Genomic DNA, 72,089 nt, shown 5'->3' with positions numbered 1-72,089 from the left:
GATGTGCAAATGACACATCGATCGAACAAATAATAATTGCACAAAAAGCTTTAATAATTTTTTAAGAGCCCCAATCAAAACTAGCTCCCTCGGTATATTCGTAAATCTTAATGTAACATCTGTAAAACAACTTTATGTAAAATCTCAACAGAGCTAGGTAGAGAAAAAAAATTGTTAAAAATTTACACAAACATTATTCTCTACCTTCCATAACTCATTTCACAAATACAAGAATTACTAGATACTCCACCCCGATGCTGCAAAAACAATTAAAAATTAATACTACCTTCGGTCAAAGAGATTGGCCTACTACTCGGCTAAAGTGTACAATCTACTGCCATTGTCCATAAGGACAATTAGTAAGTACTCACAATATAAAATTGCTATTAAGAAATGGATAGTGGAGGTGGGTTGCGCACGGATCGATGAGTGGATCAAGCCAAATAGGTTTAAATTTATGCCTTACCCCCATAGAATCAACTTACTCCACTAAATAGCGCTAGCAAAAATGCTGTGTAGAGTTTCTGGTAGGAAATCGTCAACAAATAAATTAGTATCAGTAAATCGGGACATTCGATGGTAATATTTGCTTCATTTTAATGAATAGAAAGCCATTATCAATAAATAACATAAGTATAACATATTATAGGCATATATTTAGATACTGATATAATTGATAATATATATAAACTCAGTTAAACTAATTTACCAATCTATCGGAAATTACAAGTTATTAGTTGGCAGACCCTTTAAGTCATTTTGATTGATAAGAATTACTGCGAAGCATTTGCATTTACAGTTAGGAATGTATTATTTAATTCATGTAAAGACATCTTATAATCATAGTAAATCAATAATGAAGACAATTATTATTCGACACTGACATAACTTTACGACGAAATAAATACGTGGTGGTGTAAAAATTAGAATATTATTTATAACTCCACTGTAAATGAAAATATTTTAAACATCTATTGTAAAGGTGGTCCGAGTCTTTTGATTAGTATTGTCTAGTAGTTTATTGTATAATATCTTTAACGACAAATTAAAAAAAAATAGGAAATAAATAAACAAGGAAGAATTTCGCGCAAGGAGTACATAATTAAATAAGCATAATTTATTACTATCATTGTTTTAAGCAGAATACGGTACGCAGGGTTGCCAACCAGAAATGATGCTGGGCTGGTCATATAGCCAGAACAACATAATCTAGATGGACAAGAAAAATCCTGGAATGGCGACCCAGAACAGGCAGAAGAAGTGTCGCCAGGCCTCAAACAAGGTGGTCTGATGACGTAAGACGGGTTGCAGGAAGTGGTTGGATGCGGTCGACTCAGGATAGGGAGATGTGGAAAATTAAGGGGGAGGCCTATGTTTACCATTGGACAAAAGACGGCTGATGATCGTCATGACGCAGAATACAACAGCAATTACAGAAACGTGACTATTTATTATATTTGGATAATATAGTTAATTGACATTACTAGTTAATATCGAAATACGGGTTACCAATGTCAGATAATAATATTAGCTTTGTTGAAATCTACTCCATTATCAAATTGCGGTTTACATATCATTATTACAATTATATGAGACTCTTTGGGAGTGTTATAATATGCGTGGGTTGACTGCGGTGACGTTGATGTAAGCCACTTTTTACCCACTACGCATTTACTGAAGTAATAATAATTTGATAAGTAGATAGATATACGATTACAATCCCAGGCACATCAAAAGCAAAGTACTCCTTAACGTGAAGGAGAAACATTTAAACAAAGTATAAACATATATAATATGCAGGAAAACAACCTAGACCTATTAAAAATATTTTTTTCTGTAAAAAAACAATTATTCATATAATACGACTTGAAACGTGAACGATTACAGGTTTTTAAAGAAGATATTCCTACAAATATCACAGATATATGTGTGTCCACTAGATGCGGCACTAAGTGCCCGTCTTGTGTTCCATTCAACTTAGGTGTCGGAACCTATCTTGTATTTGGCAGCGGTCAGTTAACGTAAAGCAGCGTAAAATGGCGCGACATACAGTTTTGAATTTACAGTAAACTGGCATACAAGGGTGACAAATATACACATTTTCGTACGGAAAAATCGATTTTACGTTAGAAACAATTGGAGGTAACTTAAGCCATAACAACACCATCGCTTTTCGCTGTGTTAGCGACCATTATTTTTTTACAGTAAAAACAATCAGGCCTTACATTTGACAGGACGTAATTCAGAGACAATTTTTTTATCACATTACCACTTTTTCACGTCAGCATCGCTAGTGACAGCGGCAAAAATTCGGCACATCGCAACATATTGCACAAGACCTATTCAGGCATCGCAGTTAGTAACAGGGCACCACCGCAGGAACGTCCACATTACGAAATGAAGGCTTACGACGACAGCCCAAAAGCAAAACACGAGATCGGAATAAGTCTAAAGAAGCGTTGTTGTATATCGCTAACATCGATAGCCGAACACATCTAACTGACTGACGTGGTTCTGACTAGAGCATCGGAGTATAGTCCATTTCCCGAGCGAACTAAAACATTACACGCGCGCAAAATATTTATGAAAACACCGGCGAGTCACCACGCACCACCACAATGACATTAATGTACTCATTTCATTATACATAGTAGTACTATATTTATATATGTTATTCTAATAGCGATACATTACGATTCACTCGAATAAGGAAATTTCACATGCTACTCACTTCTAGCGAATAATGCGGATAATATCCGCTTATCGTCTATTATATCCCATCACTTATTATGTAAAATAAATATAGTCAATATAAGAAAACAGCGAAACCTTCCTAGGTACTGTTGCCTACTTTTGTTGATAAGAAATCTTGAGACTTAAAAGATTCAAATCTAACTGACATATTTATGGCAGCTAGAATGATAAAAAGCATTTTTAGGAACATTATATCTATTTACTTTGGCATAGAACGATGCAATAAATTGCTCAGAAGTTGAATTTACATCGTTTAATATCTCGTTAAGTTTATTCACAGAAATCTTTAATATCATATTATTTCAATTTAAAGCATTAACTTTGTGGTCAAACATTTGAATAAATGTTAGTTATTAATTGTATATAACCACTTACCGACTTTTCTAACTCCCGGTTTCAAAACGTACCCATCTCTTCGTCAGGACATTAACTACGCTAACGTGTAAAAAATATAATCAACATTCCTGCAAGATTACACGTTAAAAACATATAATCGGTGCATGTTGGTGTCAGCTTCTATTATTTTTACTTGCATAAGTATACCAGGATAGACAGTAGCAGGATCAAATTTCAAAACATAAGTGTGTTTGAATGCCACCATTAGGATCACCATTACGTAAGTATTATAGGCATAAAACTGTTTATAGGCCTTATCATTTCACGAAACAATGGCCACCCGTAGCTTTTGATGCTTGTTTGAAGTTCACGACAGCGTGCAGTTAAGTTGAAATACTAAACTTGTGAAGAATGTTATTCATAATACACAAATGTATGTACACATTAAAAAATAATATTGTTATTACTTTCATACCTATCTCGTTTAAGCACAACAGGCTGAATGATCCAATAACAGTGGTTATTTACATTATAAAATACTAAACGACGGAAGACATACCTAATCTATATGTTACGTTTTGCGTTCAAATATTCGAGGGGAAAACAATCAGATGCTCAATAATATCGATAAATAAATAAGACCAAGCTACTTTACTTGGGTACTAGATCTTTGCAATACGTAGGTTTTGAGGAATTTAATAAATTACCACAAAGATATAAAGTACCAATTAGAAAATACAGAAAAGGACGTGCGAATTAAATAGTTATTTTTTCCAGAAGTACATCAAACAAATAATATTAGTTGACACAGAATGCGCATCTCGAATATATATTTTGTAATGTTTTATCGTTTTAGCTTATACCTATACTAAGTAACTTTTAAAATGATTTTTCATACTTTTTTAGCTTGTATTATTTATATGTAATTTTAATACGCTTTTCCTATTTCTTTAGCTAGTATTGGGTACATCTATTTTGTTTAATTATGAAAAAAAATCATTCTTGTAATTACGTAATTTTTTAACTTTTTTTTTAATTCCAGTAAAATGGCTACATAGTGTAGAGCCAATTCTACCATATAAACATAAAACAAAATGTTATATTTGCAGCACTTATGGTGATCTTAGCATATCCCGCCATCGCTCGAACAACGGTAAATGGATTCACCCTGCAGTGGCTTGGAGAAGTGCGTTATTAGAGCTTTTCAGGCGTTTCTATAGGTTCCAGGGTCTTTGGCGAAGTAGGGCACTGCAATACCTAGGCAGTCCGAATAATTGCCTGTATGAATTATTATACGTGCCCCTTAGTTTATTTTATGCTGCTTGCGTATAATTGTTCCATAGTTCCGCTGTATACATGGACGTCAAATACGAAGTAAAGATGATTTTCTTCACTTCGTTACTGCACTGAAAGAAGCGTCTTGCTAGCATAGAGGCCCTGACATTGATGGCTCTTCTCTGCCTCTCTATGTCCTGATCATCTTTACAATTATCAGTCAGTATGTGCCCTAGATACTTGACTTTTGCAGTTACCGATAAACTGTTGTTGTCTGGGAATACATGTGGTGACTCATTCAGCTTGCCTAATGTACATACATACATGTAACTTTTAAACTCTTTAATTCTTTTTTTTATTTGTTCTTTTATAGATTGTATTATGTATAGATAATATTGAATTCATTTCCTTGCCTTATTAGATTGTATTTAGTTTATTTTGCGATTTTTAAAACTTTTTTTAATTTGTAGCGTATCTTAATTTCTATTCTGCTTTTAAAAATAATATTGTCGTTTTAAAATAAAAATACGTCTGTAAATAAATATTGTTATCAGCATGTCCCTAAATGAGTTTCTTACAAAAACTCCTTGGGAATATTATGTAAAATTACGTATAATATGTTTTCAATTAAAAAAAAAAAAAAACTATTGTGCAAATTTTACCATACAAACTCGCTTCATTCTAAAGTGCCACCGAATCTTTTTTTTTTTTTAAATAAATATTTGCGTTTTAATTATTTATATTTCATTTTGAGGGCTATTTTCAACGATTTGTAAATAACTCACTATAAGAAAATGGAAATCAAGTTTTAAAGAGTCGAACCACAGACCTTTCAGTCGTGAGTCCGTGACACTAGCCACGGGACCCGATTAATCTTACCAACGTCATTATTCATTATTATATATATGTATGGAATAAAGAAAAGAAATCAAAGATTAAATCATGTTGACGTGTAATTAAAATTAATCAAACGATTAAATAAATGTTGTGTTGGTATTTACTTACTACTTATCTTTATTTATAAACGAAACTAAAAAGATATTTTAATAAGAAATGTTAATAGAATATTAACATAATTGAAGGAATCAATGGCGTTCCTGATATTCCTAGTTATAAAAGCATTAAATTCGCCATAAGCTCACCGCTTAAAAAATAAATACATATGTCTATATTTTTTTTATTTATTTATTCATATTAATACATATGTGTACATTACAAAAAATATGTAATAACGTATCTACGTATCCCTAACTATATGAGGGCCAGAGGCCGGTGTTGAGTAAGAATACAACATAATGTAATGTTAAAGCATCTACATTTTAAAATAATATCTAAAATAAAATAAAATAAATATTACATGAACATGTATTTCAGTAAACATTTGGACAACACGCTTAATATATATGCAATATCTCGCAGCAGTCTCCTGCAATGGTCTATTCCCTTAGACAAAATCCAAACTTGTACACCTCTCCTGAAAATGGCTTTCGTTTTGGAAAATATAATTTGTTCATCCGTGACATTGAACACTCTTGGGGCCACAAAAGAGATATTTCTCTGAGCAAAAGCCGTACGTGTTTTTTTAATTAAATAATTCAAAATACAGGAAAACCTTGTAAGAGCATTTTGCTGGGTTCTTCTCTTGTAACCGCATGACCAGAAATGTGTCAATGACTCTTTTTATTTAAATGTCCTATGTCCAGTACCTTCATGACTTGAAACAGTGTCTCTGAAATGAATGGGGGGACATCGCAGCATATTTCTTAATATACATTTCTGTACGTTTATTAGGGGGTTTATGATAGACGCAGTGCAACCTCCCCAGCCCACTATACCATATGTTGCCACTGGCTATAAAATAGCAAAACAGAGATCTAAGAGTGCCCATGTCCAAAAAGTATGCAACGCAAACAAGCGAGTAGGTGCAATTTAAAAATAACACTAATGTTGGATGCAATTTGTATGCAGTTATACACAATTATTAATAAAAAAACACAGAAGTTTTCGGTACTGAAGATGCAATAATTATTGTCGTTAAAATAATAATTCAGTGGTGTGGGTTGGTATTTGAGTCACCGGAGGAAATATTATCAGAATTGTCGCGAAAGTATTGGGCTACGGTATGGCACGTGTCCTAAATATTGTGGGTAGCACTGGAACTGGCATTATAGGCTTTAGTCCCGGGCGGTCGGATCGATCCAGGGGCGGCGCGCGCGCGGTGCGCGGGGGCGGGGGCTGAGCACGCCCCCGAGAGAAAGTGACAGCCCGTCTTACTACCGGTGTGCCGTGTGTATATTGCACAATTTGGGTGCACTCGTCAACCCGCGAAATGGGAAACGATAAGTTTTTAATTAAATTATTGCTTCAAAGAGAACATCTAATTGTTTCAAAGATCTTTTATCGACGAGCCAATGGGTTAACTAGCAGACATTGGAACAAAAAATTGTGTATTACCCGGAACTTAACTCAAATAAGTACAAATTACGATCATTTACGATATAGTATATAATTACAAAGACTCTTTTTTTTAAAATCGACGAAATACTTTTTGAATCAAATGTGATGAACCCATTTCAGGATTATAATTTAAATAATGTAAATCTCCATCTCAAATCCACTTATGTCCGAGGATGGTGATTCCAGGGACTCGATTATGAAGGGAAGATGAAGACGTCATACCTTCACCTTGACGATAAATTCTCTCTAGCGATTACGAAGATACACAACCGACACCCACCTTCAAGTTTAGGATAGGTACATCGATGTGAAACAATGGGAAGCGTACGTCACGATACACATATCTACGCTCTAAAATGACATATATTCAGTATGACGTCATAGTTGAAGATAAAAGTCTCCCGACCGACTATAAAGGTACACTACCGATATCCCCACCATCAAGTTTTGATGCAAGTACATCGGTTTATACCGACGGGTCTAGAACCCCTTAATACGTTTATCTACGCATTAAAAGTGACAAAAATTTCGTTCCACCGAGCAATTTTTTCTTTTATTAATATTTACTTAAATTTTTTATCGTTTTGAGGTTGGCCCTTTTTTTAAGGAGCCTATTCAAAATATAAGAGAGAAATAAATACATTTTGAAGTCGAATTAAATTCTGACATAGCCGCAGTTTCCGACTAGATGCAAAAAATAATATTGCTAGATTTTGCCATATTAACATATAAAAGTATTTAGGCGTCAGAAAGTTGCCACTATAAAAAAAATAGTTATATTTTTTCCGTCTGTTTTACTATCTTCCGGAGTGTACGAATCGAGACGTTAAAGGAGCCGGCTTTGTAGTCGCTCGGTAGATAAATAAAGACGATCGTTAAGTATATCGTTTTGGTAAGTGTCAAAAGTCTTTTAAAAATTATGTTCAAGCGAGCATTCTTTGCTTGAATTGGGATTTATTGTAGTTTATAATATCATAAAATAATCGCTTTGAAGTGGGCACTTTCTATCACAGAAGCCTATTTAAAATATAAATGAGAACTATTTTAAATGTTAATGAAGTAAGGTATTTTTGCGGTCATTAATTGGTTCGTTTCGATCATATGATGTCGAGATGACAAGTAGGTAGAACATACCGAGGAAGATTCAGATACAGAATTTAAGTATATTGTCTCGATATATACAGATGAATATAGCGTTCAGAATTGAGGCCCAGGGCCCGTATTACAATGCGAAGTAAACAGAGTTATATGTCATTGTCTATAAAGTAAAATCGAATTATACGTAAGAAAAATTTAATATTTATACAAAATTGTTTTTGAAACACGTTTAATTCCAAGTTACCGAAAATGATACTTAAATTTGGGTCCAAGGCACTGATTACAATCGGAAGTTTAATAGAGTTATCTTAGATTGTATATAAAGTTAAATAGAAATTTATGTAAGAAATTGTGTATATTTGTATACATTTTTTATTCTTATCTTATTTTCGTCGGTTATCAGGAAAAAATAGGGGAAAAAAATGTATTCATATTTTATTTTTCATACAGAAAACTTAATTTAACTTTATAGATAAAATTTAAGCTAAATGTTAGAATGGCATAGAGTTACCTTCGATTGTCTTTAATAGTCTAGTCTAAAATATTAAAAAAAAAAAAACTAATTTGTAATTGTAATTAACTAACCTGTAATTGAATATGTTTAAAATAAATTAAATAAAATGAAATACAAATATTTACATTTTCGTGTAGAAAATTCAATTTTACACATATTTGTTTATAAATTTGTATAAACCACTTAATTTTTTTAATTACACTTCGACCGGTTTCGAGGTTACTACCTCATCGTCAGGAATTATCGTCAGGAATATAATTACACGCGTTGCTACAATATTTTATTATATAAATAGCAACGCGTGTAATTATAAGTTAGTTAAATTCCTGACGATGAGGTAGTAACCTCGAAACCGGTCGAAGTGTAATTAAAAAAATTAAGTGGTTTATACAAATTTATAAACAAATATGTGTAAAATGTCATACAACAAAGTGAAAAATGATTTGGTAACAATAATATAATTCAATTTTACTTTAACGACAATTGAAGATAAATATTTTAACTTCCCATTGTAATCGAGTCCCTGAAACTGTTCCTAGCTTTTCTATAGGCATTCCACACTGAGATGGCAATGTTTAATTCGAGATATATTTTCCTTCCGCTGTTTTAATACTCATAGAGTATTGAATATTATACCTAATTAGGTGAAACATTCAGTTTACTGGTAGAGTTCTTAGCGGTAGTGAGATTTATTTAAGAAACATAACAAGTGATTCTATTCTAATCCGCTAATTACCGGTGACCGGTTTTATTACTATCGTTAGATAAGCCGGGTCAGTCTTCAGTCTTAACTATCCCAATTACATACATTCTAACTAATTGTAACTATGGAGAAATTATAACAAAAAAAGTTTGAAAACGTCTCAAAACGGCGAAAAAACTTTATTATATTAGACGCCTAGATTTTATGTGATTTTAATATTTATGACAATTTATTACAGTATACTCGTATGTTTTATAAAATAGTTTTTAAATAAATAGACATATTAATATTTTGATCTATTTTGTTTTATACACCAATAATCAGCGTCATCGCTCTCGGGACATCGTCAGACAAGTAAATTTTTTTAAGAACTTTCGCGAAAGCGATGGAACCGGTTATTGAACTAAGTGGATTAAAGTCCACGTGTCATTTACAAAAAATATATAAATAACTATGCATTTTTGACTAATTTTTATGTATCATTTATGTTTAAAGCATCAATTTTGTTGTCAAACATTTATTGATGCTAGTAAATATCTGTACCTTAAAGGAGTCCACAGGAGTGACATTGAACGAAATGTTCAGGAAACAAGATTTTTTGATAATGCGATTTAAAAAACAAAGTTAAATCTATAAAGAACTTTCAATGTAAAATAATAATTTTAATAATAATAGTACATATTAAAATAGCATATGTGGGGCTACTGGTGTTTGTTTACACATCTTTAAATTTTTTTTATTACATCTTTTACTTTATTTTTTAACATGCTTTTTTTCTCATTTTACTCATGATTTTGTTATGTTTTTTTTTTTAATACGCTTTTTGCTAAACACATACATTCATTTTTTTATATAATTTTAAAAATGTTTCTTAGTATGTATTCTGTTTTTATTTCGCATTTTACTAAGTTTTAAAATATTTTTATATTTTTAATGATTTTTATTATGTTTTCACTACATTTATTACTTTGTTTTTACTATGTTTTTGCTTCGTTTTTTTACTACATTTTTACTATGTTTTTACTCCATTTTTTACTTTGTTTTTCACTTTGTCCTCTATCTTTATAACTGTTTCTATATATTGATTACTATTTTTTTTTACTATCTTAGAACGGGGTAAATAACGGGGTTAGGCCGTCAAAGCAACTTTGTATAAATTGTAATTTTGTGTATGCAATATAATATAAATTTTTTTCAAACTTTACAAGACAGTTTTCTTCTTCAATCAGACATTAACTCTTTTAACCAATGGTGTTAAGTCAATAAATTAGAACTAAATATTAAAAAATGCAAAATAATATCATTTCATAGAACAAAACAACCGATTTCCTTCAAGTACCTATTAGAAAACTCCGAAATTGATGTAGTTAAGTCCATCAGAGGTTTAGGTGTTGTTTTGGACTATAAACTGACATACAACGAGCATATAGATAATACAGTAAATAAATCACTGAAATTACTTGGCTTCATTAACAGAATATCCTCTGATTTTACTAATCTCCGTACAATCAAAACTCTTTATTGCTCAACTATTCGCCCTTTTCTAGAATATGCCTCCGTGGTCCGGTCTCCAATTGCATAAATCACATTGAATCAGTCCAACATAGCTTGCTTCGAAAAAAAGCGTGGATGCTTGGACTAGAGAGAGGTAATTATTATTATGCTAAAATAGAGTCAATGTTAAATATTTCTAGTCTACAAAAACGTAGAACCAATATTGACTCCATATATATGTGGATGCTTGGACTAGAGAGAGGTAATTATTCTTATGCTAAAATAGAGTCAATGTTAAATATTTCTAGTCTACAAAAACGTAGAACCAATATTGACTCCATATATATGTTCGGCATACTAAATGGTATAATCGATGTTCCATCATTACTGGGACAAGTAAAATTCAATATTCCGACTCGTAGATTTAGAAACAATGAAGTACTGTTCATCGATCAGCATAGAACAAACTATGGCCTTAATTCTCCAATGACCCGTCTTTGACCCGTATCGTTAACTCAAGACAAGATCTGGACTTTTTTGGTTTTAGTCTACAACGATTTAAACGAGCACTAAATAAATAGTCCAGATCTTGTCTTGATGTCCCTTATGTTTTTCGATGCTTCTTTTTTTAGTTTTTATGTTTTAAACTATTCTTTTTTGTAATATTTAGACCCTATAAATTGTATACATGGACAATGTCCGTTTATAAATAAATAAGATAATAAATAAATAAATATATACCTTATAAAAAAAAACATATCCCTAACTCTATGAGGCCAAGAGCCTAAATTTTTTTTTACATTTAAACAAATTGTGCTTCAGATTTTTATTAACTATAAAAATTTTATGGGGAAAGTGGACTCAGTAGTTTTATTAACGTATGAGCTTATTGCGATAATTTCCGTATTTTTAACTTTAAAACGGCACAACATTGAATAGGTGCGAAGGTTTTCACGGTCACTGTTATCAATATTATGTATCTTTTTTGGGTGATACCGTGTATGTTGGATTTGATCCGACACAGTTTTCCCTGAAGATGGCTCCTGCAATGGTAGCCGAAACGTCGGATCAAATCCAACATACACGGTATCACCCAAAAAAGATACATAATATTGGCACAACATTGGACTCCCGTGTTTTATCCTCTATGGTACAGAATTGTTAGTATTTAACATAATTTATTATTATTATAACTGACTTTTTATATCTACTGTAAAGTTGGTAAATTAAGTTAACTAACATTAGTTAAGGATGTAATAACTTATAATGATGTAATACTTATTTACATATAAGTAATTGATTAAAAACACTTGGTACACTTCCACTTATTTGTTTGAAATATTAGCGCTTTCACCCTCTAATGGGCATAATGCGAAGTGTACCAAGTATTTTTAATCAATAACGTGTATGTAAATATAAGTTATTACATCATTTCAATGGAATTCTATCAAGAATTGTCAATAAATAATTTTAATCGAACATTAGTTAATTTTAACATTTTACAATAATTACTTATATCTGATATAATTGTATTATTTAAAGTCAAACGAAAATAACATTCTTAACTGTTAGCAAATACTGAAAACATTATAGGGCGAATATACATAAAACCTTAATTGTAGAAATAGTGGAAAGTGGAACGCGCAGTCATATTTTCACCTTTTCTGCGTAGGCGGGTTACGCACACGCAAATAATTGGCGGGAAATCCTCCCGCTTTATAGAAAACTTTCTCGGGAAAATGGGCGAATCTTATATCATACAATGAATACCGTTTACCTGTACATGTATATAATATACGTTTAACAATAGGGCCGTGAAAGCCAATAAATGTAGGATGTAGGTGGTTTGAGTAAAAATGTATATACATTGAGACGGTGTGTATCTAGGTGAATAATAAACTTTATCTATCGTTTAAACGTTTAACTTGACCTCACAAGTAAACGAATTCATCGTATAAGTTCGATTGTTGCTAGTGAAAATAAAATCAAAAACGTTTAGTTCTACATTAAAATAAAAAATAACAAAATTGGGTGTAATACAATTGTACACACTGTTAATTTTATACGCTACAACGATACGAATTTTAAAAACCTGTTCACCCGCGATATTTTAATAGCGTATTTCCGAGATAAAATTGTTATTTCAAATAGATACTGAAATTGTCCTACGCCATAAGAGGAAAACCGCAAAAAATGTTATTTACGAGAAGGAAAAACACCCGATATTCAAAAGCCATTTGAAATCCAAGGTTGGATTTGTTTCATTATAATAGTGGTTGATTAAAATCTGCTCGATTCACAATAGGTTTTTTAAGCGAGCTCTCGTGCCACGCTGGATAAGTCTCGTGACGATGGGCGCCGGTGCTGCCTGTGTATGCGTGCAAGTAATGTGTAATATTGCGTTTATATTGTCAAACGGTGTAGCTTCACCCACGTATAAGCTTGTCCACCCACAACACGGAACATCAGTACAGATAAACAGAATATATTTCGTTCAAGCCTCGGCGGTGACATTGTCATTAGAACGAATGTCCAAATATTTGTTACCCCACTGCCACTGCAGCACCGTTTCCGAGAAATGTATCAACCGCAGGATTCCATATCCATAAATTTTGCGGGAGGCTCGAGCGGCGGACCTTGGCCGCACCGTGGCTATGTGATATTTCGTATCCCCCTAACCTTGGACTGAGAGATACACATACTGTAGGTGCATAATATGACATACGACACTGTCACATCATTTGCCTTTATTGTCTATCGGTATGTCGTTTTGCCTTCAACCATTAATATTCAAATCAATAAAAATAAAAATTCTCCCACTGTTTTACGTCTAAAGTTATGAATAGCTGAAATGACTGTTGTTTGTAGTAGGTATAACTTTATAAGGACTGACAAGCGGTTATCGACTGCATTTCGACTACAAGATTGAACATCGAAGCTGCACACGAAACGGAGTACCGTGGGTCGATGGCCGACAAGTACCTATATTTAGTACCGAGTATGAGCGGTCGCTAGTCGCTACTCACTTCTCGGTACTCGCGTCGCAATGTGATAGTGACGACGGACGCGTTAAAAACGTAAATTTGGACAACTGGATGGACGGGCGAGCCATCTCGAGCGCTCCGTGGTTCTGTTTTTCGGAATAAAAAGATGGTGAAATAGCGGCAGTATCAAAATATTCGCCGAAGTAAATTGAACAATGTGATAAACGTATAATACTTGAATACAGCGGTACTCGGAACGAGGGACTGGCGTAGAATTGCTAGATAATGTCTCGGCGCCGGCGAATGCATGTCTGATGATGTGTCAAAGTTGTCTCTCGTAGGAGTGTCATTAAAATATCAAACAGAAACGTTACGGCCAGAAGCAGATGGCACAATGCGGCCGGCAAGTGCCACCGCCGAATAAATTTACATAACAGGTCATAAACAAGTGTTCCGCGATCGGTGGACGGATCCGAGATGCGCCGGCACGGGCACGAGTCGCGCTAGCGCGGACGGCGGTGTCATACAACACACCGTATAAACCCGAGGACGTGGAGGTGGATGTTATGGAGCATTTATCGAGGGAATAATATTGTATTCAACGAAGAAACAAAAATCCCATGTTCGATATCTACAAGTCACGCGTCGGTGTCAGTTCATGGCGCGCACTTCACTATTTCTTGCAAATTATAGTAACGGGACAGCGAGACATGAGAAGAATATCGAATACCGACACGAAATATTTCAATATCCATTTAAAAATAAATCGCATCTCTTGATAAAATAAAATATAATGCAAATAAAATCAATAAAAAACTCGTTCCATCTTCGAAATAATGTTGGAATAATTGAACCGAAATCTATTTTTGGCAAGAATCAACGTCAGAGCCTTGTCTGAGACTTTACTATTTAGTAATTCAATAGCTGATAGAATTATATTTATAATGGACGTCGGACGATGAGATAGTAGCGAGATGTAAAATTACTGACAAAGCTAGACAAATCTGTATAATGTATCGTGGCAAATGGTGCCAATATAATTGGATCACGTATCAAAAATCGGTGATAGTATTAAATTATCATAGTGCGATCCATGCAACGTCATAATCTTACATATTATATTATCTTGGCTATATATATATATTTTCCTCGCCGGGATTTGTAATAATATAAATATGAGCAAACAAATTTTATTTTTTATTAGATGTTTTCGTAAAGAACCTTGAACTGTGAAAGTGGATGATGAATTTACATCAGATATAGAAATATGTCGTGGAGTGCGGTAAAGATACGTTCTGTCTCCTTGTCCTTTTTTAATATATACTCAGGTGCCATTTTAAAAGATGCACTAAGTGAACTAACCGACGGCATAAATGGACGAATTATAAAAATTATCCAATACGCGGACGATACTGGCCTTCTAGCAGATAGTATGAAATACTGCAGCTATAATCGGACCAAGTACACACGGCTAGTTTGAATAAAGGGCTAGAAATGAGTATTTTCAAGACCAAATGTATGGTTATTCGAAAAGTCAAAAACTTTCCCAATGGGTTTAAAAATTAGAGCGCAGGTTATTGAGCAAGTCCATCAATACAAATATTTAGGAAGTTGGCTGCATGATAAATGGGATCACTCACAAAAGATCAAAGTCAGAATAGAGATGGCGCGAGACTGCTTTTTTAGGATGCGTGACCTCTCTTGCAGTAGAAACTTTTATTTAGGCCTCCGAATGGGCATTGTACGATGTTACGTCTTCTCAACATCAACGCTCACCCGAGCCACTTTCAAAATGATCGAAGCCTTTGAAATGTCTAAAAATGCTAAAGGAGGATATTAAAAATCTCTTGGGTGGACAGAGTCCGAAACGGTGATATTCTACGACGGATAAAAAAAGATTGAGGTACGAGACCACGAAGAAAAGAAAACTAGAGTACTTTGGGCATGTGATGAGAGGCGAAAAATATAATATTTTATATAGTGCAAGTAGAAGGCGCATCTCTTGGCTAAAGAACTTGCGTGACTAGATCCATTGCAGCACTCAGTCCTTGTTCGGGGAAACTACCAACAGAGTAATAATTGGGGCGATGATTTCCAACCTCCATAGTGGAGAAGAAAGATAATAAGAAGAACCTTATATTTTGAATGCTTTTTTAAAAATTTACGCATTGTAACAGTTTGATGTACAGCTACGCGAAAAATATATTACACAAAAGCACTTCCTACCGAGAACTTCGAAATGAATATTTTTGTCTTAAAAAAAAGAGAAACAAAAAAACTTCGGTACTTAAAAAGCTGAAGAAAATGATGACTCTTTGTGGAATTAAAAGCCTTTATAGCACCTGAGAATACGAGGTGGACCGGTTGAATTCGGTCCAGGGGAGACGGAAGATGACAGAAGCGGGGGGGAGAGAGACGGAGTGATGATCGGCGGTGGTGTGGCGGTGGTGTGGTGGTGGGCGCCGTTGCCGAACTCGCTGGTCACGTACCTACACAATAATAATATATAACGTGCTATGTACCCGCGTAGCTCTAGTTTATTACGGTCGATCTATGGCTGTGTCTACTGCCTGCTGCCTGCTGCCTGTGTGTCGGCTCCCTCTCCTACAACATCTCGAGTCACGAGACATCCGCGTCTCGAGGGCACAGTTTCCAGTTGCTAACTAACTCGACTTCATCCAACGCCAAATATTTTTAAGTGCGAAAAATTCAAACCGATAAATATTTGCATACACGTACACGTACGTAATCGAAGTCGGTAATAATATCGCTGACTAATAATGTAAGCGGATTATTTTAATCGGATCCTTAATGTGTCGTTTCAACTTCAATAAATATTTTAATGGATCGGTGAGATTAAAATGGACGTATTACGCAACATTATATGGACGATAAACGAGAACATTATTTCGTGCTGTGGTTTCGCTACGAACTGAGCGAACCGAAACAATCGGTAATTTGCAAATCGCGCCAGACATCCCAATTGTTACAATATAATACATATATTAATATTTACTTTACGCATGTACTGAATATATAATATAGTATAATGCATCACCTGAGGCTATTGCTGGGTACTTTATCCACATAAATAGAATAAATGCGAAGTGTGTTTGTGTGATATATTGTGTTTCCTTCTAAAAAATACCCCCCAAGAAAATTCTTCGTAGAAAAATGAATGAATATTAAAATATAATAACGATGCTACGTCGCCATAGACTAACGTATAGTCGCTTTTATTGCATAGCTATAATTAAAGGACCGGCAATTGACACGGGCTATTTTTTTTTTCCAGAAAAATATATCTTTCCGTTACGGAAATTCTTATTGTTAAACGTCAAAACTTATTAATTAAATTATTTCTCCCTAATACCACGCAAGCTAAGCTGCGGGCGGGTAAAAGCTAGTATTATTATTATAAGAAATAGGCTACTTTTTATCTCGAAAAAATATATAATTCTACAGGGAAAATTCTTATTGTTAAACGACAAAACTATTTTTTTCCAAATACCACGCGAGCGAAGCTTCGGGTTAAAGTCAGTAAGTGAATAAATATGTTATAATAAACATTTTTGGTTTTAAGTTGTGAGTAGAAAATAAACTTTTGTGACTATTAATTTTACATTTTTTCTAAACGATATAAAAACATAATAAAATTAAAATTTCAAACTAAGTACCATTGCCTCTATTTGTACTTTTATTTTTCTACTATATATTTTTTAATATCAAGTTTTATGTCTAAAGTTAAAATATAACAGCTACGTATTCGTCATTTAACTTAAACCTTTTTTTGACTAAACTTATTTCGTACATTTTTTTATAGTTCTTAGACCTGAACTAGTACATACGTAGGTAATGTCATCTTACCTCGTGTAATGATTGATTAAGTTACGATGCCCTGTGTACCATAAGATGCAAGTAAGGGATGACGCAGCATTCAGCGACCCCGGGGTTGTATTCTGGATCTTCTCTACCCCCTTGGTACTTAGGTTTGTGTAATAAGTATTACTTGGCGAGCACACCATTGTGCACAGATCATTTCCTATAACATGACATAACGCAGTAGCTCATTGCTCATTAGCAATGGGAAACCCGAGTACTGTTTACAATTCACTATTTGCGCCGAGACAAATTGACTTTTACCAATTCTGAATTGATTACGTAAAATAAAACACGAAGCAGCGACAGGTAGGTATAAGTAATTACAACAATGCTTGTAAAACAGTACCAGCACGCGAATAGTAAGTTCTTACATGCGAGTACTTACTACAATACTTTCCTAATTACTGCATAATTTATTTGAATATTATCTTACATGCATTAATTTATTTTAGATTTTGGAAATGGAATAGATATACAGGCGTTTGCTGATGATGTTTTTCTGACGGTCAAAGCTTAACTTATGCCCGAAGCCGAAGAAAGAACAAACCGAGCTCTTTCGACAATAGCTGATTGGGGGAAAAGGGTCAAACTTAACTTCTCAGAGGAAAAAAACAAACGCAATGCTAGTAACCAAAAGAAAAGAAACTCTTCCAAATTTATTCATTAGCGGTGTAAGGCTAGCTCTTGCTGACTCTATCAAGGTATTAGGTGTAACTGTAGACAAGAATCTCAACTGGTCACTTCATGTCGATAACGTCTGCAAGATGGCTGCCAATCTTTCTGGAATGCTTGTGAGAGCGGCGAAACCAACATGGGGGTGCTCTCCTGCGGTAACGCAGCAAATATATTATGGTGCTATTGAACCTCTTGTTACATATGCGGCCTGCTTATGGGGCGAAGAGGTAAATAAATAAGAATAATAATAATAATAGAATAAGAAAAAAATTGACAGCTTACCAAGACAATTTGCCATAAGATATTGTACAGGATACCGAACAAATTCACTTATCTCAGCTCAAGCCCTAACAGGGTTTACACCGCTAGACCTTAAGATTAAATTTAGTAAGCTGTATTCCATTCCAGATGATCGCAAGTATCAAGGAACTGCAAACTATTTTGATTTACCTCGCCCGTGTGAAAGAATTCCCGAAAGTATTATTTTACTCGACAAAGATATGCCCCCTTATGCTCCCAATAAAATAAAAATCTGGACGGATGGTAGCCTGCTCAGCGGCAAAGTGGGAGCGACATTCGTTCCTTTTGAGGGTGAAAAAGCATTATCAGACAGAACATTAGACAATTTCTGCTCAGTTTTTCAGGCTGAACTACTCGCAATACGAGAAGCTTTTGAATGGTTATTAAAAAAACCACCAGAGGTGGGTAATTGCAAAAATATTATCAGATTGTCGTTCGGGCGCTCAAGCAATAACCGATACTCGGTAGGTAAATCCATTCATTGTAGATTCAGAGCAAATTAAGTATCTAATAATCAGAAGGCTGATTATTCAAATATACTGGATAAGAGGACATGCTGGTATCGTAGGAAATGAGAGAGCAGATGAACGAGCAAGAGCCGCAACTTGTAAAAGAACGGCACCTTTCTTCTCAGAATTTCCCCTTAGCTTTGCTAAACGCTGTATAAAACAAAATACGCAGCAGCGTTGGGAGGATCATTACCGCGCTTCTACTAAGGGTAAAATCACTCAAATGTTTTCCCCAACGCTGGCTGATCCAGCAAACTTCCGTCGTCATCACCAAAGTGCTTTCGAAACGACCCAATTTTTTACCGGGCACGGAGCTATGAGAAGTTACCTATATAGGTTTAAATTAAGGAATGATGACCATTGTCCATGCGATGATATTTCTTCACAGAGTATCGAACATCTGTTATTTCAGTGCCCATTTTTCAGTTTACAACGCCATAATCTTGAAACAGAATGCAGGAATAATGGAATATCCGTAACAGATATTCACATTGTCGTTAAAAGTAGTTAGTACGCGCCATTGTTCTTGGACTCTGCAACAATGGTGATTGGACTCATAAAGGTAATAAACCAAAATCAGTGATCGAACATCCCATTTCCAACAACAAAAACAAAAACGATTTTTTCCGAGTACCTTAGCCTTGTACGTGACACGTTAGGCTACTTATAAATACAGGGGTTCAAATATATATATTTCCAAAATATATATACATTAGTATAATAAGTCAATTCATTAAAGTATGTTATTTAAAATCGTCTTATTTTCGTACAAAATTTGGAACACAGCTTTATCGAGAATCGAAAGTCTCGCTAGTCCTCATGACTACTTCATCATAATAATGAAAATAAATGTCCCAGAGGAAAATTGGAATATTTATATGTGATTTGTTTTTCAATTTAATGTGATTCGTTATATTTGTACTTTATAACTAACGAGCTGAACCCGACAATGCTATTGCTAGATTTACGTATGCACTCGTATATAGATTAAGTGAACAGTACTGTGTAAAAAAGACAACTGCATAAGAAAATATGAGAATACGTATGTGAATTAATGTTTCCTCTTTCGATTAAACCATATAATAAGATTCGGTATATCATCCACCTATTTATACACATAGACGCACTCCGAGCCCTCTAAAATTATGACACTTAACTCATGCCCAAATCCTCAGTCTTGCCCTACGCGTATTAAGCCGCCCTTTAACCGCCAGCTAGGTTTTGACGTGACCTTGACATTTAATTCGAAACAAAAATGCCTGATTGTGTCATGAAACCGTTCGGATAAACGTAAAAAGATGGTGTAACTTTTCATTGGTATGTAGGTACCTAGGTACTTGTTTATGATCGAATTCTAAAATGTGAAATTCATTTTCATACATATATAGAATTCTTTTTGCAAATGTCAAATTTTCCTCTTCTGACAGGGGTGGTGCATTTTATGTAGGAATATGATTTTTAATTTAAAATTATCCTTCCACTATATAATGTTTACCAGTTTGAAGATGCTCATTAGAGGGTGAAAGCGCTAATTGGTCGAAAAAATAAGTGAAATTATAATAAGAATTTTAAATTAGTAACTTATATGTAAGTATAAGTTATTACATCATCACAATGGAATTCGTCTTTCGGAATTGTCAAAAAATAATTTTAATCAAATCTATATGTATGAATTAAGATATTCCATTTTGTAATGTGCATATATATGAATAAATCAAATTGAATATTGAATTCACGGATCAAGGTTTGAGGTTCAAATCCCACCCTACCACAATCTGCTTCCCGTTGTTCCACCACATGATGTTTACAGCGAATAGGAACTAAATATCGAAATATTTTGTAAGTTTTTGGTACCTAAATATAAAATTTTAAAAATTTGCCACTTAAACCAACACAATTATAAAACATAAGCCCTGTAAATGCCTAGACTTTATTGTTCCTCTCGGAAAAATGTTTTCCCTCCGTTGCAATACAAATTTGTATACCAAAAGGAAAAAAAAACTAAATACTTATATATATATATATATATATATATTTTTTGATGTTCAAATACTTTTCTAAATTATAATATATGGTTTTAAAGGGATTTTTTATTTTATTTCGTAGGGTGAATGCTGTCGAAATGCGATGTCAAAGGCGAATGCGTGGTACAACTATATATCATATTATGTGCAAGAATAGCGGCCAAAGATAATAAAGAGGTGATGGATGCATAAAACAAGGAAAACCGAGAAAGAAGGCGACCTGAATAATCTGCGTGCGTGCGTGTATGAACACACGTTTGAATGCAGAGGAAACGAGGTACGCAACGACAGTGGTGTGGCGTTCTATCATCTCTGCCTACCCCCAACGGCGCGATGTTTTTTTTGTAATATAAAACAAATTAGTAACAACTATTACTGGAATAAATGCATCCGAAAATATTGTAGTGCAGCTAAGGGAAATGGAGATTTAATGCGTTTTCGAAGGAAAAAAGGTGTAATAATGTTCAACCGTCAGTTTTTATATTGTAAATTGAAGTAATTAAATACCAATTAAGGCCTCGTTTACCGCATACGTCGTAAAGTTAGGTACGTCGATTCTCAAAACGAATGTGAAAGTTTAATCAAATCTCGAATAATAATGCAACGAACGTATTCGAAGGATGTAGAAAAAAGAGATCGGAAATACAAATTAGGGAAGAACCCCAGACAGGGGACGGGGCTTGAGGGGCACAATGTGTGGTAACTGCGAGACACAGAATTATTTAACTTACAGCCCTTCTGCGTATAATATTGATAGCAGTTTAATGTGAGGGGAGGTTTAACAATACAAAGGGAGACAAAAACACGAAAATACAAATACGTACCTACACTTATGGAATAATGGCAACATTCGCTGCCATTACACAACCGACATAATATTGTTATCTACTTACAATTGTTAATATAATAATATATGTTAAAAGCAACGTGTGCATATATAATACAGACGTTTTTTGTAGATATTTCTTTTTAAGTTTACTTTTAAGATAGTTTTTTTGATAAATAATAAAATTCCTTAGTTAAGTTTTATTTGACCAACGAGATCTTTCGCCTGAGTAGGCATCTTTAGGACGGGTAAATCGTGTACAATATGTTCAACACACTCACTATTTTTGCAAGGTTTTAACGATTTACTAGTCCTGAGGCCTACTAATACGAAAGCGCTCGTTGGTAAAATAAAACTTAACCGAGGAATTTAATGAAGTAATATTTTTATCAAAATTATAAAATATTTTAATAACATGAAAGTATATATCGAGCTAGTCGGATATCTTCAAGTTTCAAGTTTAGAGAAAATGACAAAAGAATATTTCAATGGCTACCAAAAATCATATTAGGTATGTACATTAGGAAAATGTCTATTTTAGTTTATTAGTTATCGACGTTAGAAAAGGCAAAATTTACTAAGAGACATGTAGCTAACTTTACAGATGGGCCAATTAAAGTTTTTTTTTCAATTAAAATAAAAAAACTCAGCTTTTATTTTTTTAAATGTAGGAATCACGAAAATATAACATAATATGAGATTTTTATTAATTAAAATAAACTTTTTAAAAATTAATTGGCTCTTCCGAATAGTTGCTTTATGTTATACGTTGTTTAGTATTTTTTTGAAAAAGTTCTTTCAATGATCCAGACACTACGTAGATTTAATTATATAGTATAAAGAGTGGAGTATGGTACTATATATTTAGTTGCCTCTGACTGGAAATAGCCTAATGAGAATTTCGATGTACCTCCAATAAGCTTTATGATTTTTTAAAACGTAAACAGTTCACTTCCAAATACATGACAAGGTAAAAAACGACAATTCGATATTTTGTAAACATGATTAGTTAGTGGAAGTACCTACTACAGCAACTAGATGTGGAAAATGCGCTCAGATGGCGCTCAGTAGCTGCAAGACTTGTTGTTATCTAACTTCCAATGTTATAAATTTGCTTTTTATTTCGTTTTTAAAATATCACTTAAACTCTAAACTTCATTTTCAAATAAAATTTTTAAAAATAAAAATGTAAATAGGATCTAGATTTCTTATTGTCTATGCGCTCTGTAGCTGCAAGACGTGTTGGGATATTTATTTATTGTACAGCGCCCTTGAGGTGATTTTCACAAAAATGGCGCTATATAAATTATCCAAATATTATTATTATATTATTAAAAGGGTTTGGAGAGTTAATAATTTCGTATATTTTGAAACTAAATGGATCTCGAAGATAACCACAATCGAGATATCTGGTATAATTACAGAGTTAGTGAACGTGACTTGGGAGTTGTATGGAGACCTTGTCGGGTACGAGAAGTCTTTCGAATCCAGTAATTTGAAATGTTATTATGTCGGCTCAGCTTCTCCAGCTAGCGAAGCAAAACGGACTTAAGCTAAACGGCACACGGTTGCTGCTTGCTGCCACAATACACTACGATACTCCAACCTAACACCGAACACGCAGCAGAAGACAGCGAACTCGCAACGTTGTACGCCTACAGATGTACGTAGAAGCAACGTTGCCTTTTACAACATTGTATCGGATCTACTCCGATACAAATTTTACCTACGCGAGATTTGACGAGTACAAACAATTCGATAAAATACGAAGTATTTTTGTTTAAAATCTAAGAGTCAACTGCACATATTATAATTTTTAGAATAAATGCGTGATGTAACAACGAAGCGACAACTTCTGCGTAGCTGGTTGAAAGTTTATCAAGTAACTTGCTGTACCCGATAATTCCAACGTACTAGTACGCCAATATAAATTAATGTTACGCACATAATCAGTCGATAGTTAGCTTAGCAACATTAGAGCGTTTCTATCGATCGAATAAGAATAATACTATATTTGGAGTATTTAAGGGAGCCGTCAAACTAACAACACAAAGGCACAAAACGAAGTGCAACATCGATGGCTGCGCATTCTGAGTGTTTCTGAAAGTAAAGTTTAGTTAGTGAAAAGTAGCGTGCTCGAACTTAAGCCGAACCTCGCTATATAATTACCGTTTAAAATGTTCTCTTATTCGATCCTCGCGAATATTATCGGGCAAGTTTCCGACCCACAGGTGCCGAGTCTCTCTAACCATCTTGCTGTGAACTCCACATTAGGAATTATTTACTCGTTCCGCGTCACTACGTGGCAAAAATCAATTTTGCACCCAACTTTGAATAACACATTTTAACAGCACTTCATTTACACCTCATTTAGCAGTTATTTTCACAAATCGTCACTCATTTGATCGATATTCACTTTTCACTGGATATATAAATTAAGCTGCGTACACCACTCGACGACCGAGATCGTAAACACAACACGCTCGAGGGACGCGGATAACGCCGTCGCGATTCCCGGCTTGAAAGTGTCTCGCGCTGCTGAACGGTCTCGGGGCGTGGGGCGCGGGACGTGGGGCGAGGGAAACGGGGCCTACTAAACCCCGCCCTCTGACAGATCGATAGTGTTGCCAGCAGTACGACTCCGCAACATGCCGACAAAAACTTGATGATTAACTTAAAACCACACAATTTATAACGTTCTTCTATTGTAAAAAGACACTTATTTTTAATTAATCGAATTAAATACTTGCGTTTAAGTTTAAAAGGAAGATTTATTTGGAGAGAAAATTTAAAATTACGTTAATTTTTCACCGAGCAATACTTTGAAACTCAAGTACGTTGATACAGTCTATACTTACCTCAAAATTTTGTCACGGATTTATTTTGGTTAGATATTCTACGGCAAGAATCTTGCCAGCCTTGCTCTGCAGTGGGTAGTTCGTTCGATATTGTAAATTTTAGAATAGGTATAATCTTATTGACTATAACCACTTTTATTATATTTTCTTTATTTAGCAATATACGAACAGAAATATTTGAAAATACTTTTTACTTTTTAGTACCTAGCATTTTCAAAATACCTTAAATTTAGAACACAATGCAAAATAAGAGAGTGGCTACTCAATCAAAAGTTTACAAATAAATAGTAGCTTATGTGTAAATATTTTAATTTTTCATATATTTTCTTGTATTTAAGAAAATACAAATGATATTTTAAAAATATTATTTGTATGAACATGTATATTCTGATCTTTCCGGCTGTTAATTACATATGTAAATTCATTGTTTTAATTAATGTAGATAATATTATATGAGTTAGGCGGCCTCCGTGGTGTAGTGGTCAAGACGCTTGACTCACAGACGGAAGGTTCCGGGTTCGATTCCCGGTGAGAACACAAAAATTAAATGTGATTTTTCTCAAGCCTGGGTGTTCTGTGATGTAATTCACCGCTGTAATTGGGCCTCCTGGCCTGTTGTGGTGCTAAAAAAAATATATAAATAAAAATATAAATAGAAATCTCCACCAACAAGCTACAGAGACTGGCTTGGTGGGATTTTAGTTTTAGTAAAACTAAGAAAATTTCAAACGTTAAAACTTTGAAAATGTATAATTACATTAATAAAATAAAAAAATTAAATAAAAGAAAGCCTTTTTTGCACATTCTGCTTTGAAAGGCGTTCACTAAAATGTTTTAATAATTAAATCTCCGTTCAAGGAAAAATTTGAAAAACAGAGATAGAAAATGACGATGTACATGCAAATATTTATGTAAGAAAGAGAAACAAGGAAGGCTACATACGAAATGAAATGCTCTCTTATGCGCGCTTGTAACGGTGTATGTTAAAAAATGTAACTTAAATAATAATAAAAAACTAAATTATACTTCGATTAGGGAGCACGTAGTAGCTCAGAAACTGGTTGGTAATTAAGTAGTGGTCAAAAACAAAGTTTTTGTATTTTCATTTTAATTATATAGTGAATAACCATTTTCACAAAGGAGTTTTCTAGCAAGTCTTCAAAAATTACCAATTGTCATAATAGAATTGAATCTACATATGAATAATACATTTTTTTAAAAATACTAACCGAAAACGTATTTATCACTGCAAACGTTAGCGTCAAATTTCATAGTTATTTAATCAATAATATTGACTTTCTCGTGTAATTGATTAATTCTATCACTTACTTAATTGTGTAAGTCAATTTTCGATTGATAAAAATTGATATTACCGATTCGAACTGACTTAAAAACAAACTATAATATTATTGTCTGCTAAAACTACAACGTACATAATTATTATATTTTACTCATTGGAATTTTTGAAAAAAATAAACACTTCAAAACATTCCGAAAATATGTCAAAGAGATTAAAAGTCACGTTGAAAAGAAAACGGTTTGATTTTTCTTAACAGTTTTTTTTCATCTTTTACCTCATATTTATTATTTTGCTAATTTATTTAAAGCCTTTTTCAAGATTTTTATTCTTAAATTTAATCTGAATTGAAATATGTTTTCTTCTCCAAGGACGTACATACTTTATAAATATATTCTTTTTCAAAATATTATTCTCCCTGGCTGGAGGCTGTTAGTGGTTGATATTTAGTCCAACTGGGGACCAAACATAACACGAGCAAGTTTTTTCTGTAGATGATTTTCGGAATAAAAATTAAATAAAAATAATTTTAAACTTATTTAGTCGATGCAATATTATAAAACTTTTCACTGGAAAGTGAGAGTTTAGTTTAACGAACATAAGAGCCGTTTGGAATGATCATAAACTCTACTCTACAAATTTATTTTGTTTCACATAGATCAATAATATATATTATCTCAATGCGTAAAAAAAAATTTATAAGTTACATTTTGTATTGTACTATTTTTCCTGGTTCTCAAATTAAAAGCGTAATTTGTAGGAAAGATTTGTTTGTTAAGTTGTTGTTTTCTATTTTAAAACACAACAGGTATTTTACATCATAAATACTACTAAATAATAAATAGCGGAATATCCAATGAATATTATTATTACGTAACCGATATTTTGTCACGTTTTTTATTTTACATAATTGAATTTAAAATCATATACGTATGTATACAGCAAATCTTTATTAAAACTCATTGATTTACGACAGCAGGACCTCGATAGTCCGAACCCCAGCTAACCCTTACACTTCGAACGACCTGAAGATGACTTACCATCGAGCCTTTTTCAAAACAGAGGTTTTTCAGAAGTAGAGATGATCAATATCTTGATAAACAATGATTATATTAATTGTCTGGAGCCTTTCACCTTTTAAGACATAGTAAGGAAAGTAATGAGCATGACAGAGAAAACGAAAAAAAATGGAGGCGTTGGAATTTGGAACCAGTTGCAAAGATTCCACGTACTCAAGCTGTGTCTGCCTTGAAGACTTACTTGGAATGGGCGGATGAAGTCGATATCTCGATTCCAGAAAAAATGCTTGGGATAAAGCGTTTTCTATGTCGCTAAAAACCACTCGTCAACTCTAAACCACTATCGTGAAATTACATGAAAAAGAGTGATCAAATAGCAATACACTTTAATAATAAAACATTTTGCATGATTAAACCATATTTCAGTTACGAAAACTTTGTTTTATTCCTAAAAATGCCTTTCAAAATATCTAAATAGGATGGGTGTTATAATAATTGGACACTCCGAATCTAATGGTCAAAAATAAGTTGACGTAAGAATTTATCTCTACCATGAAATACACACTTTTTATGTGTTTTTTCTTAAAATGAACGCATTAAATTGATTTATTTTTTACCATTATATTTAGTAGGTATGTCCAATTACTATTATACGAGTAGCACCCGCCCTACTATAAATCCGAACACTTCGTACATCCGAACAGGGTATACATTTTGGGTGTTCGAACTATCAAGGCCCTGCTGCATAAAATAATATGACTTTTTCTTATTCGTCGCATTTTAAAATCATACAAAAAAGCTTTATTTAGAATCGAAAACGGGGTTTGGTGTTCAAAAAACTTTTATTTCTATTTTTAAACGTAAGACTGATCATCTTACCTTCATGTACTAAAAATGATCAAGATACGCTGCGATTTGTATACCAGAACAGTGCCCTATGCTTTATTTGGTGCAGAAAGTTGATGATGATGATGATATTTTTATTTTTAAAATGTATTCATATTGAAATAACATGTGTATTTTTTTGAACAAAGACAATAATAAATAAAATTTTAAAAAAATATTACCGATTACGTTTAAAGAAGGTAAACAATGATTTTTTTACATTTCATTTGTTTTTTACTCGTCGGATGTTTGTATGAAATACAAGCTTCGACACCACATAACACGTTAATAAAAATGTATCGCTTTTTTAGTATTTTATAAAATCAATTGCGTAGTATTTATGGATTCAAGTATATATTTCATATTAATTTTTACTCTCGTCAAAATACCTAGTCCTAAACAAAAGTACGTATATGAAAATTGCCCTTTTTAATACGATTTGTAAGAAAATTAGAAAAACCCGTGAACTATAATGTTTAATCGTATTTGATTGATTTTGGTCTTAACAAAATATATTTAAAAAATGTAATAATCACAGGAAAAAGTAATATTAGCTTGACCTCGTTCGTTACGTATGAACAATATTTAGTAGTATAGATAAACAGAAAAAAAACATTTTAGCGTAGCAAACCTCGTACGTTTACGTAAAAACAATATTATTTATTCTTATGCTATCCTTAGGGATATCATTCATTTTCACTAACGGCGTGATTAAGTTATGGATTTTAGAAGTAGTAATCATGAATGAAAATAATTTACAAATCACATTGAATAATATAAAATTATTTAGGCAGGTACTTTATTTTTATTTCGTATTAGATCATCAGGTTAGTAATAGACATGCTTTTTAGCCCAAGTTTTACAAACTTATTTAATTTGTGTAATAATTTACCCTTATTATTAATTTGTCATTATGTTTCTGCTTTTTAACTATAGATGGCATTAAAAAAAAGAATTAGTTAGGAAATAAAACACTAGATGGCACTAAGAAATAGATATCCGTAGTTTGTGGTTTATACAGACAATATGATTTTAAACCTCACGCCAACTATTTTATTTTTAATTACAAAATTGACAAATAAAAACCCTAGATTGTTAATGAGTAAGTATTAAAATACGATAATTAAACATTATGATTGTGTTTATGAATATATTGTGTACCATTATTGAATTGGCCTCGTTTGTCTTTGCTACATAGTTTTGTTAATATAAATAAATAAATGTAATTCTTCACCACTCTTAGGTTGATAGCTGTTATTTCATTAAAAAAAAACAATTTCTGAGAAAGTTAAAGGGTCACGTGGATCACTATGTTTGCAAAAGAAGATAGGTAGGTACTTGTTTTACCTAATACTTGGTTATTTCTTTCAAAATAATTTTCCTTGTTTGTTATTTTAGAAGAGAGTTAATCTATAGTTGAACCCAATACAATACCATAATCTCTAATGAATGAAAATCTTGCAGCATTACATACTTTTATGAACTTTTCTAATAATATATTCTATAAGAATATTTCAACAATTCCATTTACTTTGTATATGCCTACATACACACATAGTTTATTGTTTTCATACTTAATTTAATAATTAGAGGTTTACATACTATGATAAGCGAGAGATTGCATCACGAAATGTTCACGTGATTTGTGGCAAGTAAACGCTTGGGTGATTTCATTAAAATAATGTAGTACCCAACTAACACAAAAACTTTATCAAACAATCGAAAAGGAAGTATTAACAAATAAAATTGTGTAGTTTTGTAACAAATAGTATTATACTAAATATCACACCTATAGTAGTATAAATTTGTGTTTGAATTTTTGACAATGTATGTAAATGGACTCTTCGCATACATACCTATTTGCTCTTTAAAAAATAAATACATGTTCATTGTGCAATATATGTATTCATAATTTATTATTTTAATTTACTTTAAAGTAAACCAATGTGGTTTTTAATCAGTGCCTGCAATAAGTACCCTCCTATTGTGACCAACAAATGTAATATTTGACCACAAGGGTGAGAACTGTTTGTAAGTGGACATTGGACATAAATGTGTAGAAAATGCATTTAATTATTTGTGGACAAGTAAGGTATTGCATACTTAATAAAAGGCCATTTTTATTTCAAAGCATATATTTTATTCAGTTTAAAGTTTAGTAAAGATAAATAATTAATCAGTTCAATGAGACTGGGAAATAGGTAAATTTGACCAGATATTCTCAATTTTGGGCAGGTTTTGTGACTGCTTCATGGGTGACTTACCCATAGAGTTAGCTGCATCTTTCAACGCAGCTGGTTTTGAGAGGCTTGCAGAAGATCTGTTTGAAAAAAAAAGAAATTATACCACAAACAACAAAGCGTAAATGTTAAGTAAATTAATTATTAAATGGTATATATACTTACTCTTGCAAGCCTCCAAAAGTTTCGAAGAGGTCATCATTAGTGCGTTTGATGTTATGGGGAGAATATCGATTGTACAGTCCCCAGATGCTGTTCATCAGTTTACTGTTGTACTTCAATGGAGACAGTTCCATTACTGGAAATAATAAAGAAAAATAAATATAACTTTTACATATTTAAATATTCTATGTTTTGTCTCCTAACTAATATTTAAAAAATTGATAAGAATTCAGGTGCATTTGTGCAATTAAGTTTGTAATTTCTAAAGTGACTGCCAACTTTTATAATTTCCACATTCTTAGGAAAGTATATTATGTACCGTCAGTGATGTACTAAACTTAAACAGACAATAATAAACAACATTTTATAATAATATTTTATGTCAGGAATGTAGCACTCTAGCATGTACCTAGGTGTATGGTGAACGGAAAAACATTGTTTTCACAAATCTAACTGCAATCTCCCATTTCCTGAAAAACTCATGTTTTGTAAGATCAATTTTTGTTATTTATGAAATTTCACAAATTTGCTGGTGTTACAAAATTTGACTTAATACTTAGAATGAGGAAGTTCAGTGGTTTATTTGATTTGTTAATAGATTATTAAACTAAGCCAAAAAAAATTGAAATATTTTCATAAATCGTTTTATCAGCGCTTTGATTTTTAAAGTTTTGTGTATAAGATATTACTGCGCATCTGGCGTTTTAAGTTCTCTTCTGCTTCTTCTCGGTCCGTTCTGCCGATTGGTCGGTTCAATTGCCGTAAACCGGAAATCTTCCACAACTCTCTTATCATTGGTTGATTCACATGAACTAGTGACGTCGTTCAAAGTAGTTAGTTTTTATTTAAAAAAAATTTTTTTTGTTCCTTTTTCAAGAAAATTTGCGGTACAATTTAATGCTCCAATTTTTACTGCGCGTAGGAAAACATTTTTAGTAGAGCTGAAGTTTCTCATTGACAAGATGCAATCAGTTTGCAAATAAATCTTCTTCTCGTTATAATCCTCTGGATTGGTTTGCACCAAGGGTCTGCATCTCCTTTGTTACTCCGGTCTGTCCTGTGCAGTCCCCATTAGCTCTTCATATGACCAGCAGCTCATATATTTGCATAAATCCTCGAGGTATTCTTGGCAGTTTAGTAGTAGTGTAGTTTGTCAGATTCTATTACCTCATGTAGGATACCCTCGCAAATTAATTAAATATTATTTAAACTTTGGAGTGTCATTGTCGCTGCGACTACGGCTTATTTTTTTTTCAAGGTGAGGTGCATATTTATTTATTTATTAACGGACATTGTCCATGTATACAATTTATAAGGTTTAAATATTACAATAAAAGAATAGTTTAAAACATTTTTTAAAAAAAGAAAGAAGCATTGACAAACATAAGGGACATCGAGACAAGATCTGGACTATTTATTTAGTGCTCGTTTAAATCGTTGTAAACTTAAACCAAAAAAGTCCAGATCTTGTCTTGAGGCTGATGATCAATGTACCCTGCATTTCGCTCTTTTTTTCTTTTTATACCGAAAATTGCCACTTGTTCCAGTAACGATGCATTAATCAAGGCTTTAATAAACTAAACATGAATTTGAAGTAAACATTATTTTTTTGTTGACTTGACATTTTTACCACAGACTTCGTATCTCTGTAATAATGCCAATCATCCATGCTACTTTTCTTAACAGAAGATGTTGCACTGATTCAATATGATTTTTCCGGTAGACATTGAAGGGAGACCAGATTACTGGTATAATGTTTGAATAGGAAACAATTACTAGTCCTAGTAGTTTTTTCTACTAAAAAGAAAATTTTAAATTCATTGTATTTTAAAGTGTTCATTATGATAATACGCCATTTGCAGAATGCATTATTTCTATGGAATATTTTGATAAAAAAATGTTTACAAATTTGATTTGAATGTTATTAAATTTTGCCATGTGTTTTATCTTTGGACTTGGATTTGAGATAGGTTAGAACAGAATATTTTGCTGTTGCCAGCATGTAATGTAGGTACTCGTAATGTCGGAGGCCAAAACTTAATGATAAGACTGATAAACCCGTTTTAAATATTTGTTTGTTGGGCACAACCCTGGTTATATTGCTATAGATAAGACATTGTTAAATGTTCATACTCAGTGAGGCAAAATCATATTATTATTCCTGATTTCTCATCAACAAATTACCAATGAAAATTCTATCATAAACATAAACATAATAATGTCTAAACTCACATTTTGTACTGAAGTACTTTTGAGAGTTATGACTCTCTGCATTAGTGATGCGTGAAAGTATCATTTTCTCTTCATTCTCTCGAATTTTCCTAGCACTGAACATTCCAGGAGGGATAGAAGACATCTTTTCTGAGTTGAAATTGCAACCTGTAAAAAAATTATACAATTTTCCATAGACTTTTTAAATATATATACATATGTATATATTTGAAGTTTACTGAATCCTTTATGGGTAGGTATTATGTAGCTATATAACTAATCGCCACTTATAACTAATTCACTCCTGACTGTTCGTCTGCAGTTTATGTCAGAACTACGGGACGCGAAACTGACTTGGGAGGACGCACAGGAGCTAGCAGCTGATAGAGATGCTTTGTGGAGACCATATGCTCCAACTAGGGAGCGAACATGGAATGATGATGAGCTATATAATTTATCTATTTTACTTATGTACATACATATGGGTATGTTTCGTGTTAAATTTATTATTATTCTAGTTGTTCTGCTTATTCTAGATCTAATTCTTGCTATTAAATTCTTGTTTTTTTATAAAATTCATGTAATTTTGCAAGTGCAGTGCATTGCATTTTTTTGTAAATGTAAAAGCCCATAAGGAGTATAAAGAAACATAATAAATAATCAGTAGCCACGACACCACAACCTGGGTCCAGTGGCTAAATTCACGGGTCAGTGGTCCAAAGGTTCGAACCCCGCTCTACCACAACTCGATTCCCATTTTCTAATAGTAAGTTATTTACAATTCATTGAAACTGGCCTCTAAAATTGAAATATTAGGGTAAATCATCAGAATGCAAATATTTCTTAAAAAAATAAATATTTGTGCTGGGTTTTTTAACTAGGCAAAATCACATTATTATATAATATGACATCTTGTTCATAATAAATAATATGTTTATTGCAGTTTTGTTTTAAATAATGCGTAATATCTAATAGAAGATTTGTGATCCATTAGTTGTAAAACTTTTGGACAAGAAAGTCCTATTTTTTAATAAGACAGTATTTCTCTTGCGGGATTATTGACATAATTCACTGAACTATGAAATCCATTAAATTAATTACCTAGAGGTATATATTTATGTACACTAATATTCAATATATACACACAATAAGATATGCATTTAAGATATTCTAAACAAAGAATGAAATAATTTATCTGTCCCTAAACTCAATTTGTCATTTTAACATCATGAAAATATCATAATATTTTTCTCACCACAGCACAAGTCAAATGTTGAGTCTATTTTAGCTTTATCTATATAGTCATACGATGAGGGATGCTTTCTTGAATCGGCAGTGATCGTTTCTTTTCCTGGATTTAAGTATGTCACCACCATTAAATTGATTTTCTTTAAAATAGTAAAAATAAAGAGAGGTTTTTGGAAGTCTTTTTTAAAGACGAAATTCAAAACTGAATTTGCAGTAAATATCACAAACAAGAACTCAGCACAGTATTTATTCACAGTAGGAGAGCGATAGGAGAGCAATGAGCAAGTAGACGACAAGAGGTCAACTCATCGACTGTGGATGGATGGCTTATCATTCTGTTTTAATAATGTACTCTATGTGTGTTTAGTGGAAATATTTACTCTTCGAATTACCCGATGCATATCACGTAATATTTCATGAAGACAACAAAATAATTAAGACAAATAAATATGTTTTTAAAATTCATGCATAAGATAATAAATGAGTCAAAATACTAAAGATACCTTTTAAACAAATAAACAAGACATGAAATTGAGCCCATATTAAATTTATTAACAAGTGGTGCAAAGGACACTGCACAAATGATTATTTTATTTATTTATTGATAGAGTACCTACCTACATTCATTATTGCACTTTGCAAATATTTTTTTTTCTTAAATGAAGTCTTTTTACTGAAATTTATTGCAACATAGAAGGAAATGACTGATTGCATATTTTTTATTAAAATCTTTGTTTGGTCAAGTCATTGAAAAGGTAAGGGTTTTACGTTTCCGTGAGTGTAGTATGTTGGGCAAGAGCCCCTCAGCTGTTTTTGGCTACTTTAATAAAAAAAAACTTTTATTTTAATTTCACCACTGTATAACAATGGTTTCAAAATGCCACAGAATAGATCATACACCCATCTTTAAGGTTTAGAAGTGTGTAATAAGAGTCAATTATTTTGTTTGTATTATTTTTTATATTAAAAAAAAAAGTATTTTCATAATTTGAAGCTACTTTTCACACATTGCATGGTGACCACGTAGTGTACTAGTATTTCACATTTTGTGTGGAAATAAAAATATATTTAAACTTCTAAACAATAATATTTTTATTAATATTAATAATTAGTAAAACCTAAATACCCAAGTTGAATGGTTTTTTTGTTTATCTTCAGTGTTGCAGAACTTATTAATTATATTTAGTTATTTGTTATAATTTTTGTTACACACTAATTCTAGAGACTTTTCGGTGGGACGCAATTTTTTTAAACAGGTTTGTATTACACACATGCATAGAAACATTTATCAATTTACATTTGGTGTAAAGTACTAAGGAGGTATTTTATTAGTAGTAGTACAATTACTTTATTTTTCATTTGAAGATTAGATATATCAGCGCTATGATTTTTTTTAAGTTTTGTGTTTCTGAAATAACTCCGCGAGTGACGTCAGAGGTTTTTCTCTGTCAGTTCTCCGGATTGGTTCGTTTAAGGTAAGCAAACCGGATTCCTTCACAGCTCTCATATCACTGGTTGGTTCATATGAACCAGTGACGTAGTTCAAAGCAGTGCGTTTTTATTAAAATATTTTTTTCTTACATGTTCAAGAAACTTTGCCATACAATTGAATGCTCTAATTTTTACCACGCGCAAGAAAACATTTTTTTGTATCCAATTTCCTGTAGGGCTGAAGTTCCTCGCTGTCTTTTACAGATACTTTTTTTTTTTTGTTAATTTTTCATAAAACAAAAATAATCCTTAATTTTGCATTTCAAACTAAAATGTTCTTATTAAAAGACACATTCTCAGAGATTGTTAGATACGCCCAACATGGTGTTGAAGGTCCTCCATGGGAGAACATTCAATGAAAATGATTTATTTACTAAATATTCCATAGTTCTGACAAAAGTTGGTAAAAGTTTTTTCAAATACTGTAATAACGGTGGTATTCCCACTATCATCATCATTCCCTTTCTGCACCTAATGGTGCATAGGGCACTGGATTGGTACACCAATTGCAGCATATCTCCATCAATTTTGTTACATGAAGGTAAGGTGATCAGTCTTACGCTTCAGGTACCAGTCCAGGGACTATAAAATATTCTAGTGTGAAAACACCCTTTTAAATAAATATTTAATATCAACCATGTTGGGAACCGAACCCGAGACCTTGCATGGTAGACCATTACACCACGAGGCCGACATATATTATACCACTATGCCTAGGCGTAACTTTATACTAAGTTTATGAGTAAGGCCCAATAGGTATAAATGATTTATTTCAAATAAGTTTCATCATTCTAATACTCCATCCTTGATTACTCATCAAAGAATCTTAGAAAGACGTCATATTTCATAGTGCATTGAGTTATGATTTTCAAATGGAATTGTTTCGTTCGTAATAACTCTTACGCAAATAAATAGATTATCAGTCAATAGCAATAATTTTTCTAATCTTATTTATTTTCTAAGCACCCTTTAGTCGACAATACTGTTCTATGTTATTACATATTCGTATTAGATTTGATATTTTTATTTTTATCTAAATGTGGATATTGAAGTTTGGAGGACAGAACATATAAATAGATTTTTATACAGTTCAGGGAAAAGATCAAATTATTGTCATCTGTTATTGTTGTTGCTATCTATTTCTACTAATAACAACTCCATGGGAGAATGCTAAATGACAAATATTAAGTGAAGAGCGTCCAGACACTGTGATATTATTATCTTGTGTTTATTGAGTCGGATGGGAAAATATTAACGCAAACGAAAGTTAAAAGATTATCAACTCTGTAAAGAGACCTAATTTATTTGTGATGCGGGGGTTATCTAGAGAAGTCGCAGGAGGTCAGTATGAAACACAAAGCATACGCGCAAATCTATCTGAACATAAAAATATCTTTATTTTCTGTTGCTGTATAAGATAATAAAATACCAATGCGGATTTCATAATTTTATACCTAGTAATTTCAAAAATAAAATAAAAACACACTTACCTAAATTTGTAGATTTAAAAGACGAATTGCGCGAGCTTCAAATTTGCTATAAATATATTTTTTATTTTATTACTATTTTTTGATGACATAGTAAAAACATGGTTAAAAATAAAGCATTTGTATGTAAACCATACTTAGTCATAATAATAATTCATGTATTAAGAACTATTATAGCCTCGCGCCCAGATCATATGAATGAGTCATAAATGCCAACAAGAATTCTTCCACTGATTCGCATATTTAATATAGTTCATCATCATAAGATTTATATGCTATTTTATTTCTATAATGAATTAAAACGAGCTTCCACCAAGAATGTTAACTAACAAACTTGAATGTTCCATATGCTATTTTTGCAATTGATCATCTGAAGGGCAGTTTTTCAATCACGGGATATTTGCATTCAAACTTGAGCTATGCATGATCAGTTTTATTGCACCGCTAAAAATTTTTTTCTAAGTTTTTATCAAGAATACTTCAAGTATGTAAGTCCAAATTTTTGTACGTACTGCGCACAAACAGAAGTTACATATTATTTTTGTTGAAGTATTTATATATTTTTTTGGGATGCAGTGTAACTGGAGAATGCGCCATGGACTGAAAATATTAGAAATAAAAGTATAAATGTATTTTTGAGACATTTTGCATGACAAACCTGAAAATTTTCAGATCTAAAGATCAGAACAGTGCAACAATTTATCGTGTCTAGAAAATTTTTGTGATTTTAAACATGTTGTTCAAACCAGTTAAGTAGTTGACACTCGCTCTACCTAGATGTCACTAATGTGTGGGTCACATGACGTGAAAGTGGGCGGAGCCGAGCGGAGACTGGCTACCGTCGGCAGTGAACAGAAGCAGCAGTCTTTGGGATTTAGAACACAATAGCAATAGGACCTATATTTTGAAAAAAACCTGTATCATCACAACTACCGTCTTTTCCTTGGCCAAATTACGTTAGGTTTAGGAGGAAAATATTAAACGTAAAATAACTAGTTTTATAAATTATTAATTTATTTAAAATTAAACATTCTTTACAACTAATGAAGGTACAGGAGTAACGTGACTTGTGTACCAACATTATGCAGTATGCACATTCAACACTAAGAAACTATGTTTTCTAGAACCTCAGAAATTAAAAAAGATGTAAATAAAAACATTTTTATTGGATTGGATTTGAAACTCAACACTGGCTAGATCACAGGGGGTTAAAAAGCCATAAAACAAGAAGAAAAAGTATCAGGCAAAAGCAATTATTTTTGACAGATTTGTTCAGGATATTTTAGATTATTTTTGATGCAGTGCGTGATAATTTATATTTTATGTACCCAGTATTCATTATAATAATTAAGTACAATAATTTTGACATAATACTGATTATATAATAAATAATAAAACAAGGCTTAAAAATAATCAGTGCTAACCCAATATTATCATTGAATATGTCACAACACAAGGAATAGAATGCTTAATATTTTATTATCATTGCAAAAGGTATTTTTGGTAAAAAAACAGTAGGAATTGTAATATTTATGTATGCTGTAAAATATAAGAGTAAATAAATGCGCCTGTAACTTGAGATTACTGTTATTAATGACTTGATTTAGATTCTTATTAAGAATGTGATTATTTTATCTAATGCTAAAAAAAAGACACACAACTAAATAAAAAAAATAAAAAATTCGGTCATATTCTTTCATTAGCGAGTGACATTGAAATAACATAAAGATAAATGAAAATATTATATACATTCTGCTTACATATATAAATAATACAGTACCAGACAAGTAATTGTATTTCCTAATACTGGTTGCAGTTTCGTATAAAAAAAATACAAGTTGTTTCCTACAACTACGCCACCTACATATTTAGAGTCTGTTAATTTTTTATATTTTGTAGTTTTACTTTTTATATTTAAATTGATTAAATCAAACTATATCATAGTTTTTACTTCAAGAAATGCGTATTAAAGTTGAATGAAAAACTAAAACAAATAATGTAAGAAATACAATGAGATATATCGAGAAATCAACATGAAAAGGTATGCAAATATAAAAAATATTTTTATACAAAACTTCATTACATTTGTAACAGTAAATTAAACTAAATTTAGATTTATAGTGTACAATTCATGAAGAATATAAATAAATTAGAATATTTACAGCGATACGTGCAAACTCCTTAGCATGAATACAGTTTAAAACGCTGATTGTTTTGCAGAAAATAGCAACTGTTGTGTGGGAATTGTAATGACAAAAGAGCACATAATGTGAGTGAAAACAAATAATAGTGATGTACTGTTCGTCGAAAGCGAGTAGGCAATCTTTAAAGGCGCTGTAACAGCAATACTGAAATAAAATGTAGTAATCTTGTCATAACCACTTATCATTTGGTATTGCCAGCATAAAAATCAGATGTAGATTTGATTTTGATTATTTTCTACTCATTTTTGACACACATAGAAACAATTTAATACGATCGGATGACGGGTGGAACTGTCTTGCATTCATTCTGGTCGAGTGTTTCATCTATGACAGGTCGGTAAGAGAGGGTAATGTCACCAGTTTTGATATCCACATTTGATACGGTGTGCTTTCTCCAGTGGTTTTCAAATGGAACTTTAGTCTGAAAATAACACCACATTAAATGATTTATTTGTTAACTATATATTTATTTTGTATGCCCTTATAGAAAAATACGGGATTAGATTAGATTATATCCTCATATTTTACAAATTATGGAAAATAGATTATTATACGTGGTATATGTTTTATTTTAAATACTTATATAACATATTGTCTTTTAAGAGTTAAAAAATTACCTGTCCTTCCAAAGGTTTAGTGTAGTCATATTCATCACTTCTGAGCTTGAAATCATCTCTGGCGTGCGCCCCTCGACTCTCCTTCCTAACACAGGCTCCCTCTATGATTTGGCGGGCGCAGATCAGCAGGTTCTGCAGCTCCAGGGTCTCTATCAGGTCGGAGTTCCAGATCAGCGAGGTGTCAGTTACTTTCACATCGTGAATTTCCGAGTAGATACTCTTCATCTTTTTGCAACCTGAAGATGATATTTTATGAGGTGAGTGTCATAAAAACTACAAGAAATAAATTTAACAACCAAGAATCATCCTTCACATTTATTGGTGCATTGGGCACAAAATTTGTACTCCGATGGCAATTAATAACATGAAATCAATGTGCTACCAATAAAATGCTGAGCAAATATAATGTAAAAATTGAATATTGGGGTCTAGAAGTTTTATTGTGTACTTTAAAAAAAAAAAGAGCAAGAATAAAATTTTGATTTTATATGTTTTTTAGTACTGTTTGTAAATCTATTTGAATTTTTTGAACTCGCAATTTTAAAATTCAGGTTGAAATTTAATACGAAAAATGAAGACGTCATAAGGCAGTTTGATTTACACAACAAAGACTGGTTTGTTGGATTATGTTGTTATTCTGCATCTTTATAATACAGTAAAACCTCATTTTTACGTTCCTCGATTTTACATTTTCCCATTTTTTACGCCGAAATGTTGAGGTCCCATTTTTTCCCCTGCATTATCATTGAAATATTCCCTAATTAACGTTTCTTACGTTTTCCATAACCCCGGTTTTACGTTGAAAAATTTTCGAAACTCGTTCGATCTGTCAAAAGACGCCGAGCCGCGCGCCGCCGCATTTGCCCAAAATGGTGAATTAAACCAAGGTAAATAAAAAAATGTGTAAATTGTTACCTCAAACTAAATTCAAAGAAGGTTCAGTGTAAATGACCATTTTGTTTAAGTGTCTAATTTTGACATTTTACTAAATCGTAACACGCGGTTGACGCATGAAGAATAAATTATTAACATCAATAAATTACGATGCAGAATGTTTAAAAATTTGGCAATAGAAATAATATTTGAAGTTATAAACAAAATTTGAAAAGAAGATTGTTTAAAAAGTTATCACAAAAGTGTAAAACAGTTTTGCCGCTATGTAAATGACAGTTGAAATTTTGTGGTGCCATACTAAAAAATGTGATATCATATAAACAAAAATTCCCAATATTTAGGGAAAAAATAATTGTATGCATTTTTAAGGTTAAGTACCTGCATAAAATTATATGTACAATAAAAAAAAACACATTGTGGTATTGATTGAAAAAACACAAAATATTTTTGATGAAATCATAGGTAAATATGATATCCCCAATTATGATCGTTTTTACAATTTTTCTGCAGTTTTTCATTTCCACACTTCAGCGTTTTTCCCAGTTTAACGTTCCTCCTTTGAAAAACGTAAAACCCCCCTGTTTTACGTTTTACTGTAATTGGTGAACTGATATAGGTGGAAATAGGGATAAACAATGACACTAGACTGAGATGTGTTGAATTTTAAGCCATATAAATTGTTGTTTTTTTATTTTTACATTTTAGAGGAGATTCTATAATCAAATGCATGTATCGTTATTTTTATACATCCAGTTAAGGGTAGCATTGAATTTCCTCATAAAAATAATGCAACAACTGCTTTTGTATAATAGCAGATTTAAGTCAGATTAAATAAAAAGTACCTTCTTCCATTGTGGGGGCATCCCTGAACACAGCTGCATGTTCCTGCATTGTCTTCTGCATCTTAAGTCTCAGATCCGCTGTACTGATGGAGCCTTTGGCGTATCTTGTCTGGTCCAGGTTGGCTACGCTCTCTTCACCAGCATTCTGTTCAAATTTTGAAATGTTTACTTGGGCTTTATTACTAATATTTACATAATACCTATATAGGTACGCATAATATACAATTTTGATCCAGCTAATATAAAATACACTGCCAAATATACCAGTATATTGGATTGCTAGTTTTCATTTTTTAAATTCTATAATAGCACGAGTCTCTCGCTTGGAATGACAAGTATTGTCATAAATATATATATTTAATAATTTAATTTTCTATAAATAGAAAATGACCAAATTCATAAGAATAGCAAAAGTAATAGTACATTCACAATTAAATACAATATCGATGCTTCTACTGCATAAACTGATTTTGAATATAGTATTTCTTTTTAAACTTATTCAATATAAAAATCGTATTGTGTTAAATATCCACTGACTTCAACAAAGAAAGTGTAATTCCTGCATCAGCTTACCAAATGAGTCAGATTATTAGAAAATAAATTATTTTGTACAATTAGGATAAGAAAAACATTTTTAAAATTTATTTGTAACAATATATTTTAACTTTAGATTAATGCATTTCACCTGTACTGTGACAAGTATTAGAAGGGATAAAATTTCAAGTGATAAATGAAAAAGAATTTAATGTTTCAGTTTACTTAATTTAGACATTAATAAAGTTTGTAAACAAATTGGGAACATATTTTCTAAAGGAAATGTTTTATTTTAAAATATCAGATGCAGAACTTGGGGGAATTTTATGTTACTATATATTTACAATTTAGCAGTGTAAATATCTCGAAACTACATAAAATTTTTGCAATAATAATTGGTAATATGTAAACATGATAATATTAATAAGTCTGAGACATACAAATGAATGAATGTTTAAAAAAATCAGACTAAAATCTAAAAGTAAAATATATTTAGAGACATTATTATTATTATATTAATTTTAAGCGAGCAGATGAAATCTGATATGCTTAAATCTATTTTAACAAGAGTTGGCTGTTGGCGCACTTTAACTTTTCCGAAACAAATCTAGTCCATTTTTTAACCCATTGAGATCAGCTTACTTACTTCCTTTATCGGAGCAATTTTGTCTCCCGGTTTGTTCTCTTCTGCGATGGTGAGGGCGCATGCTCGGCCAAATACCACCAAGTCCAGCAGGGAGTTGGCCCCGAGCCGGTTGGCCCCGTGTACCGATGTGCAGGCCGCCTCTCCGCACGCGTACAGTCCGGGGACTACCTTGTCCGTGGACTTGTGCTCCACCACCTAGAGAGAGAGATAACAGACAAATATAGAAATTACGCTAATTAAGTATTCTTACATTAACATCGAGGCAAAAACACTTGTCCGGGATTCTGGTTCTATTTCACACAGCAACCATGGTGGATTTCGTGTTTCGATGTGCATGCAGTCATTGTACATGAAACATGTTTCTTCTTCTTCTTATCAGCCCATTTCTCTGCACTGCTGGATATAGGCCTCTTCCAAATTTTTTCATGTTTATCAGTCTTGGGCACTCTGTTTCCATATTCAATCATATTTATGTTCAATATATGTTAAAGGAAATTTATGTCGTTTATGTAAAAATAAATAAATAAATATCAGGTAGTTAGATTTATATACAAACTATTATAATAATATGAGTTTTAAAATATTTTTACAATTTTTATAACGAAATTCATGGCTACTATTTTTGGTCAGAGTCGCTGGTGGTAGTGACGTAAATGTATTACATAATTAATAATAATTCATATGCGATGAATTAATTTACCTGACCCTTGTAGTTGGTCGGTATTCCTCCCATGTTATAGTGTACTGTGGGAAGGACAGGTATGGGGTCGCGATTTACATCCACTCCTGCGAAGATCATGGCCGTCTCCGATATTCCCGGCAGCCGAGCGTGCAGCTGCTCCGCAGGGAGGTGATGAAGTTGGAGGTATACGTGATCCTTCTGGGGACCGCACCCGCGCCCTTTAAAATACAAATTTAATTCATTATGATTAGCACTAACGGGAACTGAACTTTAAAATGTTTTCTCAGACATTAAAAAATAATAACATTGTCGGATTGATACAATAATTTACTTATGAAGAAGTTCAGTGCTTCGGGAAATCGAATATCAAAAATGTTTTCTTACACATGGTAAAAATTAGAGCATTAAATTGTAGGGCGAAGTTTCTCTAAAATTTATGATGAATTAATAAACATGAAGTACTTTAAATGAGATCACAAGTTCTTCTAAATCAACCAGTGATAGAGTGTTGTGATAGATTTCTGGTTTTCGGGAAGCCAACCCACCAATCAGCACAACTCACCGAAGAGAACTAATGACGTCTTGAGCGAAGTAATCGAATAATTACAAAAAATTTAGAAATCGATACGATGATAATACGATACATACAAATAAAAAAATATTGGCTTAGTTTGAAGTTAGAACTTCTTCGCTGAGTTAAACAGTTGGATACTGTTTAGTACTACTCACTAACACTCAATAGTTTGATCATTAATAATAGTCAAAAATCGTAAGTAATAGTGAAAATTCTAAAAATATAATCTTTTTCCTACTTTTCAGAAATTTTACTATTGCTATTGATTTTAAACTAATAAATAATGATTAGATTGTATCGGGTTGTCCCGACCTTCATTTTTTTTTGTTTAACCTATCAGTGACGTCACATACGAGGAAAAAAGTTGTCGAAAAATCATTATTTAACACATTCGCGGTTATGCTGACTATAGTGCTGTCAAAATCGTGTTTCATTTTGGAAATTACGGCTTTGGCCGACAGTCCAAAAGACATTGATAGTGGAAAATAACCTATGTGAAACTGAAGTAATTATATGGTAGGAGGAGATATTGTGTTCCTATAAAAAATAACTATCAGCAACAAAAGTATGCCAGGTGGGCTTTAAGACTCAAAATTTCGAGTCTCGAAATTGAAAATCTCATATCAATATCGAGGCTCTCGAGATGCTAGTGTCAAGATTTGGAGACAAGCGGTAAGATTATAAACGCTTTCTAGGGGGTAGAGAACGCACTGCTAGCACGTATATATATAACGTATAATTTTATAACCTTAGTGCAGGCAACACTAAGAATCTAAAGCAAAAAACACACTCGCCAGGTCAAAACTGCCATTTTTAAATTAGACTGAGGCTGAATCGGTTTGGCACTGTTCGAATGTATGCTAAAGCTGTACATATTTTCTCTTAGCTGTCTAACGCATGATGGCTGCTGGTCCCTAGCCGACTTCACCTTTTAGTAGTTGTTAATTTAAGAAGATTTTTCTGTTTTGTTATTTTAGTTAGGCTATTGCGACCTATATTTAGTGATAAAGGGATATCACCAGTTTTGTATGTTTTCAATTCATTTTAATTAAAAGTATGCTATGATATGATTTATTTACAACATGCACTATTTTTTTAAATATATTAGTATTGAAAAGTTTCAAAATTTCGAGCTATGTCTCGTCTTAGTCTCGAGACTCAAATTCAAGTCGAGACTAGAAGCCCATAATTCCAGTATGTTAGTCAAATAAGATTTACTTCAAATCATTAACTACGGTACAATCGGAGTGAAAACATTAGAAAGTTATGATTTTGTCCAAATGAAGTAGATCCTATGAGAAAAAAGTGTCAGCAAACATGTTAAAAGGAAGTGGCATTTTTAAAATTATGTGACAATATTTTTATAATCTCAAAGATATTGTCACATACATATCAAAATTTGTATTTTTAGTTCATATTCAACGAGTAGTAAATAACACACATTTAGAAAATAGAAATTGAGGTTTAGTATAGCCGGGTTTGAAGCTAGGACTTCTAATTTGTGAGTCCTCAAAACTAGCCACAAGAACGACTCAAATGTATGAAATAAACAGTTTATTTTTTAAGCATTTCAAACGCACGTTTAAAAACGTGCTTTTTAAATTTGTTGCTAAGCATTTCTGTACACATAACGAAGTATTTCTACCTTCTTTGATTTCCACAGTCATAGCTCTGGATACTACATCCCTGGAGGCCAGATCCTTAGCAACGGGAGCATAACGTTCCATAAACCTCTCTCCCTCGGCATTTACTAAATATCCGCCTTCTCCGCGACAACCTTCAGTGATGAGGCAACCGGCTCCATAGATACCTGAAATCGAGTAAAAATAAAATCTTTTAGAATTTACTGTTTTTAAACAAAGTTATTCCCACCCTATTCACATTACATATTAAATCAAATATTCAGACAAAAAACATTTACGTGCGAGTAAAAAAAATCCATAGAAAACCAATTCTAGAAAGTTTAATAAAATCAATAATTAACAGCCTCATCAACCAACATCATCATTCCATGTCCGCTCCTCAGTTGAAGCATATGGTGTCCTGGGCCTCTCTATCAGCTCCTGTGCATCCTCCCAAGTCAGGTCAAGTCGCTTTTAATTCTAACATTCTGTCGATGAACAGTCAGCAGCAGACGTCCAGGATGTAATTTTGAGGAAAAATTCAATCACTATCCTTGAACATTCTCCTTATTCGCCAGATCTCGCCCCCTTTGAATTTTTCATTTTACCAAAATGCAAAATACTGATGAGGGGACACCACTGGGAGGATATGGAAACAATAAAACAAGAAATGACGAGGAAACTAAAAAGTCTAACTGCCGAGGACTTTTAGGGGTGAACTGAACAGTGGAAAAGAAGATGGGACAAGTGCCTAGTGAAGACTGGAGAGTATATTGAAGGAGACAAAATTAATGTAGATGAAATTTTGTAAAATAAAGTTTTTATGACCCTAGTTTGCGTATTTACTGGACACAATTCATATATACGTATGTATATTACGCCTACCTTGAAAACAGGGAAAAAATGTAATACATTAAAAAAATTATGAACATCTGCTTGAAAAGGGTCAAGTATCAATGCAACGAGATTTTTTTGACATCCAAATGAAAAAAATTAAAAGCACATTTACCAGTTGGATGGAACTGAACGAATTCCATATCCTGATTCTGCAGACCGGCTCTGCTGATCATGGCAGAGCCATCTCCGGTGCAAGTGTGGGCGGAAGTGCAGGAGAAGTAAGCTCGTCCCGCACCACCGGTGGCAAGAACTGTGTTCTTTGCTTGGAACCTGCAAATTGTTATAGGCTTTAATGAAACACACTTAAAAAAAAAAACATTCTACTTCATGCATAAATAAATGATTCTGAGTCTCAAACTCTTATAATTAAACATAATTATCAATATAAAATCTTTCTTTTTTTATGTTAAACAAGATCATTACACTGCGAACATGTAGAGATGCTATGGAAGTATTGACTAAAAATATTTTTATTTATTTATATGTAAAATGCAGCTGGTTTTAGTCAGAGGACATATTAAATAATTAACAAGTTTGAATGATACATGTTAATGGAAGAGTTCATCCATTGTTCATTTGGCATATTTTTCAGTATCAAAATCCCTCATGCACTTTTGAAAAAGAAAGTAAAAATACCTCTATACACAATGGAATTGGCAGTATCGAAAATAGAAAGCACTTGAAAAATAAAGGTGAAGTTTGCTGTTGAAAAGTGATGACAGTGGCGTCGTTGTTTTAATAACCCTAAATTTAAAAAAATTTAAATAATACATATACTACAAGAATGGAAACGTACCTGTGAAGTGTTCCATCTTCTAGACAGATAGCAATGACCCCCTTGCATTGCCCATCTTCCATAATAAGATCGAGGGCGAAGTATTCGATAAAGCAGTTACAGTTGTATCGGAGGGACTGACCATACAAAGTGTGCAACATAGAGTGACCGGTTCTGAAAAGTATTACATATTGGCTCTTCAAAAACAATTTAGGCGATTTTATTTGCTATTTGATTTCTAGTCAAAACCACCTAGTTTTTATCTAAATTTGTTGCAACAGAGAGCGAAAACATTTTGAAAAATGAAATAAAATAATATAGGCAGAATAGTGAATGTTACGCAGTGTGAAAAGTGGCTCCTTAAACCAGCCAATGACAGGTCATAAGCCCTGTAAATGCCTAGACTTCCATATTTTATTTCTTAAAATGTTTTCCCTCTCTGTGGCAACTCTGTTGACAGGTGCCGTAGCGCAGTTGGTTAAACGGCCAACTGTGAAACTGGCGTCGCGGGTTCGATTCTCGCCACGATTTTATCTCAATTTGTCTGGGTGTTGTGATGTATTATTCATAACTTACTTTCATATCCTTTCTTTCCCACCTGCTGACAAGCCTCTAGAATAGAGGCTGAGCGGGTTATTCCTTTTTAAAAAAAAACAAATTTAGGTCTAAATAAATCCCTAGGGATGAAATCCAGCCTGTCTACAAACATTTGGACATACCCAAAACATTGTTGATTAACCTAGTTTTATTTAAAAAATAGTAACACTAAAATTTTAAAGTTAATATTGTTACAAGTTTGATTTTATTATACAATATAACATAATAATTATTATAATTAGATAAAAACCGTTTAAATTATTTCATTTTATTAACAAATAAAAAATTTATCTTGTAAACTTGCAAATACATATTTCAATTTATAATTAACATTTTCACTAAAGTCAAATAATTGTTTTTGAAAACAGAAACACTGGAGTCTACGAGGTTTGATTGATATGCTCCACCCCTGACCTATTTTAAAATGGATGAGAAAAATGTTTTAGTATCGTAATTTTAATGAACTTGTAGGCATTTCTTCGAGCGATGCACTAACATTTCTATGGCTTTCTTGTAGAACATTTGTATGACCCCTACCAACCACTCATCAACACAGCGCAATGTAAACTATATAGATAGTGTAAACAAATTGATTTTGAAATATGTAGATTTAAAAAATAATAATAATGAAATAAACACGACTGTTAAGGCTACACAAAATAAATAATGTTTTATGTTGTTTAAAACTAGTAATTAAATTTATCAGTTTAATAGCAAACCTTATAATAGTAAAAATACATGCATACTCGTAAAATACTTCACACAACTCGTAGATAGAGTAGAAATAAGAATTCTAGTGTGGGGTAAACGTGTTTGTTCTGATTTTGTATACATATATATGTATATCATAAACATATACTTTTCTGCGCCCAATGATGGTGCATAAAATACTGCATTGGTTCACCAAATGCGGTTCTCGATCACATTAAGGTAAGGTGAAGTCTTACACTTCAGGTGCTAATCGGAGTGAAATGTTTCAGTAAAAGCACTTCCTCCAAATATCCAAAAAATATTTTTAAAAACGGGGGTTTTGCTCAGAATTTTTTTTTTTGTCAAAATTAGAGATACTTTTTTCAAATTTAAATTTCCATAAACCGCAATTTTATTTTTTTCAAACAAATATCGCTAGTCGACCTTGCCGGGAATCGAACCTGAGACTTTAAGCATGGTAAATGAACGAATCAACTAACAGAAAAATGATAAGATTCATAAATAATATTTATAAAAAAAGACATTTCTAAAATCACTCAAATGAGTGGGAGTTAAAAAAAGCCATTTAGGTGTTTATATGAAAAAAAATATAAATAAATACAATATAAAAAACAGTAATTTTATGTATGCGGAAGAATCAAAGAAAGATGGATGTTTTAACATAGGTATAATGGTGAATATTACAGTACGTAATCATCATCATTTCCTTTCCCCACCTAATGGTGCATAGGGCACTGCATTGGTACACCTATCGCAGCGTATCTTGATCATTTTTGTTACATAAAGGTAAGGTGATCAGTCTTAAGCTTAAGGTACCAGTCTAGGGACTATGAAATATTGTAGTGTAAAAACACCCTTTTAAATAATATTTCATATCAACCATGTCGGGAATCAAACCTAAGACTTCTTGCATGCTCTGACCATTACACCACGAGGCCGACTGAACTGACTTTACAGTACGCAAAGTGACCACTCAAACCTTGTTCCATCTCAGTCTGAGAACTTGGAAGGGATTTGACCAATTAAGAGTTAATGTAAAATGAGGACATTGGTACCAATCAATATTCCAGTTACAATACAAAATTATTTAATTTTAAGGATAAAGATCACAATCAAAACATGTCTAGAATATATTATTACTGTAAATAAAGAAAAGGTTAACTGAGTATATTGACATTACGACGAAGGGCAACTTGGCATATATTATTATTTTATATTTGAAAGATGCAAAACAAATATGTGTAAATATCTCCAAAAAATCTCCACCTTGGAATGGGCTGAGCTATGTTTGTTACAAGGAGACTTGATAAAACTGACCAGAGTAATAAATAAACAACAAACATAAATAAATGTATTTTTGGTAATAAATACATATGAAATTAAATGCAAGGAATATAATTTACCTGTCTGCGACAGCGCAGCACCTGTGTGCTTGGCCCCCTTTTCCAAAGTTGAGAGATTGCCCTCCAAAAGCTCTCTGATAAATCTTCCCGTCCGTTGTTCTAGAGAAGGGTACCCCGTAATTCTCCAGTTCAATTACAGCCATAGGGGCCTCTCTTGTCATGTAGTGAATAGCATCCTAAAACATTACAAGTTAGATTTTCTTTAATGGATAGACAGAAAACATTTTTAAGAAAAGAACTCTACACATTAATAGGGTTTAAGACCTTTCATTTTAACTGGTGTAAAAGCTCCCTTTACACACTGTATGAAATTCACCATCCCGCCTTGTTTGAACATCCATACTTCTTAAAATAGACATACTCCTCACACGTTGGTCCAAGATCCTTCAATTTTCTAACCAAGGAACTACAAAACATCAAATCACTGCTACATTTTAAAGTAGGTTTGAGGTCTTGGATCAGCATGGAAGGAACAGATAGACACATTCTTTAAAAAAATTATTAAAATTTAAAATAAATGCATTCTGCAAATAAATCATGTTTTCGTAATATCAGCATATGTTAATTTAGTTTTTCTTTTCTTTTCTTTTTTTTCATGTTCATGTCATACCATACATATATGCTATTAACTTTTTAATAATTAAAAAATGAATAGCCCATACATATATGCTATTAACTTTTTAATAATTAAAAAAGGAATAGCCCACGCTCAGACGCTGAAGTCTTTGTGGGCATTTATTCCAATTCATGTTATAGCTTAATTTTAAGATGTATTTTTGTAATCATATCTCTTTGTAAATAATATGTGTATGGAAAAATAAACAAATAAAAAAAAAAAATAAAAAAAATTACACTTTTATTTATTTTATTAGGTAAACAACTTTTATGATAGTTAAATGTGTTATTCTCTTAAAGTTAGCTTAAGTTGGCGGCTTCTGTGGAATAATGGCTTGACTCACGCAGGGAAGGTTCTGAGTTCAATTCCCGGTGACAACACAAAAATGAAATGTGATTTTTCTCAATCCCGGGTTTTCTGTGCTGTAATTCATAACTCCTGCTTGTGGTATAAAAATAAAATAAAACAAAATAAATAAGTCTTGATTATAACGAGTGGAGGCGTATATAAAATAAAAAAATAAAAAAGTCTTGATTATGAAGTAACCAGTCAATGTACAACTCTTAATTACAGTGGATTATAGAAATTTATAAACAAAAAGTGTAAAATATACCACAAAGTGAAAATAATTTTCGATATTTAAAAAAACAAAATAAATTGCTTAATTTTAGAGTAGTATTTTACTTAGATTATAAAACACAACTGATTTAAGTTAAAACTGTGTTTCACTAAACTCTTATGTGTTTCGTACCTGATCTCCGAGCCAATCTGACCCTTTCACAGTGTCGTACATATGCCAAAGCCAGTTGTCTGGTTCCATATTACCTAAAACAAGGAAATGGAGGTAAATTGTAATAATACAATACAAAAAATTAACACATCCACCAATGCAGCGTTTCACTCAGTCAAGATTCATTTTCACGTTAACATTCGAGCCCCGACGAGGGCTCAGACTGCCATACGCATGAACACACGTTTTGTTTATTTTATCTTGGCTGAAGAAACTATTGTGTGAAAGATTTACTGAGACAAATGTGATCCCAGAATATTTATAATTGATTTGGGATAGATGTTTTGTGTTTTGATATGTAGAAAGTGTCCTCAATAAAGACCAGTATTTGTCACTTTCGGGGGTGGTCATAGCCATACTGAAGCCCATATAGATTAGAATTCATAAAAATATTTGTATGCCTAGGATATATTTTTTGATTATTCTGTATGAGTGTTGATCGCCGCGCGGTCGGCGGGGAACTGCGGCCGGGTAGCGGGAGGGTGGGGACCTTATACGTGGCGCGAGAGAGACCGATAGAGCCGGCGAATGTGCTCGCTATCTCTCTCGCCGCGTGATTGGTCAACCTAGTACCGCCCGCTATTGGCCTAGCCCCGCCGCCGCACGGCGAAATATGTTGTATATATAGCCCCGCCGGGGAAAAATTAAATCAGTCATCTCGTCACACTACTAAGACTTTTTACTCTCCACCTCGTCTCCCTGCCTCGCTTCAAACCGGACCTCATCGCCACCTGTATTCGAACACCGCTACCCCCTGGACTTGGAACTCGGATACTCTTTGGACTGGATTTTGGACCCCGGATAATTTGGACCCTTGGCTACTTCCCCGGAACACACCCCGCCGTTCCCGCCGACGGAGAGATACCGGCCTTACAACCCGGTTGCCTGACTCAGGATTGCGGCCGCCAGCGCTACTCGCTAGCGACCCCGCAAGGGATCTCTAGGCAGCGATACCTCCCCCGGAGCTTATCGTTCGTCGGCCGAGGCCCGCCTACGCCCGGCCACTCTGCGTTTGACACCAGCGCCTATAGAAATACAGTTCTTGTGACGGGCGCGATTGCTACGGACGAAGGAGTGATCCGCCGCGTCTGTTACAGAAACCATTGTGATATAATATGAACATATACACTTTTTATGCTTTTTTTGCTCTTTTATTGGAGTGTTAATTTCTACACAATATGTATTTTTTGTAAAGTAAAAGGCACTACGTGCCGTGTATATTGATGAATAAATAAAATTAATAAATAAATGTGTCAATTCTACAATGTATGCAAGGAGAGCAATTTGCTGATGAATGTTGATAAATCATTCGATCATGATAATTTTTGAAAGAAATGAAAGTATGACTAAATGTGAGATCATTGTGAATTATCTATAATGAATATCCTGAAACAGGTAGAGGAATTACAGGGCGGACTATGTCAATATTTGTAGGAGTCACCCGGAAATCAATTCTCAGTGTCAGCTGACTTACAATCATATTAAGGGCAGTGCAGAAACGGAATCACACATTTACTGTGTGAAACAATCGGTTACCAAAACACCTTAATGAGGAACTTCAGCCCCACGGGAAATTGGATACAAAAAATGTGTTCTTACGCGGGGTAAAAATTAGAACATTAAATTGTAGCACAAAGTTTCTTGAAAATGTACAGAAAAAATAATAAAAAATATTTTGATAAAAACGCACTACTTTAAATGACGTCACTGGTTCATGTGAATCAACCTATGATCTGAGAGCTATGGAAGATTTCCGGTCTGCTTGTCGCTTCTGGACCAATAGGAAGAACTGAATGAGAATAAGCGGAAATGAACCTCCGACGTTACAGGCGGAGTTATTTCAGAAATACAAAACTTTGAAAAATCGTAGCGCCGATAATATGATATATAAAAATTAAAAAAAAAATTTTTGACTTAGTTTAACAGTCTATTAACAAATATTTATTTTTTTAAAACCACTGAACTTCCTCATTACTGATGAAAAATTAGTGCTGACATGCACGGATGAAAAATTAGTGCTGACATGCACGGATATCAGCCATATAGATACAATCGCTGACAGCTACGGAATAGGGTCTCTTCAAGTTATTTATTATTTGTATTTTTAAATAAGCAAAAAATAACAATGGTAACAGCATCAATATTTTTTTTAATTTTCTACAAGGGTACAAATATGCATATTTTGAATCACCCGAAAATGAGACATTTCACGCCCTGTGGAAAAAACGGCACAAATAACGTTTTAGCGCCAAACTTGCATGCAATGTTTATTAGAAGCGCATTCGGTGGTCATAACGTGTGACATCCAAATGACGTGACAACTGTGAGCTGTTTGTATATGCTCATTTTAAAACCCGAAAATTATAAATGAAAACATGTTTTGAATACATTTAATTTATTTTAATTTATACTGTATTTTTGACGTTATTCCCGACTTGTGAAAATACCCTAAGACTATTAGTACACGACCTCAAAATCTCATCAAGAAATAAAATGAACACTGGACAATACATAAGTGATGAGAGACTCAGTTACAGTTCGGACAGCCACAGCAAATTCCAACATGTAGTCCAGTTCAGTGCTCAGTGATTTAAGTAAAACGTATACGCAGTTACCCTTTCCATTACTCTGTTTATACGACATGTAATAGTTGAGTGCGTGACCAAAATGACTGATCTTGGTATTATGTTTGATGAAAAATTAAACTTCATGAAACAAATACAGAGCATAACAAATAAAAACATGAAAACTCTGGGATCCCTGTTGCGAACAATCAAAGATTTTGACTCCGTTATATGGTCACCATATTATTAAGTGTATATAAATAATATCGAAAGAGTTCAATATACATTTTAACATTTCATCGATTTTAAATTAGGTATTCCAGTTGAACATATTAATTAAACATACTTAAATAAATATTTAAATGTACCAACATTGAAGAATAAAAGAAAACTAAATGATTCGTTATTTTTGTTCATAACTGTTTGCAACTATTACAAACTTGCGAGTGCCTGCCCGAGTTACCCTATTTAATAAACTCTTCTATGTAAATGTATATACAACAAACTATAGTGCACACTCGCAAATAAGGAGAATTTATATAATGGCAAATGATATAGATATATTTAATGTAACACTTTTGAATTTTAAAAGGCAGTGTATCAATTCATAATCTTCAAATTTAAATACCTAAATACTACTATGTTGATTTAAATTGTATACCTTTTCCTAACTTATATCGGTATTTTGAATTATTATTTTTATAACTTATTCTAATTTAAAGATTCTTTTAATTTAATTGATGGGAAAAAATGCACTTTCGTTCTCTCCACTGAAAAATATGCATACCCATATATTTTTTACGAATGTGTAAATACGTTTTTTTTATTTTTCTTAAATCGTTTTTATTTGCTACTTTTTTGTAAAACACATTTCTGACTTTATATTTATATATGTATAACAAGAAAAAGCCTATAAGGCATTTAAATAAATATTAACACGCATCAAAGCATGAAATCGTTTTCTTCTGTCGACCTCCAACTGCGTAGGAGCTCCCATTCATCATTTCATGCATTCATTTCTACATATTTGTTTGGGATGAATATAGAGCGAATAAATAATAACTAAATCACTACATTATTGATGATAGCTATTGGGTCAAAATGATAAAAAAATTACATTTTAGAGAAAACATTTTAATTTTCCTAAACACAAATAATGTAAAATCAGAAGAGCATGATATTACTGTCTGGCGATATGTCCATTGGTTAATAAAAATAATAAGAGGTTATAAATTAACAATTAATGTAAGAAAACACACCTTGAATCGTTTTTTTTTTTTTCTTAGATGAATAGCTTTTGACCAAGTATTATGATTATGAAAATGTTAATTTAGTGGGGCATTTTACTTACCCAGGGCAGCATTAATGCCTCCTTGAGCAGCGACCGTGTGGGATCTCGTAGGAAACAGTTTAGTGATGAGAGCCGTCTTAAATCCAGTCTGTACAAGACCGAAGGCGGCTCGCAGCCCCGAACCTCCTGCACCAACCACAACAGCATCGAACTCGTGATCAATTACTTGGTAAGCATTCGATATAGCTCCTTTCGAATGGGCCCTTCTAGAAGCACTCAGTGGTCTGGCCTGAAACATTTAAGAACTTTCAATTTTAGAGGTGCAATAATTGGTGTCATTGCGATTAAAATCGCAAGTTCAATCGTTTTGGTACGAACCACCTTGTTTCGACGCCAACAAAAAATATAACTTATAAAAAATGTGATTTCATACAATATTTCAAATGTTTACAACTACGAAATCATTACGGGATTAGATATTAGAAAACGTAGGGCTAGCACCAAAAATATATACAATGGTTTTAATTATGTATTATTGAAACATATTGTTTAAAAAAATGATTAGAAGTCGTAATAATCCTGTGTTATATAATACGAAATTACAAGTACACCTTTGATTAATTATAAAATGATGAAAGGTAAAGTTATTTTCGTAATTAAACTTACCAATGCAGAAGCATTTTTAGCCAGAACTGTGGGTAATTTTAATAAAGAAGTCATGACAAGAGAGATATTTCCTAAAATAAAAACACGGCGCCCAAATGCTCAAAAAATGACAAACGGTAGTGAGTAGTGACCAACGACTAGCACTAAATCTAGAGAAATTTCTTTGTTTATATTTGACACACGATTATAACCTTTAAAACCATTTGCGTAACGTTCACTTTAGAAGTTATGATTTTTGTAAATTGAAATCATGAAAATTTTGTGAAAATTGATGAAAACCAGAAAAACGCATGGAAACTTAAAAAATAATTTGTACCGAGAGTATGCGAGTAATAAGCATAGGTATTTCATTTTTTCACCAAATTTTACTGAATTAGCCCTTATTGCATAAGCGTTGTAAAACATGCAAAATCCAGAACAAAGTAACAGAAAATACAATAAGGACACAATGTTTTCAAAACAGTTTGTTCGTGCCAAAATGGATTTTTTATGGTGTAGTGGTTATCAAGCAGCATTTTAGTATGTTAGATACCATACATTTCCAACTAAATAAAATTTAAAACAGTATTTAACGTAATATTAATATTATAGTAACTTTGTTTCACTAACAATGAAAAATAAAATTAATTCATTTGAATTTCATCCTAACAGGGAAGGTTTTTTTTTTAAAAATAAAACAACAATCACACAAAAAAGGTTTATTAAAAATCTATTGTACAAATGCAGTGATATATGTGTGTAATATCTAAACATATGTATTAATTTCATAATAAATGCAAAAAATACTATTACAAAAAATTTTAAAGTCCATAAATAAGCCTTAACTTAATGAAACACGTAATATCAGGTAAATTATTTTAAAAATACATTAAGCCGTTTCCCCATAAGGGTAAGAGAGAGGAAAGAACGCCATATCACCCTATCTTTGCATACAAATCTCGCTTCCTCTACATTCATACTTTCTCATGCACGCGTGCCAATTATTCTGACTTTTGACATGTCATGAACTAATAATTATTTATAAAGGTGTTTTGAACTAGAATATTTTATAGTTCCTGGACCTGAAGCATATTAACTTCATGTAGCAAAAACAATAAACATGTATTACAGTTGGCGCTCCAATACAGTGCTCTATTAGGTGTGGAAAGGGAATGACAGTGATGATGATGAATAAATTGAATCAAAACAATATTTAATAGTCAAATTAATAAAACTGTTGGCTAAGAAATCACAGTAGGTAAATGACTCGAGGAAAAATGTCTTAAGTTTTCAAAACAGTGATAAAAATGTAATATAATATGCTGTAGAATTTTAATACATAGAAAAAACTAGGCTAGAAAAATACAGAATATAAGGTTTTTTTCTTCAGTTTTCACAAAATAAATAAAACAATATTAACTTTAGTATTAGAAATAAACGGAAGTATACAATATTGGCAATATATAAAAATAACAGCCTGCAATTAAACAATAATAATTATCATAATAAATTATACAAGTAATCAGCTGTATTTTTAATAAAGCTACAGTAAGTACGATAAAACATGTAAGATAAAATGATTTTGGTAAATAAATATATAAAAATTGTCATATTAAAGCAGATTACAAATCACTTTTACACATAAAATCATCATTTTTTTCATTTAATTTTTTTTTTTGCACCACAACAGGCCAGGAGGCCCAATTACAGTGGTGAATTACATTACAGAACAACCAGGCTTGAGAAAAATCACATTTTTTAATTTTTGGGAACCTTCCGTGCGTGAGTCAAGCGTCTTGACCACTACACCACGGAGGCCGCCTAAATCAGAAACATGTATTTATTTTTTGCTTTAAATAATGAAAATGAACATAACTCAATGTGTGTTGATGAACATAACTTAACGTATATTGATGAGGGTAAGGTTTTTTCAATAAATATCATACAGTAAAATTGTAAATTTACAATTTATGCTTCCAGTATCTACATATTTTTGTTAAATCATCATAATATACATTATATTAAAACTTGAAGTCAAACAGTGATATAAGACAGAACCTAAGTTAATTATTTTTATAAATGGATAAATTGTTTATTTAAATTAGGTAAACCCGATATTACAATAATTATAAATTCTGTTTTTAAAAAAACTGTTGCAAAACAGTCTGTACTTCTTACTATTTTGAGTGTTTACTGTTTATTAATTCACAACTTGACTTTTCAGTTCATATTGATAATTATTGTCTAACTTTGATTACACAAATTATGAATAAAATACAATACCTAACCAACATACTGTATGATTGTAAAAGAAAGATGAAATATAAATGAATATAAACATTTTAAAACTACCTATGTACAAACAAATCATGAATTTCGACTAGTAATCCCAATAAATAGTAATGAGCATATTTGGCAGTAATATAAAATATCAATCACTGTCAATATTTAACTTAAATATAATTGCTTAATAATTATGTACTTCAAATGTGATCAGTGATCAATTGCACATTTTTCTTTAACTAATTTCAAATCGTTGATAGCTTCTTCATACTTCTGAGTTAATATTCGGTGAGTCGCCTCGTATGTTTCACATTTTTCCGCCAGTTGTTCAATCTGTTCGTTTAAACCATTGACTGTATCTTCCTGAGTTTTTTTTTCTAAGGAAACCAAATTATCATGATCCTGAACAGTTCGACAAGCCAAATTTTTAGCTTCTTCAGCTTCCTTTATAATAGCTTCAGATTTATTGATGAGAGTAGCCTGAATATCAATCATAGTTATAAGTCGTCTTAGTACAAAAGACAGGTATATGGAAAAAAATGTGATATAAAAATTTCTTTGAGCTCTGAACAACCTTATAGAACCTTTCATTTCCGATGCGAAATTTATACTGTTCCCATGGCCTGCGTACTTCTTCATATCTCTAGCAGCATCCAAGAAGAATAAGAAAAGCACAGCTAATAAAATGTAGAAATACATTGCAGAATACCTGGATACCCTCAAAATAAGATGGTAATTGAATACTTTTTGCCATTTTCGTGGACTGATTACAGGCAAAAGGAACAGTATTACTAAGCCAATTTCTAAATAAAGAAAGCCGGCTATTATATTCCACTGTAAACTCATTTTGGAGGTTGGCTTTAGACACTTGATTTCACTGATAATGAAAATTATAACGTGAAGATTTTAACTAAAATAAGATTTCAGAAAAAAATACACGTAGATCTTGAGAACCAAAAATAATATTCAATAACCACGTCAGTGAAAACTAAAAATCCTTTCCTAAAGATTTCTGAAGATTAAGTGTCAACAAAGATAATTAAATGATGAACCACGAAACGTCACATCTTCTTTGATTTCCCTAAGTATTTTTACTCTATGATTAATTTATTTACACTTTATAAAATTCTTATATTATAATTATATGTATATACTCTAAGATTATAATAGTAGTATGATAATTTATATAGCGCCATTTTTGTGAAAACCACCTCAAGGGCGCTGTACAATAAATAAATATTTCCGTACGTCTTGCAGCTACAGAGCGCTTATAATATTCTATCAACATGCATAAGGTATCTGTTGTCCCAATATATTTTACTAAATAAATCGATGAACCCTTTACAGCCCCTATTATCTCATCGGGTGATTCATGCTGCCACGTTCGAATTATAATAGCGTTTTTTAAAAATGAATTATACATAAAATATATTTTTTTTAGATTCTAGGAGGCTTGGGAAAGGTATTGTATTACGAAAAGTGGCTATTGGCCATACCAACACCACCTAGATCTACAGGAGATATTTGTCATACCGACAAAAAAATAAACGAAAAGACGTATTCTCAAAACAAATAAACTATCGTGCCGTTTTCACATTTGTGTAAGCAGAGAGTAATCTATCAAAATTACCCAATCACTATGTATTTACATTCTTCCACTGCATTCATAAATCTCCCATTGCACGCACGCTGATTATTCCGACTTTTGACATGTTATCTTCAAATTTATATTCATTATAGTTGGTAGTGCCATGTCTTTCTCAGCTTTCTTTATTTTTCACATCCACGTACATTCGTACCTAGGTATTAATACATTGTTGTATGTAGTTCTTTGTTGCTCTATAGAAAAACAGTTATGCAATATCAAAAACTAAGGTAAAGAGTGCATATAGATACTACCATCGCCTACTATATACATCATCTATATAGTCAGTGTTTGGTTCTGCCTTAGAGTATATATAATATACTCTAAGGGTTACTACAAGGTAAAGATACCCCAATAAAGAAAAAAAACATCCTTCGTGTAACCGTTGTTGATGGTTTCTAGGGTTTCTCTTTTCTGTTTTGCTAATGTCTGTGGATATGTAATCTGTGGTGTCAATACTATACTATAATGTGTATAATCTCTGGGCAATACTGTCAATCGGGTCAATCGCGTCAAGATATCTGTAGTGTGTCTGTAGTCTGTGATCGCGTCAATCTGGTTTTAATGTTCTTCTGTGTTATTTGTGCTGGTTTAGTTTTAGTGGTTTTATTTTGTCATTTTCCGAAAAGTAAAAAGATCGTAAACGTTTTTAGTAAAAACTTTTTACTCGTATTCAATTATAGCCTTGCACTTTCATGTTGACAATTCTCAATACATTTGATCTCACTATTTTTATATGTGTAGTCAATTCACTAACTATTATATATCACTTGTCACCAGTCACTAACCTAGCTTAGAATCGTTGACATATTTAGAATCCAGAAGCTGCCCGTAAGTGCCTGCTAAAATCAACCCAACATGATATGCTCTGAAAAACGTATAAAATAAATTCACAGCAATGGATAATGTTTTGGAAAAGTACGAACAGGAGACCGATAAATCTTATAACATGAATGAATCTAAAAACGAAGATTCGTTTTCTGAAACATATGATGAAGATAACAGATACAGAGGTTTGTTATAAGCAAACGTATGTAAATATCACATTCCGTACGGTGTACGCATCGCATGATATTAATTAGTCAAAATTTGTAGATGAAGACCTGGCCCGAGATTTACAGCACAGTGATTCCAATGATGAGTCACAAGATGTTCCCTTAGAGATAGAAGATGAATTGTTGAGAGATAATGAGGATCCAGGTATATACTTTTAAAATTATTCATCATCATCCCCTTTCCGCACCAAATGGTGCATAGGGCACTGCATCGGTACACCAATCGCAGCAATCTTGATCATTTTTATTACATGAAGATAGGATGATCAGTCTTACGCTTCAGGTACCAGTCCAGGGACTATGAAATATTCCAGTGTAAAAACATCCTTTCAAATAAATATTTCATATCAACCATGTCAGGAATCGAACTCGAGACCTCTTGCATGGTAGGCAAACGCGCTGACCATAACAGCACGGGGATTCTCAAAATATTAATGTGTACTCTGATTACCAAAAAATGTTTGGGCCAAACATTAATTAATAGTAAAGATCACGTCAACAAATTTAAAAAAAAGGAAAATACAAATTAACATGTAATTGTCCTGGTTCATGTATATGACAAAGCGGGAGAGCAAATAAACATACACTGAAAGAACATTTAGCTTCACATAGATTAAATAACTATATATCAAACTACACATCTCATTTAAATGAATTAAAAGTTGATTTTGACAAATCAAAAGACATTAAAATTTTGCATGTAGAACATAAAGGTCCAAAGTTAGATGGATTAAATTTAAAAAAAAATAAATTGGATAAATAATAATAGCGATAGAATTTCATTAAATCAGCAGATGGAATTTAAAAACTCATCCTTATTAGCCCCCTTAGTTTGACCCTGTACATTGCATTAAAACAATGAATATTTTCACAGAATAGAATCCTCCCTTGTTTTTGATAACTTTGTCCCACTTGGTTTCATTGAAATATGATGTATTGCATCTCTTTCGACTTATTTTTAAATGTAACTACACTTAAGACAATATTTAGTTTTATGTAAATCATTCTTACACTTTATAATATTTACCAGTCTGAAAATGCCCATTAGAGGGTGAAAGCGCTAATTGGTCAAATAAATAAGTGGAAGTGTAACAAGTATTTTTAATTGGTAACTTATATTTAAATATAAGTTATTATATTAATACCTGAATATAGCGTATGAAGAGAAAGCAAGGGTTGCTCTGAAAGCCTAAGTCATCATCTTCATCATTCCCTTTCCGCACCTAATGGTGCATAGGGCACTGCATTAGTACACCAATCGCAGCAATCTTGATCATTTTTTTTACATGAAGGTAAGATAATCAGTCTTACGATTCAGGTGCCAGTCCAGGGACTATGAAATATTCTAGAGTAAAAACACCCTTTTAAATAAATATTTTATCTCAACCATGTCGGGATTCGAACCCGAGACTCCTTGTATGGTAGGGAAACGCACTGACCACTACACCAAGAGGTCGACAAAGGCCTACGCCATTAAGTTTTCAAAAAAAAGTTTCAAATCAGCAAGGATTATCTTCCGTATGTTTTTTTTGTAAAATTAGGCAACATTTGGAGTACATATTGACTTTAATACTAAATAAATGGTAGTCTTGTGGACTCATGGGCCAAAGGTCCGAGGTTCAAATCCCACTCTATCACAACTCGATTTCCATTTTTCCAGCACAAGTTATTTACGACTTTAAGGAAATGGTCTGAAAATTCAAATATTTCAGTACATAATAAAAACTCCAATATTTCTCTTTTTTATTTATAAAAAACAAAAACCAATAAAAGAACTTTGGCCAAAATTATAGTTTGAAACCTGTGCACAATCGGTATGATTGCTCTTGAGAGTTTCATTTTTAGTATAGCAAAAGTAGGTTTATGAAAGACTATAGTTAAGTATGCAGAGTGAAAAAAAAAAAACATGGTTTATTTTATAGCAATGGTTTATACTGAATATTGATTTAAAAAAAATGAATTTTAGATCTATCTGATAACCTAAAACCTAATGATTCTATTCTGGATATGGATATATCAGAAAGAAGTGAAGATATTGATAAATCCTTGAATCTCAGTACTGATGAAGAGCTAAAGATAACGGCTCAGTGTGATGACAGTCAACAAGACGATCAGTTGGAACAGGATCAAAAACCTTCAGAGTATAGTTTTATAAGTGAAAGAGAAAGAGAAAAGAAAAGTAAAAAAGAAATAGAAGAGGAGGAAAGGGAGAAAATGCAGTAAGTATTAAACATCACTAACTACTTGGAGTCTTTTCATTCTGAAAAATTTGATGAGTTTGTGCTTTTATCATCTGAGGCAGATCAAATTCATATGCAAAAATCTTGTCAGTTTATGTTTCCCGTCAATTATTACATGCTTATATCGTGTCTAGAGTTGATTGTTTTATTGGTATTTACGCAGGTTTACCAATCAATAAAATAGTTTTTTTAGAGTCTGCATTAGATGCTGCAGCGAGAGTTATGACAGAATTTATAAGTTCAGTCATATCAATTCTGTTGTCTTATCAAAACCATGTCACAATACTGCTGCAGAATATTTAAAAGAACTATGGACTTCCTACGCCTTAAATTCAGGGAATGTGCATTCTCAGTTGCAGACTCTATGGCATGGAGTGCTCTACCATAAGAACTTCAGAACTGTGATGTGAAGTTTAAAAAGAAAAAAAAAAACTCATTTGTTATCTAAACAATTTAGATAAATTCCTAGCATCTTATATCAAAACAAATACATACATAATTTTACTAAATTTGACAAAGTAGAGTTTTTACTATGATGCTTTACTTTTAAGTAATAGTGTTAAAAGTGTTCATGTATCATTATTAAAGAGTATGTTTCAAATATTGTTTGTAAATGGTGGATTTTATTAAACTTTTTAGAGTTCTTGTTTCTAATTTTACCGAGGAGCAACTTGATCGCTACGAAATGTACCGGAGGGCTGCATTTCCCAAAGCTTCTGTGAAAAGGCTTATGCAGACCATTACTGGCTGCTCTGTGGGGCAGAATGTTGTTATTGCTATGTCAGGAATTGCCAAAGTTTTTGTGGGAGAAGTGGTCGAAGAAGGTAACTTAAATTATAAAGTTTATATTTGAAGCACTAACTTTGTGGTTATTCATTATAATAAAATAAATAAAACAACTTTGTTTTTAACCACTAATTGTTATTTTTCACTGACCGGTTTCAAAGCAAACAAGCTTCTTCGTCAAGGTTTACGTAACTAATGAATTGATTCCTTTTTTTATTTTATTTTTTTATTTCTATCATGTTCACTAAATACTACACGTGTACCCAATAAATCAAGTCGTTTTTTCCTTACACGGGTGGTAATTTGATATCATTATTTTCGAAGTAAGACAGGAGAGGACTAAAAGAAATATTGTTTATTTGGTTATTAATTATTGTTTTCTTATTATGAATCGCTTTTTTAATTTCTAAGATTTCTAAGTTGTCTAATTTTAATATTTTATTTTTAACATGAAGTACTTTTAATCCAGTGTCTTTATTGAAGTTATGATTATTTTCTATCAGATGATTTGCGAATTCAGAAAAATTATTATTATTTAAGCATCTTAAGTGTTCTTTTACTCTAATATCAAAGTTTCTTTTAGTTTTTCCAATGTAGATTGAATCGCAATCATTACAATTTAATTGGTGTATTCCAGATTTATCATATTAATGGACTTTGTTTTTGTGATTTTTTAACAATGGTTGTGTACCATTTAAAATTGACCATTTTATGTTGCACCAAAGGTATGGTTGTGATATGTCCAGTTTTTTCGATAAAACAGGCGACCATTCGTTTGGAAGTGCTTCATCTGCTAACAACTTTTGTTGGATTTCACTCATCTTGAAACACCCATACCGTCCCGTCGACTACTGTTATGTTTCGGGCTCATACGAATATATCCATGATTCGTCACCTGTTACGATGTTATAGACACGCTTTGAAGCACGGCGGTCATATTTTTTGAGCATTTCTTTCGACCATTTAACACGAGCCTTTTTTTGAGCAACTAACAAATTATGTGGAATCCAACGTGAGCAAATCTTTATGATGCCCAAATGTTAATGTAATATTGAATGTATGCTTGTCACACCAAGGCTATCTGAATAAAACAATAAGTCAAATGACGATCTTCCACTATCAGTTTATGCACAGCATCAATGTTTTTCGGAACAACAACCGATTTTGGACAAAAAGTCGTCAAAAGTCGAATTAATTTCATCAATGCACTGGTGTTGAGTTAATCCACTTGGAAAGTTGTAAAAAATAATCACAAAAATGTTTACGATTTAATTCCATTTTTAGACTAATATCAAATTTTGAAATAACTATAACAATTGAAAATAGCGACCGTATAAAAATTTCTGAGTAAATATCGCTTCTAAAATGTCAAAGTCTACGATAGAGGTGTCAGTTCCCAGATAGCACCACCAGTGTTGCCAAATCTCAAAACATATAAAAGGCAACCTTCATATTTAGTCCTGTAATATTAACCAATATTAGTATATATTTATTTAACTTTTGTACCTAATGTTATTTGTACATTGGCGGGCTTATTGCCAAATGGCAATTTCTTCCAACCATCCAATAAAATAAAAGTTTTATTTTTATAATTCAAGTTTTTATAATAAATCAAAAATTTTTATAATACCAGATGGATAGTCTATTAATTCTTTTTTTGTAGAGATTTGACTAATATGTGGTTTTTGTGTATACCATTACATTTATGGTTAAATTCTTATATGTACTGATTTTTACTATTTTACCACCAGCTCTCGATGTGTTGGAACAATCCGGAGAAGCAGGTCCCTTACAGCCCAAACACCTAAGAGAAGCTGTTAGAAGATTAAGAAACCGTCATGTCATTCCATCTAGCAAGGCACACAGAAGCTTCTTCAGATTATAGCACATTCTAATTGGTTATATGTAATAATTAAGTTATAATATGTTCATTATTTCATTGATCACAATAAATTATATTATTTAAGGATAAGATTTTTAAAACTATTGCTAGTTGGAGCACAATAATTTATTTAAGTTTAGTAAGTGGGTGATACATAGTTTTCTGTCTTTTTTTATAATACAACAATATTAAGATTTTATGGTTTTTATAAATATTTTTATTTAAATTTGATTGAAACTTTGAATAAAAAAACAATGGGATTTAAAAGATGGAAAATAAACAACTAAATTTATTTTCAATTAATTTATTTTAAATTAAGTACAATAATTATGGCAAAAGCTTGCATTGTTATTATAGATTTTGTAAAATCAGTCTTGTTAAAACAATGGCCCAAACGTTTTGTTGGAATGGTAACTAGACTTTAGAATAAAAATAATGTTCATAATAATATGTAAGTAGTAAAATTATTTTTAGTTTTGTATTAATTGTTACAATTTTTTATAAATAATTAACAATAAATCAATGAGCAAACAAGCATTTAAAAGTTAATAAGTTTTTAATTTACGTATAGAATTTACAAAACAATGAATATAAGCTAACAAAAATTATAAATTACAACAGAAATATAAAAAACTTACATAATGCACAATTCACAACTTGTATATCAATAAAAATGTAATTGTTACTACAGTGTAAATTCAAAAAGCACTTGTTTAAATATATTTTTACATGTTTATGATTATCATACAAAACACTTAAATTATTTATTTAGGTATTTTGAATCTCATGCGGTAGTATTAAGTTCTACAAAATAGAAATAATTTGCAAAATTAAATGACAAAACCCTCATAATCCATACAAAAATTCAAAATGAGATGAGTCGGTAAACAAGGTAGATAAGAAATGTTTTTCATTACCGTCATGTTATGACAGTATTTTACTACCCTGATAAATGGCAAATATATTTGAATTTACAAATAGTTTAGCTGCGTATGAAAAAAAAGTCCAGCTTACACAGCCAATTTATAAATAACACATGTTTGTGTTACCTAATTTTTTATTAGTTTGTCTCGAACGAAAAACACTTTAGAAATCACAACATTTGTAGGTACATTTTAAAAAGGTACAACAATCTTGGTAAATATAATGATGTATTACACAAATGTTTAATTCTATCAAACAAATGGTAATAAACACTAATAAAAAAATAACAATCGTATATTATCACACAGATGATACAGATTGTGCACTATTACATATATATTATGGTGAGTAAAATAAATAACTAATAATAAACATCTATGTATGAATTAAACTGCACAGATTATAAAGGATGTATACAATACAATAATGGATCAGTTAATTAAAATTTGTTACCCTAATGTTCATCATTAATTGAATAAATCAATAAAGTAAAATAAAAATTGGAACCTTTGTAAATGGGAAAATGAATTGTAACAGCTTTAAAAAAAAGTTCTTTATAAATATGTAAAAACTACAAGAACATGAGAACGAGAAATTACTAAAAGCTCAAATAAGGAGCCTTCGCACACCGCACTCGATGCAAAACTTAGCACTTTCAAAAGGGAATTTACATCCACACTCGTGACAGAACTTGGAGAGTCTGGAGGTGGACATTATGCTGGAACATGTACGGGAGATGGGCTGCATCATGGAAGGAAGAGAGCCATCCGATCCACTGGAACTGAGGCGACTTTCTGTCCGAGATTGGGTCAGTTCTGACTCTCGGTCCTTATTGAAAGGGGAAATGTAGTCACGCTGAGGAGATCTCCTCGAGCCGAGACGACTCTCCGTCCTCGATGGGGTGGGTTCCTTGGTGAAAGGAGAAGTATATTCCCTTACAGGAGATCTCCTCGATGAAGTTGTGCTGGGAGACGTTGCATTGCGCGCGGGGGAAACTCGGTTTCCATACCCGTGCTGACCCGATGGTGAGGAGCGGTTCAAACTACTCCTCAAAATAGAGACAAATTTATCATTAGTTAAATTACATAATATGTACTTCCAAAAAGTTACTTAATTATATCGCAATAATATATCTGTACGTGCATAAATTTAAATGCGATTAAAATAAGAATGCTAACCTCCCATAGGCCGAATCCGCAATGGATTTAGATCCATAATTGCTATAGTTGTCAGGAGATGTTTCTCTACTTTCGCTTCCAGTAATATCAAATTGTGAGGTGGCAACACTTATTTTATCCACACTGGAAACTTTTTTGGTCTTCTTGTAAATTGAGATATCGTCAAATTTGTAATCTTTTACCTCTTTTTTGCTTTTGTCATTCTTAGACCGGCTGTTCTCATCATATTTAGTATGTGTCGATACTTTGGAGTCACAGAACACGTCAATATCTTTTAAGGAGCTAATAATGTCATCTTCCAATCGAGATTCTTCTTCTTTATATTTATGAATGGTTTTACTGGGAGTCATTTTTTTGTCCTTGGATTCGTTTACCGAGTTGGATCTCTTGGTGTACATAGGATAGATGGGATTTGGGAGAGGATTGACTGAGCTAAAATTCAAAGATATGGATTTATTATACGGAATTTGTTTTTGTTTATCTACAGAATTACGAGTATTAAGAGAATTTTGAGCATTCATTTTATTATTTTTTAAATTCAAGCCATCTAACGAATCTTTTGTAGAACGCGTCTTGGTAGTATTTTTCCTAAAAGAACTTAAGTGGGATGGTGATGAATCATCATCTAATGAAGACATCAACTCTTCTAGATCATTGTACAATGCATCTTCATCTTGCGGTGACATCTTTGAATTCAAACTTTGTTCTAAGGAGATCATTATTTTATCATACTGAGCGCTAAGGTCGTCTATTGTGGGGGTAGTGGACTCTTCGTTTGAACTAGAATTGTTAGAACCTTGGAAAGTGTTAGCGTAAGTTTTAGTTAATTTTTTATGCGATGCTTGATTAATTATTTTAGCAGGATTATTACAAACTAGAGACTCTGTGCTACTGAGCAGAATAGGATTATCTAGCAACTTTTGTACACTAGGGGGTATTTTGTCATTAATTAGTTTTGGGTCTATAAAAGTTTCTTGCGAAACTGACAAATCGTTTTTGATCGCTTTATTATTAGATATAGAATTATCAACTCTAGTTTTTGTTCCTGACATTCTATCTACTGGTTCAAGCTTAATAATACGGTGTTTTTCTGTTCGGTTTGGGAATCTAGCACTGACCTCGGTTGATTCATTTGATCTATTTTTGTTTTCTACTTTAGCATTACTAACTTTGGATTTAGGAGAAGTATTATTGGATTTTATTTGTTTTTCATTGTTATTTATGTAATCGTGATTTTGTAAAGTTTTAGAAGAATATAAACTGGAAGTAGCAGTGTCCGAAGTCGGTTTAGTGGAGTTGAATTTGCCCGTAAGATTATACTTATTGGAAGGACTTCGCAATGAGCGTGTTCTTTGTAAACTAGAAGAAACATTATTATTGATAACATTCTCATCTCTACTTTTCCTAGGGGTATGAAGGACAGGGTTGGATGTAACCGGGTATAATTCTTTTTTATGTTCTATCGGACTTATATCCATTCTGTGTAAATTTGTGGAAGACGACATAAGATCCAACATTTGACGTTTAGCTGACAGAAATGGATCATAACTATCATCAAATCTGAAATTAGTAATAAAGTGTTTTTTTTTAATTCAGGTAGTTGTATAACAATATATAATATATGTTTTTTCATTAAATTTTTGAAGAATTAGAGGTTATTATTTTTAATAAGATAAGCTTTAATAAAATGTAGGTAACACACAACTTGTATGTACATATTTGTGACACTACCAATCGATTGAAAGTGAACGAAAATAATAATATACAATTAATACAAGTTCTAACAACAGATATAATTCTCTTTAACATAAATACAGATAATTCTCTATTAGAGTAACATATCAATTAGGATAAAAAAAACTTAATTAAAGATAACCAACCTGGATTTATTAGTAAAGCTACGAGACATTGTGTTGACTACATCGGGACCCCGTGCAGATTTTTTAATGATCGGCAAATGTTGGACATCACTCCCATCTGGAAATCATAAAATATTTTTTATTATTTGGTCGCCTTGGTGGTAAAAATAATAAGCCACAAAACTTAGTATTGAGAAGATGACTAGGTTAAAAAAAAAACAACTTTCCGTTGTACTACTTACTGGCATTTATAAACATTACAAATGCATAATTTAAGTGATAAAGTAGTAAAAATATGAAATATTCATGTGTTAGTCTTTAATAGAAAAGATATGTAAAGCAATTACCTGTTGCAGTTCTACGGTCCCCGGAAGAACGATCACTCACTCCTGAGTCTACAGATGCTGATCGGCTGAGGGAGTATTTCTCTCTTGTGAGGGACCTGACAAAACATTTTACAAATTATCACCCGCGAAGTGGCCATGTAAACTAGCCGATGATAGGTCATGAGCCCTGTATATACCGAGAATTCCATATGCCCTTATCTAAAATATTCTCTATCTCAGTTGTAATATGTTATCTTAATAACTCCCTAGGTGATGAAATCCAGTCCTTGTCTACAACTACAAACATTTGGACAAACTCAAAATATTATTACATAATTATATACTTGATAAGATTTTATATCAAGCATCTTTACAGGCGAAATAAAAAATGTTAATGTGCATATAAAAATTATGTAGAAGAAAAAAAACCTTTTTTTAAATCTGTTGTAGAAAAAAAAACATTTAAGTTACTGAGTGAAAATTCTTGATGGAAGTTCATTGTAATTTATTATATAAATAAAAGACGAGTGATACTTTAATCCACAAATTAGGAATATACAGTGACCGGTTTCATCGCTTTCGCGACATCTTCAAGACTGTTATTTTTATTAAGGAGTTCAGTGTATTTATACAAAACAGAGGTAAGGATAGATAATTCAAAATTATATGAAAGTAAATTAAATAAAGTTATTTTTGTCTTAAGGATCATTATCAAATTTTTTTCGGGTTAACTAATGAGTTGATATAATGCTATTTTAATGAGTTTAAGTATTTTATTTTTAGTGCCCCATCGTGAGTGTGATTTTTGTCAATTATGATTTCTAAAAAACAAAGGGTAAAAATATATCACAATGGGTAAAGTAACGGAGAATGCATGTGTGTTATCTGTTCATTAAGTAATTCTTATTAAATTTTTTTCTATTAGTTTCGAGAATTTCTAGTTTCTTCTTTCTCTTCTCAAGATAAAAATAACTTTATTTCATTTACTTTCATATAATTTTGAATTATCTATCCTTACCTCTGTTTTGTCTAAATACATTGAACTTCTTAATAAAGATACCAGTCTTGAAGATGTCGCGAAAGCGATGAAACCGGTCACTGTATATTCCTAATTTGTGGATTAAAGTATCACTCTTCTTTTATTTATATAATAAACTGTTATAGAAATATGTGTTTTTGAGTGGCAAAAAACTTCAGATGTCTCTTTTCATTATTTAGTTTCTAAACAATCTTTCTCGCTAAATTATGTGCTAGTTACCTCCGGCTCTTGACAGGTGGAGCTCTGTAGGAAGTGCGCGCGATGAGGCGAGAGCGAGCCACCCGGACACCCTCCGGGCCGCACGTGGCCCCGGGGGCCACGGCCAGCTTGGCGCGTTCTGCACACCAAGCCACATGGCGGTCCCATGCACGGGCACCAAATCCACGACTGCAGTGAGGGCACTTTACAGTATCAGGGGCTGCTAGCAGCTGGAAAAAAATAATTTACAAACTGTTAGACCAGTTTATTTTGCGTGTCAAGTTCTGAAAAAAACTGTCTTGTTGCGGGTGCCGTGTTACATCTAGGAATAAAGAGAAACAAAGTTAAGCCTAGTAATCGAAAATCGCAAAGATCGTCCGGAAACAATGCGTGTCATCCAAAATGTCTCGGCATCACTATATCAAACTAAAGAAAAGAAACATATTAATTATTGGGGAATTTGGAAGTCTAGACAACATTTTTTTAATTAAAAATTATGTATTGAATTTCAACATAGAATAAATCAATTCCATACTTATGTTTGATTATTATGTGAACATTTTTGTTCTTATTTATTCGGGAAAAATTTTATAGCGCCATTTTTGTGAAAATCACCTCAAGGACGCTGTACAATAAAAATCCAAACACGTTTTGCAGCTACAAAACGAGTGGTGGTTAGAAATCTAGCCCCCATTTCTGCTTTTATAATAAACATGACTTTTTGTGAATTATACCTTGGTGGGTGCACATGTAAAATACTGGATATTAAAATTACCAAATGAAATAAAAATTTGCAGGAAATACTTCCTCATCTTATATGTACATAATTTTCTTAACCAACCTTGCTTTGTGATGTTCTTGGACTTGGTTGTTTTGTTCTGGTTGCCATCTTTGGTGCCGGTGATGGTTTCTCTTTTTCAAGAAATGGGCTGTTTTCTGGTAAACCGAAATTCTTTGGCAAAAAATCTCCCAAATCTGTTCCTGGATAATAAAAAATAAACATGAAAAATAATTGCTATAAAACTGGGTACTTGCAACACA

General features: G+C 32.4%; 6 protein-coding genes across 15 annotated transcripts in view; 1 reads left to right on the top strand and 5 right to left on the bottom strand.

Annotated features, from left to right (window-relative positions):
• The window catches only part of spen (spen family transcriptional repressor split ends), a 175,897-nt gene extending 151,539 nt beyond the window's left edge, over window positions 1–24,358 (bottom strand). For all 7 annotated transcript variants that reach the window (XM_088232160.1, XM_088232162.1, XM_088232161.1 and 4 more), the window contains exon 1: window positions 24,001–24,358. In XM_088232160.1, coding sequence (XP_088088286.1) covers window positions 24,001–24,083 — 83 coding nt within the window. In that variant the 5' untranslated portion in view covers window positions 24,084–24,358. The remainder of the gene's footprint in view (window positions 1–24,000) is intronic.
• Window positions 24,359–30,007: 5,649 nt separating this feature from the next.
• LOC148277932 (uncharacterized) lies at window positions 30,008–34,067 on the bottom strand. Its single transcript, XM_088232156.1, has 4 exons — window positions 33,759–34,067; window positions 32,525–32,671; window positions 30,296–30,428; window positions 30,008–30,210 (listed from the first exon to the last, which is right to left on the bottom strand). The coding sequence occupies exons 1-4, from the start codon at window positions 33,877–33,879 to the stop codon at window positions 30,072–30,074; spliced, it is 540 nt and encodes a 179-aa protein (XP_088088282.1). The 5' UTR covers window positions 33,880–34,067; the 3' UTR covers window positions 30,008–30,071.
• A 3,809-nt stretch (window positions 34,068–37,876) lies between these two features.
• SdhA (succinate dehydrogenase, subunit A (flavoprotein)) lies at window positions 37,877–55,772 on the bottom strand. The gene is made up of 12 exons (XM_088232158.1): window positions 55,655–55,772; window positions 55,049–55,277; window positions 51,095–51,168; window positions 49,728–49,903; window positions 47,038–47,190; window positions 46,354–46,511; window positions 45,368–45,532; window positions 43,167–43,366; window positions 42,467–42,661; window positions 41,287–41,431; window positions 39,551–39,786; window positions 37,877–39,354 (listed from the first exon to the last, which is right to left on the bottom strand). Exons 1-12 carry the CDS (start codon window positions 55,706–55,708, stop codon window positions 39,199–39,201), a joined length of 1,941 nt encoding a protein of 646 aa, XP_088088284.1. The 5' UTR covers window positions 55,709–55,772; the 3' UTR covers window positions 37,877–39,198.
• Window positions 55,773–56,337: 565 nt separating this feature from the next.
• On the bottom strand, window positions 56,338–58,971 carry LOC148277930 (B-cell receptor-associated protein 31-like). Its single transcript, XM_088232157.1, has one exon. It carries the CDS (start codon window positions 58,760–58,762, stop codon window positions 58,127–58,129), a length of 636 nt encoding a protein of 211 aa, XP_088088283.1. The 5' UTR covers window positions 58,763–58,971; the 3' UTR covers window positions 56,338–58,126.
• A 1,050-nt stretch (window positions 58,972–60,021) lies between these two features.
• On the top strand, window positions 60,022–65,812 carry Taf11 (TATA-box binding protein associated factor 11). Its single transcript, XM_088232154.1, has 5 exons — window positions 60,022–60,574; window positions 60,657–60,761; window positions 62,583–62,835; window positions 63,496–63,680; window positions 65,394–65,812. The coding sequence occupies exons 1-5, from the start codon at window positions 60,460–60,462 to the stop codon at window positions 65,525–65,527; spliced, it is 792 nt and encodes a 263-aa protein (XP_088088280.1). The 5' UTR covers window positions 60,022–60,459; the 3' UTR covers window positions 65,528–65,812.
• LOC148277928 (uncharacterized) lies at window positions 65,813–72,089 on the bottom strand. 4 transcript variants are annotated; one of them, XM_088232150.1, is made up of 6 exons: window positions 71,890–72,089; window positions 71,070–71,278; window positions 69,833–69,927; window positions 69,507–69,603; window positions 67,627–69,186; window positions 65,813–67,496 (listed from the first exon to the last, which is right to left on the bottom strand). In XM_088232150.1, exons 1-6 carry the CDS (start codon window positions 72,049–72,051, stop codon window positions 67,055–67,057), a joined length of 2,565 nt encoding a protein of 854 aa, XP_088088276.1. In that variant the 5' UTR covers window positions 72,052–72,089; the 3' UTR covers window positions 65,813–67,054. The 4 variants fall into 4 exon arrangements, with proteins under 4 accessions (XP_088088276.1, XP_088088277.1, XP_088088278.1 ...); XM_088232151.1 differs by having other exon boundaries at window positions 65,813–67,493; XM_088232152.1 differs by having other exon boundaries at window positions 65,813–67,490.

Source organism: Micrasema longulum, unplaced genomic scaffold (genome assembly GCF_059751315.1).
Source record: "Micrasema longulum isolate JH-2025_06_02 unplaced genomic scaffold, ASM5975131v1 h1tg000954l, whole genome shotgun sequence".
Taxonomy (NCBI): Eukaryota; Metazoa; Arthropoda; class Insecta; order Trichoptera; family Brachycentridae; genus Micrasema; species Micrasema longulum.
Note: the sequence above shows the minus strand (reverse complement) of the source record. Positions and strands in the feature narration are given on the sequence as shown.

Coding starts and splice junctions, on each gene's coding strand:
- LOC148277928 (XM_088232150.1), bottom strand. CDS start 72,051: ATGTTTATTTTTTATTATCCAGGAACAGATTTGGGAGATTTTTTGCCA. Junction 71,279..71,889: donor CAAGAACATCACAAAGCAAG/GTTGGTTAAGAA, acceptor ATTTTTTTCCAG/CTGCTAGCAGCCCCTGATAC. Junction 69,604..69,832: donor GGACCGTAGAACTGCAACAG/GTAATTGCTTTA, acceptor TATGATTTCCAG/ATGGGAGTGATGTCCAACAT.
- LOC148277930 (XM_088232157.1), bottom strand. CDS start 58,762: ATGAGTTTACAGTGGAATATAATAGCCGGCTTTCTTTATTTAGAAATT.
- Taf11 (XM_088232154.1), top strand. CDS start 60,460: ATGGATAATGTTTTGGAAAAGTACGAACAGGAGACCGATAAATCTTAT. Junction 60,575..60,656: donor TGAAGATAACAGATACAGAG/GTTTGTTATAAG, acceptor CAAAATTTGTAG/ATGAAGACCTGGCCCGAGAT. Junction 63,681..65,393: donor GGGAGAAGTGGTCGAAGAAG/GTAACTTAAATT, acceptor TTTTACCACCAG/CTCTCGATGTGTTGGAACAA.
- SdhA (XM_088232158.1), bottom strand. CDS start 55,708: ATGACTTCTTTATTAAAATTACCCACAGTTCTGGCTAAAAATGCTTCT. Junction 49,904..51,094: donor CAGATTGGCTCGGAGATCAG/GTACGAAACACA, acceptor GTAATGTTTTAG/GATGCTATTCACTACATGAC. Junction 41,432..42,466: donor AAATTGCTCCGATAAAGGAA/GTAAGTAAGCTG, acceptor AAATTTGAACAG/AATGCTGGTGAAGAGAGCGT.
- LOC148277932 (XM_088232156.1), bottom strand. CDS start 33,879: ATGGTGGTGACATACTTAAATCCAGGAAAAGAAACGATCACTGCCGAT. Junction 30,429..32,524: donor AAAGTACTTCAGTACAAAAT/GTGAGTTTAGAC, acceptor TATTATTTCCAG/TAATGGAACTGTCTCCATTG. Junction 30,211..30,295: donor ACTTTTGGAGGCTTGCAAGA/GTAAGTATATAT, acceptor TTTTTCAAACAG/ATCTTCTGCAAGCCTCTCAA.